This window comes from Brachycentrus maculatus, unplaced genomic scaffold (assembly GCF_059751285.1).
Source record: "Brachycentrus maculatus isolate JH-2025_06_01 unplaced genomic scaffold, ASM5975128v1 h1tg001325l, whole genome shotgun sequence".
Classification (NCBI taxonomy): Eukaryota; Metazoa; Arthropoda; class Insecta; order Trichoptera; family Brachycentridae; genus Brachycentrus; species Brachycentrus maculatus.
Genome location: NW_028281988.1, coordinates 1,162 through 73,250, shown reverse-complemented (window position 1 = coordinate 73,250; position 72,089 = coordinate 1,162). Strand labels below are relative to the sequence as shown.

General features: G+C 31.2%; 3 protein-coding genes across 4 annotated transcripts; 1 reads left to right on the top strand and 2 right to left on the bottom strand.

Annotated features, from left to right (window-relative positions):
• The first annotated feature begins 2,425 nt into the window (after window positions 1-2,425).
• LOC148299121 (lewis-type alpha-(1,3)-fucosyltransferase-like) lies at window positions 2,426-3,809 on the top strand. Its single transcript, XM_088276363.1, has one exon. The coding sequence runs from the start codon at window positions 2,523-2,525 to the stop codon at window positions 3,726-3,728; it is 1,206 nt and encodes a 401-aa protein (XP_088132489.1). The 5' UTR covers window positions 2,426-2,522; the 3' UTR covers window positions 3,729-3,809.
• A 1,034-nt stretch (window positions 3,810-4,843) lies between these two features.
• On the bottom strand, window positions 4,844-14,662 carry LOC148299120 (uncharacterized). The gene is made up of 5 exons (XM_088276364.1): window positions 14,416-14,662; window positions 10,359-10,554; window positions 9,060-9,245; window positions 6,442-6,624; window positions 4,844-5,131 (listed from the first exon to the last, which is right to left on the bottom strand). Exons 2-5 carry the CDS (start codon window positions 10,531-10,533, stop codon window positions 5,103-5,105), a joined length of 573 nt encoding a protein of 190 aa, XP_088132490.1. The 5' UTR covers window positions 10,534-10,554; window positions 14,416-14,662; the 3' UTR covers window positions 4,844-5,102.
• A 15,307-nt stretch (window positions 14,663-29,969) lies between these two features.
• Window positions 29,970-65,584, bottom strand: LOC148299119 (protein FAM107B). 2 transcript variants are annotated; one of them, XM_088276362.1, is made up of 5 exons: window positions 65,241-65,584; window positions 49,086-49,146; window positions 37,869-38,049; window positions 35,973-36,076; window positions 29,970-35,026 (listed from the first exon to the last, which is right to left on the bottom strand). In XM_088276362.1, exons 3-5 carry the CDS (start codon window positions 38,027-38,029, stop codon window positions 34,890-34,892), a joined length of 402 nt encoding a protein of 133 aa, XP_088132488.1. In that variant the 5' UTR covers window positions 38,030-38,049; window positions 49,086-49,146; window positions 65,241-65,584; the 3' UTR covers window positions 29,970-34,889. The 2 variants fall into 2 exon arrangements, with proteins under 2 accessions (XP_088132488.1, XP_088132487.1); XM_088276361.1 differs by lacking the exon at window positions 65,241-65,584 and adding an exon at window positions 54,073-54,212.
• Window positions 65,585-72,089: the final 6,505 nt, after the last annotated feature.

Genomic DNA, 72,089 nt, shown 5'->3' with positions numbered 1-72,089 from the left:
CTTCAACTATCTCCTTCAAAAAGCCAAATAGTATTGTTCTCGAAAAAACATAAAATCCCATTTAACTCTATAAAATTTGACAATATCTCCATTCCTATAAGTAATCAGGCTAAATTTTTAGGAATTATTTTTGACAGGAAATTGTCATGGGCCCCTCACATAAATTCTGTAATCACAAAATGTGAAAGAAAAATTAACCCTCTCCGAGCTCTAGCAGGAGTTTGGTGGGGCTCTCATCCTCTTACTCTAAAACTATTTTACAACGCTTTTGTTAGAAGCCAATTAGACTATGGCAGTATCATAATTGACCCCCTCCCAATATACTTATTGAATAAACTGTCTGTTATTCAATACAAATGCTTAAGAATCATCCTGGGTGCGATGAAGTCTTCCCCCACAAATGCCCTCCAATTAGAAGCTATGGAACCTCCTCTAGACATTAGAAGACAATATCTATCTGACAGATACATGATAAAATGTTTAGCTTTTGAAAATCACCCATCTCTTTTGGCATCTAAGAAATTACTAAACTCTGTAACATCTAACCGTGTGTTACATAATAGGCCTTATCCAGCACTCGCAAAAAGTTTTGAAAAACTGTCAAAATTTATCCCAGAAATATTCCGATCTCCCACCCCCTCCCTTTATAACTTCCCTTACTCTCATCATATTTTTTCCCCAAATATTATAACCCACATTGGAGTAGGGACTAAATCCCCTAGTCCGATTTCCCTTTTCAACTCCATAATTGAATCAAAATGGAAAGACTGGTCTTTATTCTTCACAGACGGATCCAAATTGGAAATATCTGGCTATTCAGGAGCTTCTTTTTACAGTCTCGATGATGGTTACTGTGCCCAATTCCAACTTCCTCAACCTTCGTCAGTTTTTACTGCGGAATGCTTGGCTTTAAGAGAAACTCTTTCCTACATTATGACCAAAAAGTTTGAAAGGTGCCTCATTTTATCCGACTCTCTAAGCTCTCTTCAAAAAATTAGCAGCAATCCCTTCAAACAAGCCCAATCCAATTTAATATTCCAAATCCGTGAGAAATTATATTTACTCAAAGAAAAAAACGTTCAGGTTTCTCTCGCCTGGATTCCAAGCCACCATGGCATTCCGGGAAATGAAAAAGCCGACTCTCTAGCTAAGGAAGCCGTTTTAAATGGAAGTACGAATTTCTCTAACTACCCATCTGATGACCTTTTGACAATTCCAAATATTGATATGTCTTCCAGCTGGTCCCTCAAATGGAACTCCTCCAAAATTTCAAAGGGTAAACATTACTCTCTCATTCAGTCTACTGTCCCGTCCCGTCTTTGGTTTAGGAAAATTTCGATGAACAAGAAAGATACATCCACCATTTGTCGAATGAGGATGGGTCATTGCTGTACGAGAGAGCACCTTGCGAGGATTGGTGTCTTTGACTCCCCCATTTGCGAGTGTCGTTGCGAAGAGGAAAACCTTAACCATATATTCTTTGTTTGCCCAATAAATGACCAAATGCCAAATTTCTTTAAATCTCTGGCCCCGCTTATTCCCCTCCCTACAGATATCCATCTCATCCTGGCGAGCAGGAACCCAAATTTGTACAGACTGTTGATTGTTTTTCTAAAATTAAATAAAATAAATTTATAGTTTATCTTTATAATTTTTATCATATCATATTTTATAATTAAGAATTCAAGTAACTTGACATTGGCAAATGCATTGTTTTACATGTGCAACGCCATTCCATATTTAAAAAAAAGATTTTGTGTTAACGAAATATGTATTTTTCAGTAACTTTATTTTCTCAATCCTTAAATATAGGCTCAATAGTAGTGCACGTTAAGCTTGAACAATACCGTATAAAATTATATGATATTTTGAAAAAGGCATTTATTAAATTAATTGTTTCCACGACTCTATTTTATTTTTAGGTTTAAAATATTGACAAATCGGTTTATCTAATCTAAATTTTTCAAAGCGTATTTAGTTATAGTATATAACTTAAGTTTACATCTACGGACATGTTTGCAAAGTTTTGTTTTTTACGTTTTTAGTAACACTGAATAAAGCTAATATTATCCGGAAGAGCGCGAGTAGCGCACATCGATAGGGGCCTTCGTACACTAGAGGGTGGATGCGGGTTCATAAAGACAGAATGGGAGAATATCGACTTCATGATTTCAATTTAAAAAAACACTTTATTGGTGTAAGTAAATTTAAAAAAAAAACTCAGTTTTCAAAAAGTCATGTGAAGCACTTATTTGTTATTGTCATAGTACCTACATATATTTATTTGATACTTGTAAATTATAATGAATATTTTGTAAGGTGGGTGCGTAAGTGTGTACTTAAATGGAGTAAGCAGTCCGAGTCCTACTTAAGTTGAAGAATATATAGTAATAAATACGGCAGTTAGCGGGGAAATACGACAAGCGACACAGCCACTAGTAACTGCGATCCGCTTATCGGACTGTATATTTACTTTTTTTTAATAAGTGAAAAACGACAAGCTATATTAATGAGTTTTAATTATGTATTTAAAACATTGTTTTTACACACGTGCGCGTCCGTGGATTATGAATATCGGAAAGAAAATATATTTATGTAATAAACGAACGCTACTTTTTATGACGGTGTGTGGATTGTTACTTGTATCTGTTTTATTCTCATATGTAAGAAGTTCGGAGCCACGCCGCAGAGAAACGAAACTGAAAAAAATATTGTTGTGGAATTCTTTCTTTCGATGGAAGGACTATCGGTTCGGTTTCGGTAGAGAACCTTTTATAACCCACAAATGCGAATGGACCGAATGCTCCGTGACCGACGATAGAAGTTCGGAGCTGTTGGAAGATTTTGACGCGATCGTGTTTCACGGACCCCAGTTTTACCCCAAATCCGAAGCGGATTACCCCGCGTCGCGGTCCCCTAAGCAACTGTACGTTTACTATTCTCTCGAAAGCCCCCAAATATTTCCAGCGTCCAAATGGCATAACGGGAAATTCAACGTTTCTGTGACCTACCGTCTGGATTCTGATGTACATTTTCCGTACTTTACCGTTTCCGACATGAAAGGAAAGACGGTGGCGCCGGCTTGGCATCCTCCTTGGAAGAAACCTCCGAAGAAACCCGACATTTCCAAAGAGTTATTAGACACTATCGCTAAAAAGAACAAAACGGTAGCTTGGTTCGTTTCCCGATGTAAAACTATGAATAAAAGGTTACAATTGGCTAAGAGTCTGCAGAAATATAATATCGATGTGGATATCTACGGGAAGTGCGGCAAATTAAAATGTCCCACTAATAATAAGACGAATTGCTTGGATATTGTAAAGCGAGGTTATTATTTTTACCTCTCGTTCGAGAATTCCAACTGTGTTGACTATATAACCGAAAAGTTGTACAATGCATACACGAATGACGTAATTCCCGTAGTGTTCAACGGAGCGGATATGAAGACGATAGCTCCGCCATACTCCTACCTAGACGCCGGTCAGATGTCCCCTTCAGATCTTGCCGAAAGGATGAAGTTTCTCATGGCCAACCCGGTAAAGTACTCCGAGTACTTTTGGTGGAAAAAAGAATATAAATTTAATTTTGGTAGCGCCATCAATCCGTTTTGCACAATATGTAAAATGTTGCACAATGAGAAACTGGAACCAAAATCATACGAAAACTTAGTGGAATGGTTCGGTGGATCTGCTGGAAACCCTCTATGCCAAGAATATTTTCCGAACTAATATTATTCATTTTTTTAATCAATTCGTAAGTATCAGTTATGAGATGTACATGGATCATCGGATTAAATCATAGACACTTCACTTTAAATAAATCCATAAATACCATAAAATATGCATTGTGTTCAATCAAAGGCGGTAAGGTTTATTATCCTGAGGGTTTATCTACCCCAGCCAACTTCATTGTAGATAAAAGTTTTAACGTTTAACATACTTTGTGGTGAATAGTAAATAAGCGCTGTTTGATTGTTGTAAAAATACTTTTTTAATTTAAATAGTCGTGTTCTATTTGAGTAACTGCATTAAAAAATATATTTACATCAATTATTTCTCTCGCAAAGGTTTACAAGCATTTTGTAAAATATATGATCCCATGGGAATAAGTCAACGAAATTAACGAGTTAAGTTGCTGATATATTGAGGAAGAGCACGTTTAAAGATGTGTAGGTTTTAACCTACAACCCTTTCGAAACATCCAATAATTTCAATTTTTATAACCCGATGAAGGATCAGGGGCTCACTTTGACCCGGTACTCTATGAGCCATTAGATTCAAGTCAAGTTAAATAAATATTAAAAAATTGTCTTTACACAAAATACGTTATGTTAAATTATTTTAATAATAAATATTTTTTGGAGACACGTCATAAAATTTTAATATTGAAAGAAGTAAAATTAAGTAATATTAATAAAAAACCAGTTATGGCGTGTTAAGTTTGCCCAATATAACGAAATCATACAATTTCATAAATACTATATACCTACATCATTCGTTGGTTAAGTCTTCATAGTTAAAGAGATTTTAAATATATATATTTTTAATATATTTTCATGTTTTCACATAATTTTAAATAACTTACATATGTATTATTAATAATTCCCCTCACTTTTAAACATTTAACAAGCTTTTATAGGAGGAATAATATTAAAAAGTATTTGTTTATTTTTTAAGTATTTTATGGCATTTCATTTCTGAATAAAATAAAATAAAATAAAAAAAATTATCACGATAGTGCGTTGCGACGCCGACGTGCCTAGATTAATATTAAGCGCTCTGTGTTCATGTCTTCTTTCGCGTATTAGGTATCCCTCATTTTATTAAAAATAAACGCCAAAAACTCATATGCAATCAAAAATTTATTCATTTCAAGTTGTACATATTTTTTACAATAATTTACTATCTTTCATTTTACATTATGTATTATGAAAAATTATATAAAATAAAAAATAAGTATGTCGTATTCTTTTTTTAATGTTAAATTATTTTTACCTACTTACTGATACTAACATACAATAAATCACTACAATATAATTAAAATAATGATAGTAATGATGTGATCCTATAAAAGACTAGTATTTTTTTCACGGCACACGTTACTCAAAGTTTCATATCCGATGTTATTTTATCTGAAAATAAACCAAGAAACAAATTAATAACATCATTATTTTATTTTATTAATATCTCATCACAGATGAAAATGATTATGGAAATCTAGATATTTACAGGTCTCATGACCTATCAAAAACTGTGTTTAAGTAATCACTTTGACATAATATGCATGTCCATCCTTGAAGATGACAAGGTTCTTGTCGAAACCGGTTGGAGAAAAGTACCAAAAAATGAAAGCGATTAATAACAAAGTTTTAATTTTATTTTTTTACTTTCATAAAATGTGCCACAAAGTCTCTGCAAAAAACATATTAGTATTATTATTGAACAGTTAGATTTAAAATAAAATTCAGTTAAAAAAAAAACATAAAAAGCTTGATTCACTCAGTAATTAGTACGAAAATATTGTGTTGTGTACATACATATTATACAGAAATACGTCTGTAATTACACATAAGAAAAATTATTCCAAAAACATACGAGCAGACCGTAGATAAATACATGATATTACTGTGAGATCGATTTGATTATGAACGATTTTATATGATCTCTCTTAACGATTCCATATTCTCTTTTGGAAATCCAGTTCGCATGTATGTACATTTATATAAAACTTTTCTTGCAAGAACTGCATTTCATAAATGTGCGATTCATAACTGGTCAATAATAATACATATTTAGAAACAATTGGGTAATATAAAAGTTAAATAATACTTTTCAATTATATTTTAGAGCAGATGGACGGAAATGTATGTAAAATAATTCGAGAAGAATCTTACACCCATTTTATAAAGGTCTCTGTTAAATAAAAAAAAAACTTACCTAACTCAACCATAGATGGTTTCCAGAAGTAACACGTAAAAGCAGGTGTCAATAGAAGCAAAAATATAACTTTCGAAAATTCAGTAGTGCAATTGTCAATCATGGATAGAATGGTTAATATTAGGTATATGTGTATGAAACCTTTGACATATCGTTAAGCCCTATCTTCTTCCTCTTCAAACCCTTATCCACATCCAATGGTGCATAGGGCACCGCATCGTATTAACGCAGTGTTATGTTGTTACTTACATGAAGGCAATGTGATCGCTTCTACGCTTCAGGAACCAGTCCTGGGTAATATTGAATAAATATTTTAATGTAAAATCACTAATATATTTTTAACCCCCCCCCCTGGGAATCAAACACGAGACATCCAGGTCGGTAGCTAAACAGGCTAACTATAACACCATGGAGGCCGACAAAAAAAGCTCTTTAAATACTTAAAATTCCATATTCTTCGTCACCTAAGTTGAGATTTTTTTTTCTATCGCAATTGGTGACTCACTTTTAATGTCGTAGCACACCACATGCGTGTTCTTGGAGTACGGATCTAGTTGGATGATGGTGTCGTACGAGCAGCTCCTGGAGCCCTTGGGACACGTGTACCCCTCGCACGTAGGGGGAGTCTCACCCGTGGCCTCCTTCACCGTCAGCGGCCGGACTATGTTGCGCTGCTCTAGGATGAAACCTGACACAAGGAGTGTTTCAGTAATCAAAATATTTATAAAAAATCAACTCAAATCTTCTTCAACTCTTTTGTGACATTTATAGCAGTCTTGATGAGGTAAAATCCGATATATCGCTCACTCCTTTCAAGAACGTCATAAATCAAAAATCGTCAATTTTCAGTTGTGCATGTTTTCGGAATGCCCAGAAAATGTACTATATCCCAGCAAAAGCGGCATATTTTTAACTTAATTAAATACATTCTCTGCCCTGTAGCGGGTAAATTACCCGCTACAGGGCAGAAAATGTTGGTTTTGCATTTTGAGAAAAGGTTTTTTATTTTTTTAAATATACTAAATATTTAATTATTTTTTTAAATAAACTAAATCTTTTTCAAATGGAGAAAAAACCTTCAGGTTTTACCTAAAAAGATCTGTTGCACATTTAAAAGTTCAATAAGTGGCTTGATATTTATTTTTAATGCATTCTGTTATATTTTCAAACTTAAAAAACGTTTTCCCGAAAAATCAAGTTTTTTGATTTATTACGTTCTTGAAAGGAGTGAGCGATATGTGTATAATGATTTGAAAACACTTAAATTCATGTAAAACGAAAAAAAACAGTTTTTGCATGGTAATAAATAGTACGTAAAAAAACATATAATAATTATTTATATATTTTTTAATGAATATTTAAGCATTATAAAAAAAACTTTAAAAACCTGAAAAAATTGTCAAAACTTTATTTAACCCAAACTAAACTGACATCAACCCTTGAACTATTCTAAACCTTTAACTTATTTTCACCTTTGTAGAGGTGTTAGATATTTCAATTTGTTATGTTAGCTGATTCTATGTAGATTATTGAGGTAGAACGTGCAATCATTGGAAGTTATGTTTCCATAAAACAGAATGATAAAACTGTAGTATAATATATTACTATCTTTTATTTTGTACAAACACATATGTTTGTAAAAATGGACAGTAAGTGGATATAAAAAAAAATAAAATAATATTTAAAAAATAGTAATACTTAAATGTGTTTTAATTTAAGTAAATCGTTAACCAAGAAGTATTATGATATTTATGTACACCTATTTTCTTCGATTTTGTAAATCGTTTAGAAGCTGATTTCTTTTTGTAGAGTTGTTATGCAGTGGTATATGTTACATACCGAAGTAGCAGCCGTCATTAAAGAGACTATCATCGCCCTGATTATAGTTCCTACAGAGGACACCACGTACATATAACATAATAACCCTGAGGAAAAAATAAAACAAATAGCATTGTATACTATAAGTAAGATATTAAACAATCAAAATTAAATACTTACTTACAATAAACTTAAATCACGTAATTAAATTATCGATGACTATTGCCTACTCACAAGTGTAGTTGTCAAAAATATAAATTCACAATTCTTCGAATCATGATCTATTTTACTACTATTTTGATTAAGAATCTTACTTCGATTTGATCATAAGGATAATCTTCATAATAAACACAATGTTTTGTCAAAACTCTTTTTGAGTTGTACCGAATCGGTTCTCAGAAAAATGATTTGATCCCAAAAGTGGTTTGATCTTGATATTCAAAACATGTTTATCAAGAATCCAAAATATTGCAACATTGTGAAGTTATTATTTGTTATAGTTTAAATTGTATATAACTATAAGGTCGTATTTTTGAAATTGGAACCTAAAGAATCATAAAAAACATAGTTTATGACTTTATTTTTTTAGTGTGAAAATATAACCCTATTAAAATTGAAATAGGCCATTGTATCTACTCTCTAAACGACTACCTGTGCTAGCGTTTTTAGTTGTGTAGGTAATATATCGCTCACTCCTTTCAAGAACGTCATAAATAAAAAAACTTGATTTTTCGGGAGAACGATTTTTAAGTTTAAAAATATAATGCAATGTATTAAAAATAAATACCAAGCCACTTATTAAACTTTTTACTGTGCAACAGATCTTTTGAGATGAAACCTGAAGGTTTTTTCTCCATTTGAAAAATATTTATTTTATTTAAAAAAAAAAATTAACAAAACATTTTCTTCAAAATGCAAAAACAACATATTCTGAACTGTTGCGGGTAAATATTAAGTTAAAAATATGTCGCTTTTGCTGGGATATAGTACATTTTCTGGGAATTCCGAAAATATGCACAACTGAAAATTGACGAATTTTGATTTATGACGTTCTTGAAAGGAGTGAGCGATATGTTATAGACATAATCTTTTAAATTTCAACGTCTCGGACGATAATTTCTCATAAAATATGTCTCGTTTTTGTAATGGATTAGCAGCGGGTTTTAAGCTTTTAGCTTTTAACAATATTTAGTTAAAATATATACAGATTGTCAAAAGATAACTAAAATACTATAAATTATGATTTAGCAGCCGGCATATTGAAAAAAAACGCATAGGTTTGTATAGATACAAGGTAGAAGTTACCTAAATCATCCCTGCAGACCAGGTGCGTAGTCTCGATCGGAGGCACTTTCTTGATAAGGGGTGTGGAGATGGTGGTACAGTTGTAGGCCCCCGGCTTGCACCTGTGCCCGCCACACTCCACCACTGGGATGGGGAACTCCTTCTCACTCAGGGGTGTGTCGTACGACTCTTGAGAAACTTGCCGACCTAAAACCAAAATTTCCCATGAACTTAGTTTCTCAGCTTTCATTATTTATAATTTCATTATTTTCAGGAAGGCGTGATAAGAGCGCTTGTGCACTACACTGAATTTTGCCGTCCGGCAGTCTGGTTTAGAAAAATAAATTATCGTAGTTTAGCGTGATCAAGTTTTCGCGCAACGTATTCATGCACCGATCAAGAGCACCGATCCGAAGAAAAATGGACAAAAGCACAAGCCAATCCAAGCCAATCATCGTTTTATCACGCTAACTAAAATGCCGGACGGTAAAATTCCGTGTTGTGCACAAACGCCCTAACAAATGTATCCAGGGTAAAATCACGAGACAAAGTCTACGGTCGAATTGATCTATTCAAAGATGGAATTGAAGTAAAATTGATAAAACTTAAAACGATACGTGCTGATATAAATATACATCTTTCTGTGAGGGGTCAACAGTCTTTCTTTGAGGGGATTTTATGGGTAACCAGATGGTGCATAGACCAGTGCATTTATGTAATCTAATTAGCAGTATTAATTCGATCATTGACTGATCATCTTACCTTTATATTTATGTGAATCTAGGAGAGGATAATATTTGGTGGGATACAAATGAAGTGAGTGAAGGAGCTCAAGCCAAAGAATATTATTGCTATGTGGCAAAGCATGTAAATGACGAACAGTATGCATTAAAAGAAGAAAAACCGTAATGGGTTGGGCACTCTGGATCGCATACCTATACTCTTACCAGTTTACGTACTTGGACACTTGCTTATTTGTACTGTGAGTATTTTTGAAATATGAGGCATGTATTTTCTCGTAAAAACCCGTCTATGTCTGGATTATTGTAAAATTGTAATTTTCAATTTTTATAATTTTTATATTTTTGCTTTTGTGATTTCCATAATTTTTTTTACGATTCGATTAAAATTCATAAAAACAAAAAATTCATAAACACGGGACCACAACCCGATACAATTCGAAAATATAACTGCATTGAAAACCATTCGGTAATACGAACCATTTTTCAATATTTCATTTTTGGCTATAATCGATAAACACAACATACGACATTGGATATGACAAAAACGGAGCGATAAATCCAAATGACAATATCTCACGATTGTGGTCGAAGCAGCTGACGGTGGTGACCTTCTTCCTCGTCTTGGTGGCGATGACGTACTTGAGGGAGCACGTGTGCGCGATGCCCGGGCACAGCACCTCTCCGCACTGCAGCGCCGGGGCAGGCAGAGCTTGTAGCACCAGCGCTACACTCACCACCAACAGGTACCTCATACTGGAACGTACTGGTACTCACTAGTGGGAAACATTAACAAAACATCCATACAGTAAAAACAACGTTCGAGGAAAAATTCTACAGAAATGATTTTTATATTGGATAATTATAATTTTTTTTATCCGCCTCCATAGTGTAATGGTCAGGACGCTCGGTTACCGTACTGGAGGTCTCAGGTTCGAATCCCAGTAGGGGTCAGATAAGTGATTTTTTTTCACTCTAATATTTATTCAATATTACCCGGGACTGGTACCAGAAGCGGAAGGCTGATCACCTTTCCTACATATGTTTACGATCAAGATAACAATGCGTTTATGTGATGAAGTCCCCTATGCACCATCAGGAGTGGATTAGGGTTAAAAATATATCGATAGAGCAGACCAGAATTTAGGAAAGTCTCATAATTTTTCTTCACAAAATTATACATTACTATGTAGGTATCTGATGCACATGATGTCCTCGTACAAATAAAAATTAATGTCCGTCGCATTATTTAAACTATTTAAAACGCTATATAACCAGCATTGGCTTCTTTTCATTTGTACTAAGAATCCTCATAAAATACAAACAAGACAATTTCAAATGGATCATCTCAGTTGAAGTGTTTCAAAACTATAAAAATGTATTCATTTCGGGCCTCGTCTCTTTGTGTCATGTCTTATTTTACCTCTTAAACTCAATAATATTTTTTTAAATATCTCTAATATAAAATATCTGTACTTTACATTAAAACATAAAAACACAAATTAACCCTTTTATTTATCATTCGTATTAATGTTTTTAAGTATTGCATTACTGATTGGTTTCAAATATATTCAAATAAAAATATTAATGTTCGTTAGTTTCATTTTTCAATCTTAAAACTTTTTGATGAATTTTTGACACAACTTTTCATGCGAAGACGTATGACAGCTAAAATATTTTTTTTTACACAGCTTTTTAATTATTGCAATGGCAGCGCCATCTTTCGAACGTACAGCAACATACGCAATATTTGTAAAAAAAAAATTACATAATTTTTACAAATTGCGGACAACGTAAGTACTTCTTGACAATTACTGTCATCATTTTCAATGTATCCGATTATTTTCTTCTTGATTTTTAATATTATATTTTCACTGCTGTACAAGCATTAATGCGTTCGTTCTATTTTATTTATTTTGTATTTAACTAGACTGAGCCACAGCAATGCGTTACTGGGTACACACAAAAAATTAAAATCTTTCACTGGAACATGAATACACTTATTGAATAAAACTTACATAGACTAAGTTCTAATTTGCCAACATCGATGATGTTGATGTCTCTAACTTATGAAAACAATATCTATCATCGGAATATAAGCAGAGCATAGATTTCTTCTGGCACCTCATGTGGATATGTAGGAACATATCCTTAATACCTTATCTGTATCTTATGTACCCACAACTGTTAAAATCAATAACGTTTTTTAAAGAATAATATCTAGGTATGTTATCATATTTTCCGGTATTTGATGAGTTTATTTGTTGCTCAGCTTACGCTTTCAAATAATTTCTAATTTACAATGAAAAAATATTGTTCTCTATGCTGAACACTGTTATTAGGTTTACATCTTTAGTTAATATCATTAGATACATGCTATTATTTATATTTCTACTGAACCGCAAAAAAATAGAAAGTACCAATTCTCTTCATAATGTTTAAAATAATTGAATCACCGCGCGATTCAAGCCTCATAGATTGAAAACCAATTTTCTATCAAGGTAATGTTATCTACGTATATTGTTTAAATTTCACGGAAAGTGAAATTGTTATTTAAAAAAATTACCATCTATGCATATTCATTTATGTTTTAAGTACAGCAAAAACGTTTTATTATTTATATTTACGAGTATTTATAATTTAACCAATTCTTTATCTGCATGGATAAGTAAAGTGTGGATAAATTTATCCCACCGAATATATTTTACTTCAGGCCTGATCGCATTGCTTTAATATATTTTAATTTTTTAAAACCATATCCGCTTCCTAGGTGGAGCATATGGAGTCCACAAACTGTCTCCAGGCTTTTCTGTCGGCTGCCAGCTCCTTTGCATCCTCCCAAGTCAGATTCGCGTCCCGAAGACTGACGAGAACTGCCGACGAATTGTCAGCAGTGGTCGTCCTGGATGGCGCGAACCTGATGCCTTGTAAAATAGGCAAGATTGAGTACATGGCCAAGCCAACTGAATCGATTTTTGATATACGGTAAATATAATTCATGAACAAGTAATATCATGTTGATTCTGTGAGGAGTCCAGTCTTCTTCTGTATCTATTTCTAACCTTACTCAATATATAGACTACCGTTTCTTAGAAAAATACGAAGACGTTTTGATTTTTGAATTTTGAAATCGTCAATCGATATGTATTGGAAAGTTTTGCAAAAAAATGCGTATTGATTTTTCTCAAACAGAGGGTAAGCAAAATTTAACGGGGCTTTAACTTAGTATACACTTTTAAACTTAACCTTCATAGAAATAGCTTTTTAAATAAATTCATAACATGACAGAGTTATAAATATTTGTATTAAAATTTTTGCTTGCCAAATATAAAACCCGTTTTTCATTCTTATTTTAGTCTCGATTTTGATAGTGAGGTAATGAAACATATGAAATTAAACGTTAAATCATTTTTAAATAAATGATATGCGGTTGACCTCATTATTATTTTTTGTATACTACAGCCGTTGATTGTATTAATGCTACTACATAGTTCGGAAATACCATTTTCATAAAATATAACTGGGGTCGATATGATTTTAAAAAAAAAACTTAACTTATTTTGTGCAAATAACTTGACAAATTTTAAATCGAGTAAAAAATGCCACATTTCCATTTCATATAATATTTCGTGTAATAGGCGGCTTCAATTATGATTGGAGAGAAGGTCTATAAATTAACTGTGATGAATCCCGAAAATATACAGCTAAATTGGTACGTAACATATTGTAAGATTTACCCACAGCTTTCAATAGGCATGATATGTCATATTATTGTAACGCGCAAGATGTTTTTAATTGAAGTATAAATACACTTATAACTTGCGAAATTTGAGAAGAGTGATCGTAAATCATGGGTATAATAGTAAATGTAATACATGATCACTTAAAACCACCCTACGACAGGTCCATAGCAATGTAAATACTCAGAATTACATACTCTTCATATGTGTTGAGATATCAATAAAAACAACTTATTTTTGTTTTCTACCGTTTCATTTTCAATTTATTCAAACTAGTTTTTTACTATTTAATATAAGTTTTTCTGGGCTTCTGTATATTTTAATAGAATAGATAAAAAAAAATTGTGCAGGCATAAATCATTAAATTTGTAAAATTCACAAAATTGTACTGTAACAGAGAAACAGTTATTTAAAAGCTACAAAGACTTCAGATGACTCAAATGAGCTCCACGTCTGGTGCTGGTGCTGCATCTTGGTGGTGACTACAATTGAAATTTGGTACTACAATCGGAAAACTTATAAAATAAAACTTATAAAATAAAATTTATAAAAGAAAACTTATAAATCGGAAAACAATGTACTTAATGTATTTATTCTTTGACCCAACAAAAGTTATTTTTGAAGCGTTTCGAAAACAAATTTACACTTGTTTTGGTCATTTGGCATTAAATAAAAATTCTTATTAAATGGAATATATATTTTTCAGTTTTGTTTATTTCTACTTTTTCGAGAACTTTCTCGAAACTTTAAGAGCGACCTACGTATCAAGTATTAGTGTTTTTGAAAAATAAATGTTCAAAATACATTATCGTAAAAAAAAGACTTTGATTACATATTACGGTACATCTACAACGTTCGTTAGCAGAAAATCAGGGGTTGAGTAAAATTAAACGTTACCTCTGAAAAGGACGCCACGAGAACACGTCAACACTGGAGCTAGTCCGCGAGGATACTGTCAGGCGTCAGGCGTCAGGCATCAGGCGTCAGGATTAGCAGCCGAGGAAGTGACACTCTGCAGCCTGGTGGGAAGGGTCAAAGGTCACAGTGAGCTGTGACTGGAGCACACACCTTGAGGTAAACCAGAGTGCCAGCACATAATGCCAAGGCGACCCCGCCAAGCCAGCATAGTAATCGATACATAAATAAATTAAATCCAACTTGACAAAGAAGGCCGAGAATATTTTTTTAAATTATTCAGTGTCGTTCGCTAATGATAAATAATGACTTTAATAAATCTATATTACACCAATAATCATTTATTCATATAAATATGTTAATATATTCGATATGAATTTAATAATTATAAATAAGTCACTACCGTAATTATAATGAAACCTTCGATGATCGATGAGAATTAGTTTTTTTTCATGATCTCATTTATGTATTTTGCATCTATTTCATATATTGTTATAAAATAAAACACAAACTTAACAGTTTTTTTACAAAAAAATTAATATTGTTATTGTTTTTATTGTGAATATTTGTTTTCATCTCAAATATATAAAAATAGTAGGTACCCAGTTCGTTTCGTAAGGCCATTTATGTGTATTAAGAAAGTTTAAAGTTGTGGAAAACTTAAAAAAAAAACTAACATCTAAATAGATTACGAACAAACATTATTAACCATAATTCACATACGAGAACGGGATATGTGTCAACGCTGGACTTGTTGCGATTGTCAGCAAGTTGAAGAAGAGGGAGAAACAAACAACAATTCAAAGGGTGAGGACCATAACTGATAATTTTTGCATACAATTTACGTTACTAGGTAAAATTTTGACGGGATTTGTGAATATAAGTAATTCAATTAATAAATTATACACAGAGTTTACATAACCAATGATTTGACTTTATTTAGAAAAGTTATAATTATAGAATATTAAATGTAAAATCACGCTACGCCAGTGTCTTTTACCGATAAACGGGTTAACATAATCTGGAATAACAACATCATCACTTACTAGGAGGTGATTTTATTTTCATTTTCACGCTAAATCCTATTTTACTCGGTTATCCAATGTGTGAAGTGAATACTAATATATTTGTTTAGATATTCCCAAACAATCGTAAATTTACGTCAACTTAGCCGCTATTTACCAACTCAACTTGCGAAACCTATAAGTACACATCATATTAGATCCTTACTTTAAATTATGTATGTAGGTCCAATTTCATGAGAAGTCGACAATTCTATTATTATATATTTATAAAACTTCATATTTATTTATTCAACTTTTTTATAAAAGCAAACATTTAATTCCTTGATGGGCATTGATTAAGAGGCAACCTGTCCCTTCAAAATTCTGTGTTTATATATATATATATATATATATATATATATATATATATATATATATATATATATATATATATATATATATATATATATATATATATATATATATATATATATATATATATATATATATATATATATATATATATATATATATATATATATATATATATATATATATATATATATATATATATTATATATATATATACCTTTATAAGTATATACCTTTTTTAAGGCTCAGATTTACCTTATTATCTTGAATGCGACGTTTACACTTCTAAATATCATAAACTATATTTTAGTTTAAGATATTTATAGTATAGTGGTCAAAATAAATATGAGTGATTTTTCACTCCATTTTTTTTATATTAGCATAAACTGATACCTGAATCACAAGGCTGATCACCTTCCCTTCGTGTATTTCACAATCAAGATAACAGTGCCTTTTGTACCATTGGGTGCGGAAAATAGTTATATGAAGAAGAAAAGATCTGTTTTGGTAATTTTCACTTACATTTTATTTATTTAAATTAAAATTGTATAAATAAAGCAACTATTGTATAAGTAAATTACTATAGCAATTCTATAAAATAATTCTATAAAGGTTTACTGAAAAGTATAATGTATATATATATATATATATATATATATATATATATATATATATATATATATATATATATATATATATATATATATATATATATATATTTATATAACTTTATATCTATCATGCATAATTTTTAGAAATGTCTACATTATTTTGACATCCTGAAAGTTTGCATGCGAAAGAAATGAATCAAGTCAAGTAGTTTTGCGATCTATCCTCTTCGCCTGCATTTAGGGGGAAACGGCATGATTATTTGTTAGTTAGTTATAAAACTTATTTTAATACATTAAATACTCTGATAAAATGTTATATTAATATTATATTTTGCCAAAACTATTAATGTGCTTTCGATTTACAAATGCAGTGTTGAAATAAATGCGCAAGTTGTACAATGCATACATGTAATGTAGGTAAGCTTAAATAAATAATATAGAAAAATAATCCCATCAAGGGGTCCCATTTGTCCCATTTGCATACATTTAAGAGATTGTCTCGTCCCAAAATATTTATTTATAAAATCGAAATAGTTTTTAAAACTATTTCGATTTTATAAATAAATATTTTTGAAAGAGACAATCTCTTGAATATGTGCAAATGAAATTAATGAAATTAATAATAAAATGAAATTAATAATATAAATAATTATTAATCGAAATGCATTTTTTGAACTTAAAGAGTAATAGTTTATGTTTATTTGGACTTAATACTAAATAAAAAAAGAGCTGTTGAAAAACGCAAAGATTAGGCATATTATATTTTTAATAATTTGGTAACACATGTATTATTACATGATGTTTTATAATCGTTTTTTTTATAACTTTGTACTCTGCATAACATAATCTAAAAAATACGACAATCAACTCAGGATGTATAATCGTTCAGGCTGTATCATATTTTATGACTTTAAGAGCTTTTGAGTGCTTTTTTGAATAGGCAAACGTTTATGAAAGGTGATTATAAAATATTCTATTCATTTAATAAGAGTGTCAAAAATATAAATTCTGGTAAGACATCTATATAACAGTAGTAACAAGAACGAGACAATACAAATTCTAGTATTGAATAATATAACGAATTAAACTTTAATTAAATGTTAATATGAATATCTAATGACTTTATAAAAGGAACATAAAATCTAGTTATACTTACGTAACATTTTTTTCCTTTATTGTCTTCCCAAATGGAATGTATAAGCACAGGAAATGATACAAATTTAATAACAAATCTAAACTAGTTTATTATACTCGCATGTACGTATAAGAAAGTAGAGAAAGCGTCAATAAATAAATAATTTAAGTTTGATACTGTTGTTAATAATAATCAATATGATTTTATGTACAGTACAGAAACAGTTTATTACGATAACATATCAATCGAGCACTCTTTAAAATGTAGTTTGCAATTTACACTCTATGACGTCTGTCACGATTCCTCGAATGAGTTTGTTTGAATTTTTTGGGACCATTCATTCTTGTCGGTCTATTGTTTTGCCGTTGCTCAAATTTAAGACGATTTGAATCTTCCCACATCCCAGTTGTGTCATCTTCCCATGTTTCTTTTTGTGAAGTTCTATGTGGACGATCGCTATCCCATATCTCGTGATGAGGTTTCAGACGCTGCTTCTTATTTTCCCAAGGTTCATAATTCCGAATGTTATGAGGCCTCTCGCTATCCCACGTCCATTGGTTTATGTGTTTTCGAGGTCTGTCCGTCTCCCACGGAGTATAGTCGTAGTTCTTTGAAGGTCTGTCACTGTCCCACGACTCGAAGCTGTCTAAGTTGTACGGTTCCTCGTGATCCGATGAATCGTAGCTTCCATCGATGTAAGGGCTGTCACTATACCATACATCGTAGTTCTGGGTATATTTGGGAGGTTTTTCACTCCCCCAAGATTGATGTTTGACGGTTTTACGAGGTCTTTTATCTTCGTGATCAAAATCTTTTTCAGGGCGAGATTTATCACTTTCCAAGGAATGGGTATCTTTAAAAGGTTTGCGTTTTAATTTATGTTTCGGTAATTTTTTGGGGTTCTTATTTGACGGGTTTCTCGGTTTGACGTTGCGTTTCTGGTTTTTCCAAGGAGCATTTTTATAGTTTTTCCGCGGCGGGTCATTAGGTCTCGCGTCTGTGTGACGAGGACGATGTTTCAAATTGGACCTCGATTGTGACGGTTTTCTTTTTCGTCGATCCGTTTTCCATAAATCTTTAGGAGGAATTTTTTTCTTCGGCCTTTCTTCGGAACCAGAATATGAAACGTCTCTCGTGTGAGAGTTTTGTCTTTGCCCCCAATCTTCCGGAGATTCATCATAGTCCACCATTTCCTCGGAGTCGTTGTCCATCGGGAAATCATCCGGCGCTTGATGATACACGTTTTTTATGAAGGGAATTTTGACCGGGAATGGCTTGATTACGGGAACGGCTACCTGTGAACGAAAAGTTAGTATTAGAAATTATACGAAAGGAAAAAAATATGTCGAAAATTAAATGTGCAGTGATTCGATTCGTCATTTTATTGATTAATTAATAAGACGTTTATATATTATAATATTTCAAGTCATTTCTTTTTCTTAATCATCTCAAATATTGGTCCTATATTTCATTTAGCTCCATTGCAAATTTAAGAAAATCAATACCGGTATTTTAAAAAAATATTATTGTTTGAGAGATATTTTTTATTCAGTCAGTATTTTTACAGTTCGCCGATTATACACAAATTATCATTATTATTATTTTTAAATGTTATATTCTCTACTGTTGGATGGTTTCCATAAAAAAAATACACCGTATAATGAAGTCACATATTTATGAATTCTTGGTAAAACAAGTTCTGGTTCTCAGATCCATGAATATTATGGCAGAATTTTTCACTTTTAAAACGAAAAATCCTTTGATAAAACAAAAAAAAACATTTCAGCCTCCGCTGGTTTGGAGGTACTGCTGCCTGAGAAATGGTAACTTATATTATGGTATTGGTAAAATAAGTACTTACTGACTAATGTGAATGTTCATTTTAGATTGAGATCGATCGCCAAGGAAAGCGGCCGAAACGGAAGGGAATAAGATTTGTCTAACCTGTTTCACTACCTGATAAGGAACGCGCCTTTCGACGGGATAGGGCACGTCCTTGTACACCGGGTAGGGGACGCTCTTCTCGACCGGGAGGGTGATTTCTTTAATGATGTGCACCGCGACCGGTTTGTTAATCGGCACCTTCACGGGGTATGGCTGAGGCACGGGGACTATAATGGTGGGCCCATTTTGGGTCTGCAACGAATTCGTGTCTTCATTAAGGAGTGAAGATATCGCAGTGCGGCAGTATAGACTGCTACAGAAGCCGGCGGGGAAGATTGAGTAGGGTAAGAAGTATGTGCCGAGAATATAAACGAACGAATTCGACTTGAATGGGGTTCGAAACATAGACGAAAAGTAAATAAGTGCCAATGGATAAATTTTATAGAAAGCCAATAAGAAGAGATGCGACGCTATCCGCAGGGTAACAATCGTCTAATTGGATTTTTCACACCTTTTCTTGAATTATAGATCAAAACGGCACATGGTAGACATGTGCATTCAATTTTTTTTAAATGTGCGCGTAGCACTACATACGTGATAGAAGTGAAACTTCTTAAAAAATGAAGAATAAGAGAGATTTAATATGAGAGACAGAAAGAGAGAGCATCTCAAAAATAAATAAACAATACAAAATTAACATAAAATATATTCGGTATATTTGATATTTACGCTGTCACTGATATGTCCTACAATTGGTAACATGTACTGATATTAATGTGATTATTTGTGACATCTGAAATGTGAGATATATATTCGTGAATCAATATTTTCAAGATATCGAGAAAAAAGGCACCTATTATAGTTCTGATTTTGTTGTTGATTCGTTGGGTTTGTTCAAACATAATCATAAACATTACTTGTGAGTATCGTTTATACGTCGCTCTCTTTATCCCTTTCTCTGATGTGATGAAATGTAACTAAACCTGACGCGTCTTTGAATTTCATTCTTCATTCTCATTCAATTATCGATTATCAAATCGCCGCCTTAGAAGTTTCACTTAATTAACAGAAACAAATAACAATTCCTTTAAAATAAGACGTTATTAACATACGGTATTTGAATTCGATCATCCAAAGCTAATTACGCTAATCAGTGCACGAATTTGGTGCACGTATTCAAGATCCTATAATATGCCTGACAATTTTACATCAAAAAATTAAACTGAATGTATACATAAACTAAGGAAAAGTAACGAATACCAACCCAATCGGGTAATCGAAAAAGCAACAGTTATCCATTAGTCACATCACTAGTAACGACATGCTTTTCAAATGAATATTATACAAATTTATTAAGATTTTACAAAAACCAGTTGTCTGATTTATGATGAGAACCGTTCCTTTTTATTTTTCACTTATAATTATGCCATTTATTTGTATGTACATATTTACATACTGTGTTTAAATTAATTGTAACGGATTGTTATTCAATCTATGAGAAATGTAAATATCATAAACAGTCATACATTAAAATGATTTGATATTGATTAAATGGTGTTCTGAGAAAACATATTTAATTTCGTTTTTAAATTTACTATTCACATTTTAGATAGTGAATAAATACTGATTTATAAATGTGACAATGAACCGAATAGGCCATTGTACGTAAGCGATCCATTTCTAGTTGTTTATTTTCTAAAACAAATATGCGACGTGCATAATTCTGTAACGGGTGCAGTGTTCATTCGTGGCAGAAACATTAACAAGAATAAGAGAAATTGTTGATCGTCCGATCGTGATACGTTATTTCAACAAACTCGCCATTAGAACATTGTCAAATAGCTTATAAAGTCACCGGAATTAAATGCAAAATGAGTATATATATTGCAAAATTGCAAAAGCCTTCGTCCTTTGACCCTTTTAATGATTAATCACGAGAGGCGTAATTTACTGGTGCTGAAAAACTTAATTATATTTCATATTATTTTTTGACATCTCATCAAAGATGAAGAAGAAGTGTGGGCATTTACGGGGCTGATAAAAAAACAGCAAAAAACAAAAATAAAAAAGATAAATAACTCCTATAATTGGAGATAATGCAGATTTGTGCACAAGTATTTGGACACACTCAAAATGTTGTAAATTAATTAAATTTTACACTCAAGAATTTTTTGAGAATCATTTTTAACATTTATTTTATTTATAAAACCCTTATCCGCACCCCAATGGTGTATAGGGCACTGCTTCATATAAATGCAGTGTTATCTTGATCGTTTACACATGAAGGAAAGGTGATCAGCCCTCCGCTTCAGGTACCAGTCCAGGGTAATATTGAATAAATATTACAGTGAATAAATCACTGATATTTATTTGGCCCCCCTTGGGAATCGAGCCCGGGACCTCCAGAACGGTAGCCGGGCGTGTTGACCATTACACTACGGAGGCGGACAAACATTTACGTATATAAAAACTACTTAATATTCTAAATAAAATTCGCCCAGTTTTCGATAAGCAATTGATAAATGATGGATATTTAACAACGTTTTCACGACTGATTCTCGTTTTCGCACATATATGTGACCTTATAACGAAAATACCGTTAATAGAGATATGATCGATTATCGCCCATCGTCCAATTAAAATCATTATATAGTAAATTACCGGCACTCAATAACTGTGTATGACAACCGACAGTAACGCAGTGGCCATCCGTTAGGTTTACTGAAATTTCCGAAGATACCAAAATAAAATTTTGAATAATTTCTTGCACTTTGTCAATGCCCTAGTCGGCTGTCCAAACTTAAAACATAGTAAGGGACATTTTTTTGACAAACTTTTTTTTTGCATTTTTGGACTAAGTAGATTTTACTTAGTCCAAAAATGCGAAAAAAGGTGTGTCAAAAAAAATGTCCCTTACTGTGTTTTGAGTTTGGACAGCCGTAGTTAGTTTGAAAGGTTACTTTGAGAAATGCTTTTTGTTTGTTTTCAATGTAAATAACAATATGAACGGCATCTGGGGAATAAAATTAAGAAAAAAAGTTTTTTGACATTTTTTATTGAGAAGCTTACTTATGTAAAATTAAGAACCAAAACTATAATGCAACGATAGGCTGCGATTATTCATTATCAGGTTCATAAATTGAGTTTAAAGTAAAATCTTTTACCGAAAAATAACGGTATTAATCAACAACTCACATAAGTATATCGAAAATGTAGAAAAATGTAATTAAAATATGTAATATTAAAAAAGTATAATTAATAAAGTTTATTTCATTTCTTTAAACACTTATAAAAGAATGAAGAAAAGCAAAAGATATTAACTTGATGTAAACAACACCAGTAAAATATAATTATTTATTGCTTTAAATGGCACTAATTTTTCGACAGCACAATAATACGCGATAAAAATAAACTGTTATACATATGATAAGCTATCGTGCTGGAGATCTTGAGTTCGATTCTCAGTTAGGTCCTTAGGTCGGTATTTTTTTTTTTTTAATTTAATATGGATCTTTTTTTTAACTTTAATTTTTATCTTTTTTTAAACCTTAATATTTATCTCTGAAATCGCAACTGAAGCAGATGACTTGGAGTAGGTAATTAAGTCTAAATTAAACTGCATTAATTAAAAATTATATAACTAATCCAATATAATATAATATAACCGCATCGGCAGTGTAGTGGTTAGCGCGTTTGGCTAGCATGCCGGAGGTCCTGAGTTCGAGCTCCAAGGAGGCCAAAATAAATATGCGATGTACCCCTATGTACCGCCTGAGTGGAAGCAGGAATCAAAGAAAAAATAATTAATTAATTAATAAAATAAAATTTATGCGTGTATCACATAAGTGAGGGGATTGTAAAATGATAATCGTCTCAAACGGTTTCACCTTTTACATTGAACATTTTTACATGGCTAACAGTGCAGATTAATGCTCTTTTGATTCGAATCTAATGAATGTATAACCACGAACGCAACCGCTGGGAAATTATTACTAACTAATTCTATAACACGCTACAATGAGTACTGGTACATATTATTATCGATTTGAGTATAGTACTCTCAGTTAAAAAAAAAACAGTCGAGTAACTAAAGAAGAGATTCCGGGTTTTTGATGTATCTCCATAATATGGACTTGCGAAAATTCTTGGAGTCATGACCACGACTATTCCAACATTGCTATTGCTAAAAGGCGTGCAGTAAAACATATTTATTAGAAAGAGAAAAAACTTTCCGTACTTTGCTCTGGTGAATTTAATAGAAAATATTGAAAATGGAGATTTCGAGAAAGTGAAAACAAAATATTACAGATTTATGTAAAATAGAGAATGGATAAATGAAACACATCAATACTATTATTTCTAATATGTACAACAATTTCTCAATAATTTGCATTGTATGTATTTTATATACGTATATAAAGAAAATAAAATAAAAATTTGAATTTAACTTTATATTTAAATTGTAAATAAAACACTTGTTTTTTACCACTCGTGTATTAAATTTTAACGATTAGTTTCGAAAACATCTGTAGCTTCCGAAACTATTCGTTAAAATATAATACTCAAGTGCTAAAAGACAAGCGTTTTTAGTTTTTTTTTAAATTTCCTGTCATCCCGTCTTACCACAACGTGAATGTCGAAACAATAAAAAACATAACTATGGTTTATACATAAATAAATATATTTATATATATTTTATATATATATATATATATATATATATATATATATATATATATATATATATATATAATATATATATATATATATATATATATATATATATATATATATATATATATATATATATATATATATATATATATATAAATACTTCAATATATAACCTAGAATTTATTTTAATTAATGGCAATTAAATTAGTTGGGACAACATATATAATTTGTTGGGTAATATATCCAAAATAAAGCAAGGTTTGTTGGATTCAATTTTACATTTATTTATGTATATGTTAATACGTGACGCGTTTCGTCTTCTAAGGACATTATGAGTGTTTGATAATGCCCTAAGAAGACGAAACGCATCACGTATTAACATATACATAAATAAATGTAGAATTCAATCTAACAAACCTTGTTTTATTTTGGATATATTACCCAACAATTCAATATGGAATTCTACCAACTGTCTGCAGTTACAATAAACATATCGCTTGATAAAATGACTTTCGCGAAATAAAATAAAATTATTTATTCCGCATTCGTGATGTAGTGTTTAGCAAATTTGGCTACAATGCTGGATACCCAGGGGTCGATTCCTAGGGAGAGCAAAATAAATTGAAGTATTTTTCACTACACTTATTTAATATTATCATGGACTGGTATCTGAGGAGCAGGAGTGATCACATTGATTGACACATTTCATGTAATTAACAATCGTATAATAAACGGTGAAATTTATATCGCGTCAATTGGATGCAGTGCCCTTTGCACCATTGAGTGCGATTTAACAATGCAAACGATACATTTTATTTAAAAAAACATAACTTTTTGGTTTGGTTTTTTTATATTTCCACTGTATTTTTTTTAAAACGACAAAAGATAGCAATTTAATAATAGTAAAAATGAAAACTGTGGGAATGCATTTATTTGAGTTATAAAATCTAAATATATAATAAAATTAAAGGAGAGGTGATTATTTTGAAAATTCCTCCGTTTTTTTAAATAACTAGATGTTTTTTAAAGTTATTTTATACAGGAAGACGATAGAGAAAAGCACACATTTATCGCGTTGGATACCTGTGTTGTTTTAAAGTGCAATCTTAAAAGTGTTATAAAAGACTACCGACTGCATTTGATGCATTTCTGCACGAAAAAATATGAGCTTTTCTGAGTCTACAAAAACACATACATACAATATTTCTACAAAAAACCTAAATTATGCAAAAAAATGGTGTACTTTCTTCATAGAGTGTAATTTTCGTTGCTATTAAAAAAATGGCAAAATTGTTCACGTATCGCATTTTCTAATTATGCAAATCATCTTTATGGTTCGCAAACTTTATAGTATGTTAGATATTGTACGTACCTCAGACTTATAGTCACCATACTGAAAGTCGTCGAATAATGATTTGTGGTAATTACTTTTTGATGCGTCGTTTTGATTTAAAAAGTCATTATTGTTATTACTAAACGATATTTGGTTGACGAATTCATTATTGTTGTGACCGAAAGCATTTTGGATCATGCTACTCGAATCTGAAAGCCCCCCGCTATCGGAGAATTGGTATCCGTTACTCGGGGATTTGTCGAAGGAAGTTTTCGGGAAAAATGGAGTAAAGCCGCTATCGCTTAGCGACCAGGTATTGGCCCCTTCGTACGTAAGGCTAGCCGGGGTCGAGGATATGGACTGCTTTTGGGAGTCAAAATCAGAGACGAATTTATTTTGCTTGGCATCGTAATTCCATTGAGGAAGGGCGAAATGGTTAGAATTAACTTGCGAGGATAGTTTGTTATTGAAACTGGATATACTACTTGTCAGTTGTTCGTCGTCGTGGTTAATTTTAAAGGAAAACTCGGAATTTTTATTCTCATTTCCCGGGAAGTCGGGACTTTCATCAAAAATTTTCCCGAACTTGACAGTTTCGACGTTATACTCTTTTCCCGGCAGATTGCCGTAACTGTTCTTGAAATATCCGTAATCTTTAATATTTTGTACGTCGTCATCTTGATATTGCACAATAGTTTTATAACCGGTGTCCTCCGCGTTCAGCGATGATTTTGGGAAATCGCTGAAGTCGTATCCCGTAATCTCCCCTTTATTTTCGAAAGAATTTGAATCCCCGAAGTAGGACGGCTTTACCACATTTTCTCCGGGTGGACCTTCGGTCAAAAAGTCATTTTGAAATTTATTTTGATGCTCATCAACGAAAGATTTATAATTAAAATTTGGGTTTGAGAACACGTCCGAGATGTCATGTTTGTTGAAAACGCCTTCGTATGTATTAGATTTAGGTAGATCACTTTCGTCAAATGGTATACCGACAGGCTTCTTTTGCTTTTTTCTGGTATTCTTCTGGCTATGTCCGTTATTTTTCTTTTTCCTGGAATGGTAATTGCTTTGACGGAACTCAATAGAAGGATTCTGATATTGATCTTCGTTTAGATCCATTCCGGTATACATATCGAGGTATCGTCTCGAGCGTGCGACGTCTGCGCTTTCCGAAGGGATTTCCGAAAAGACATTGCTCGTTATATTTGTTTCCGGCGTATCGTTTTTCGGGGTCTCCGCCGTTACCGAGAGGAAACTAGCGATTACAAAAACACACGTCGGTATACACAACATTGCGCGCCTTTACTCGAAGACAACAGTCTGACTGATATATTCGTTTAAAACTCATTCAGGAATGATACTATTTCAAACAAGTGACGGTGATGGCGACTGGGTTAGCACTGGTCTGTGGGAAAGCGGTCACCTCGGAAAGTGATACCGCGAAATGCGCAATGATCTCCCGGTGAGAGGGGTAAGATGAGACGTTAGAGAAATCGCTCGGCCTCAGCTCGAGCGGAAAGCTCTTCCCCGGGCGATATGCATTGTGCAGTATGCAGTGTGGGGTATGCGGTATGAAGGTAGAGCCATCACGCACCGCACGGTGGAGGCGCACGCACGCGGAGCGAGTGGCGTCCACGGAACGGTGCCTGCTGCGAGCGTTTGCAACGGAAAACGTTGGAAAACACGCGAGACATTTGTGACTCACAATAGCTCGCGTTTTTGTCAAAATGTGTGACAACACATCCATAAATAATCTTAATTGTTTACATAATAAGATATTCGTTAAATCGTGCGTTTATGAAAATACATAATACCTAATTACAATGTAATAGCGCCGATGCCGTACCACTGTGTGACATCTCATCGCCTAGAAATGTATCATAAATGCCCAATAATTTTAAAATAAATTTGTATATTCAAATAAAGTATATGGCCGTTCATGAAATTATTCAATATTTTTGTGTATGTATTGTACGTTGAATCATTTATGTTTGGCCTTGAGAAGCGAAAACGGTTAATAATATACAATTTCTTCGTCTTGTTTTTTTGTTGTTGTTTGTTTTGTGTTTAATAATCATTTGTATTTTATTAGTTTTCATTAATGGTTATAATTATACTTTTACCTCTTTTTTTAAAGATACCATGAAAGGTACCAATCTAAATACTGTATTTGAGCATTTTGTAACACGTATTGGTATGTTCTGGTGTATACGAGCATGACAAATTCCTTTTCTTCACTATGGAGTACTGCAGCAGACATTTTTAAAATGTAAAGTTGAGAGGACAGAGTGTCAGCAACGCAACAAAGCAACCTTGTTGACCCTTTTCACTGATAATGTTAAGTTTATTTGTAGGAATTTGATGCCCTGTGGGTGGTCAGTATATTTAATCTTAAAAACTATGACACTATGATCAATTGTTAGATATTTATACTCATAAGTTAAACGTTTATTTATAAATAATCTAAATATAAACATAACAGCAACTAAAAATGCATTGTAGGGAAAATAAAATTTTCCTTATGAAAAGACCGTAGTAAAAGAAGCAAGTCGTATGAAAATGTTTTAATGCCATCTATCGCACTGTCTCTATAACTAATTTGCAAAAAAATATTAATCTGAAATCAACTATATCATACTCTAAAGCTCACCAAAAAATGTATTTAAAAAAAAAATAGATATTGAATATATGGATAAAAAATATTGTTAAAAAATGATAATTTAAATCACAATTTACACACATTTATTTATTGTGTTAAAATTACAATTTAACCTTCCAGCGGGCGCGTGTCATAAATTTTATGTCATTAAGCTTTCTGTATGTAAAAAACGGTTTCTTTATATAAATATAATGAAATTGCTGTTATGTAATAAAAAATGATAAATGTACTTTAAATAAATATATATATATATATATATATATATATATATATATATATATATATATATATATATATTTATATATGTATATATATATATATATATATATATATATATATATATATATATATATATATATATATATATATATATATATATATATATATATATATATATATATATATATATATATATATATATATATATATATATATATATATATATATATATATATATATATATATATATATATATATATATATATATATAAATCTTTATAAATATATCGAGTAAATTTGTTTTCCAATAAAAATTTCTTCCATTGTTTTCTCCTCTCTTCATTTGGTCGGACATGTTTTCCAGTTAAAACACGTCTAAAATAAATAAAAAATACATTTACCTATAAAGAAAAAGATTAAATGGAAAGTAAGTAGGAAGATTAGTTTATTTCCATATAAAATATATGAAATACACTTTAAGGAGCGATTTTTTAAATTTGCGCTCAAAGGAAATTTCCTAATTTCAATGAAAAACCAAAACTTGTTAGCACACTAGGTACGTCTGTAGTTTAGTGAGACACTGACCTTCGAATAGCTCGGAGTTCGATGCTTGCAATTAAGTGGTAAGGGTGGAGGGATAAGGTGCATTTCCCATTAATTTTTATGGCAATGGAAGGTTAATTCATAAGTACAACAAAATATTCTTGAGACTACAGTATTTTATAAGAACAAGTTACTTCTGTAATAAAGTGTACTCCTGTTCAGGAGTTGTTTTAGAAACTTTATTCATAAATGAATTATGTAGATTTGAAATTAATGCCTGTAACAGTAATATAAAATGATAAAATAGTAAATCTAAGAATGTTTCTTTAAAAAAGATATGCAATTATTACAAAATAAAGAATAAAGTAAGAGTAATCTTGGCTAAATATCGGTTATTCAACAGGTCGCTGTCACAGTACAAGAACAAGTGCATAGTCTCTTTTGTGTCAATCTCATAGGGATTGGGCACCCGCGTACACCCCTGCCCACCCTTCAGCGGCCGCTCGGGGTCATAGGTCGAGTTGTCAGAAATATTGCGATGTAACATACATATATATATATATATATATATATATATATATATATATATATATATATATATATATATATATATATATATATATATATATAGCGGTAATATCCTTCCCTTTAATTATCATTGCGTCAAATATATTCCTTCCCTTCAAAGATCCAAAAATCGCAAGACTTATCATCTTGCCAACAAATATTTGATGATGTGGTGCCCTTAACACCTCTTGGATGCCAAAAAAATGTTAGTATCTTTAAATAAATATATATTTACCCATAATTCCTCGTATTTGGACATATGGCCTTCCGCCAGGAGTATGCAGATAGCATAGGGTTCCTTTAATTTCCTGGGACATATTAAACATAAGATTTATCTCAAGATTTTTTTTTAATTTTCCTACTTAAGACTCATAAAATTCTTATCAATGGGTTGAAGTATTACCCCTCTGTTTTCATATTTTATAGGTCGTTGGATACCAATGCCAATAAGTATAGTCCTATGTCGGTCGAACAATGGGCACCCCAGCAGAATCTTACTTCAAAATAAGGATTAATAAAACAAGCTTAACTATTTAATAACACATGATCAATTTTATTCAAACAATTTTACAGGCACAATACACGAAGGTTTAGTAACTATGTAAAAGGATCATTATTAGACTTAAAGGATAAACATCATGAGATAACGCTTTGTGGATAGAGGTAAATGAACATTATTTTATGGTAAAAGTTCATATATGCTATTTAAGTTGTTAGTTAAGTAATGAGAAATAAATAATGTTTTTGAACAAAAATAAAACGTTATATAGAATTTGCAGCAATCAAATAGTACAAGATGTGATGATGATTTAAGTTGCAGCAAAATACAGCCTAATTGTATGTACCTTATAAAAATTGCAGCACATTCAAGTCAGCTGGCTCTAAGAAAAAAAAAAATTAATGATTAAATATATCATGTCATAACCAACAAAGAAAATATTAAAAATCGCTTCTAGCATTTTTATTCTCTCGTATTCTGCAGTATTTTTATTTTATTTTATTTTTCAATCGATCAAATGAGCAGCTCTCGGAAGTGCAGAATCTAAGAACCAGTAGAGGAGAGTTATTGAAAGAAGCAACGAGAAAAACTGTCATTTATTTATGGTTGTGTCACTGTTCACCTCCATAGCGTAGTGGTAAGCGCATTTGGCTATGTGTATATCCAGGGTTCGATTCCCAGGGGGGTTAAAATAAATATAAGCGAATTATCACTCCAATATTTATTTAATATCACCCAAGGTACCTGTAACGCAGGACTAATCATCATGTAATTAACAATCAAAATAGCACTGCTTCAAGCTATGCAGTGCCATATGCACCATTGGGTATGGGTAGAATTAGATGAAGATGTGAAATTCAGTTACCACATTTGACATTTCAAAGTCAACATTTAAAAATTTAATATTATTTTAAACTAGCATTACTACTGGGCATTAAAAGTCGATATGAAACTAAATAATTCAGTTTACATTTTTAAATTAATGTTATATTTGTCATTGATGAAGTGATTCATCCATATGATACGTTTTATGGCCACCAAGACCTATGTTTTTTATACAAATAAATTCAATAGTATTGCAGAAGGTAATACAAAGCGTTAAATATGCATTTTATATCAGTTTAATCACTTTTACTTGTGACTATCTAAAAATAAAAATGAACATTTCACTGTTGTCTTACTTAAGTATATGTAATAAGAAGACTGACAAGACAAAGGACATCACTATATAACAAACTTAGAAATACTGATTGAGAGTCCGAACTAGGAAAATACACTTTATATTATGAATTCTGTCTTGATTTACAATCACATTGGCTCAGTCGAATCGCACAATAAGATAGACCTACGAAAGGGTCGTAATAATGGTACTCTAGGTATAGTGCCTACGAAAGTTTTACAAAAATATATAGTGCTTCACATCAACATGTCACTGCTTCTCTATGTTTCTACGAGGTATCTATAATGGGTTTAAAAATATATTTTGACACTTTCATTCATTCTCATCGAACACGTATAACTATTTTACATGAGCAATTTAATAAAATTGCTTCGGGTTTTTACGTGTTACACATTTAAAATATAATTTATAATTTCTACTCCGAATAGGGTATTATCAGTCTGGAGGAATAGCTTTAACAAATAAATTAATTTTGAATGCTTTTATAAAAATCTATAATTTTTATTTGCAAGAATTTAACTGTGTTAGTGAGATATTGCATCATTATGTAAATGCATGTTTATGATAAGTTGGTAGGTATGCCGTTAAGCCAGCGCATTAAAGTTCAAAGTCAAAGCGTGAAATACTTAGAACAGGGTCCGTAAACTCCGTAGCAACAGCACAGTATGCAGACCTTAAAATTACAAGACCTTTAAAGTCAACCAGTTGGTTAGTCTCAGTCTAGGCACATAATGATGTCACACTGGGTATTGTTAAAACTTTGGAGAAAAGGCGGGAATTAAAATCACGGAAGTGGTAACCTTTATATCTCCCTTATTTCTGTACTATTTTTTTGATTATTGTATGAATTTGAATTTCTGTAAAAAAAATTTGGAAATACCATCTTATTCAGTAAATAACACTATAAATTAACTTGAAATTAAACATATTCAGTAATGAAGATTACGACTTTGATGATATTGGACAAATATATAAATGAAAGTAGAATATTAAATTGAAATTAAAACAAACACAAATAATTAAAATACATTTCTTGTTATTCCGTAGTAAAATCTATATATTTATGAACAATATTTAAAAGATACCTTTTCATTTCAAAGATCTATATCCTTTTTTAAAAAATGTAAAAGGTTTAATTAAGTTCATAAAGGTCATTTGGAATCATTCATCATGCAGATATTTGAATGATGAACGACAAATATGAATAAAATTTTCTTTCTCAAACCTCACTGACGCTACTTTAACTATTGAGAATGAATTCTTTTCTACCTTAAAGAGTATAAGTTCATTTTATCGTGATCACAATAAGTTTGGAGTTCTAGTAACTATCTGTGTAAACATTATCTATTACATTTTAAACATTGACAATGATTTTTTTAAGGTAACATGAATATAATGCAATACGCTGACAATTTGATTTGTAAATACTATTTTGTTTCATATAACATAGTTAATATATTGAATTTTTAATCGTTTATCTATTTAAATGAAAAGGAAGCCCCAATTACAGGGAGAGATTGTTTCATACATATACGAGGTGCAATTACTACAGTAAACATTTTTATTAACAACATAAAAGATGTTTAGTACCAAAAAGGTATACATATATTGTTTACATGTTGTTACTGACAAACTAACATGATCACATATTTCGGGTTTTACAGTAATTACCGCAGATAGGTATACTTACCTTGACCAATTATGGATTTTCATTGTAGGTAGCTGCTTTTGCACAGTTGATACCCTTAAAATTATTAACATATTTTCAATCCAAATGAAATTTTTCAGGGGAATATTATTGTGTCAAAAACAAAAGTTAATAACATTCTACATGCTCCGAAACATATTACACACTGATTGACAAAATGAGTCTTCAAGTAAGTACTTAAATTCAAATTTGTATCTGTGTGGCACGTTACAAGCGAAGGTTTATAATATTTTGCGGTAACAAAACATTGTAGAGAATAAAAAATGAAATACCGTTGCAAAAATCAATTATATATATTTATTATATCTAGATTTTTATAACTCAAAAGGAAACATTCAATTTAATTTTCAATGTTTTCATCGATGATACTCATTGACGCCACTAATTGTTTATTTACATAAGCAAACTGCAGCGATCGCCATTTGCGACTTCTCATTGAATAAAAAAAATTATATGGAATTAAATTTAAGTGCATGACACGTGTCCTTGATGCGGCTGATTGATAATTCAGATCGGCATTTAGAATTCACGATTTACAATATTTTCTTTAGTTACTCGCCAGTTCCATGCCAAAATGTGACGTTGTCACCATTATGTGATTTTGGAATTCCAGAAAGTAACAAAATTGATCGCACACCATAGGTTCTGTTTCTGCAGATGCCCAAAAAGTAACTGTGCGGATTAAAGAGGCTTTGGAAGTTCTTTAATTGCAATTGAAATTGTCTACTTATAATCCTACACTTTTCATTTTTATTGCAATTAGTTTGACAAGTTGAACTGTATTAGAAATATTTCAATGTTCGTAATAGTTGATCAATGATAGAGTGTTTTCTCTAATGTTACATGCATGTCAATACAAAAATATATTTTCCATAGAATTTGTGTGAAACGATGTAGAAGGTTTTTAATTTACAAGTGCCTGCTGCGATTGCTTTCGTGACCATATTACTTATGTAGTCACTGTCATAAGTATAACTGAGGCGGAAAACAGACAAGCGGCTTGAAGCAGTCAGAAACTAAACGTGAAGTGCGCAATTGGGAACATAGTCATAACTGAAAGCTGCAGTTAACGTGGGCTCGAGTGTGCGCGGGATGAGATTTTGTATTATAAGTCCAGGAGCTTGAAGCGGTCGATCCCTACTGTGTCAAGCTGCTGATTTGTTTCCGCACTAATACTACTTATATACAATGAGATAAATCAATTCGGGTTACATAATAAAACTGTGTCACTAATTAATAATTACAATAACATCCTTACTAGAATAACCATTATGAATGACAGTAAAAGCGGCCAAACTAAAATTTGAGCCATAAGTTAAAAAATATTATTTATATATTGATAATGGCACTATTACGTTTATAAAATATAGGAATAAAATTAAAAGTTATAATGTGTAATTGCAACCGCAACGATACGGGATATTTGAAGTTTTCAACAATTAAAGATTCAATTCAAGATTTATGATCACATATGCTTATTTACATATATCCGTACCTCCATATTTGGCAAAAGCTGGTATGCCGCTTATTTTACACAAGAAGCTTAAAGTTCTACATATTACAAATTAGTATATTAAACTGACGCTCACTCACCATACCAAGTAGGTACAGACATATGAATGGAATTTTTAGTCAAATTCAAGTCATAAAAATGGGTTTTGATTTTAGTAAAAAGTAATACATACATGTTGGAACTTATTGACTGTTTTTATAAATTTATAAACATGTTTTATGTGTTTCTTAATATAAACAAATACTTTAAATTATATATCCAGAAATATTACAATACAAAAATTAAAACAATGAAAAATGCTAAAAAGTAACTACATACATACTTATAATACACGACGCATATTCGATGCGGAAATTCATTTGCCTCCTTAAATTAATATAGCTACGAATATGTTTTATAATAATATATTTAGTAAATACAATGCACAATGAACACAAAAGCTGTTGAAAGCAAATGGTGCGCAGGTTTGGGATCTGGAATATAAATAATTTGTTCGATCGCATGTACATATCAGGCTTATTCACCACTCTCGTAGGTACGAGTGAGGATCGTTTACTTGGCGTGCCTCAAGCGATTCCTAGCTTCTATGTACTGGGGATTGCAGGCGGCTTCTATTTTGTCTGATTCATTTTTATTGTTCATGGATTCTTCCAATCGTTTTGCGCGTTCGGCAATTGCTCTTTCAAGTTCTGCAAAAAAAAAAATTATTTTATAATCCGATAAAAAAAATCACCTTTAATAATGAAAAAAAAAGAAGTGCTGAGATTATTTGGATGTGTGGAGCCAATGAATAATTACCGAATAATGAAATAGATTTACAATGCAAATGTTGCGGAAGCCGAGGAAGACTGAAGAAAGTAAGACATGATGAAATGCACATGTCAGAAATCATAAAAATCTGCGAGCATATATGACATGTATGGCTACTGAAGAAGGAAAGAATGTCTTTAGATAGTGGAAGGGGAGTGATATTTAGTTTATTTAATTAATTAGTAAATACAAATAAAATGTTTTTCTCGTTGGTTGTAACCCTTGAAATAATTATGTATTACTTTAAAATAACAGTATGGAAAAAGTTCATGACATCTCCACATCTTCTTATATATTTATCGACAAGAAAGCTTTAAAACTCCATTCTATAATTTTCCGTATTTATTGATATGAATTAAATGTTAACATAATATATGCGTATTAAATGATATGGTTAATATTTTCTATTATTATTTTTTGTATCACCCTAGATTTTTACTCTAAGGATTAAGATACATATAGGTTATAGGTGTCTCAACAGAGACAAGGCAGTCTAAATTTTGCGGCAATTCATTGATTGTTAGTTTTTGGTGGATCATCAACGGCGGAAAACAGCTGTCTCTGTCATATGTCATGACATAGCGTAGTTTTTGTTATTTTAGTCATGGTGGCTCAAGGTGAAGTAAATTCATTATATTGTCACGAAGTTGGCGACTCCCATTATATCCATAGTCTGTGAATTTATGAAATAGCATTACCAGGTTGCAATTTTAAAAATACCGAATGGTCCACCATATGCATTAGTGAAGGCATTGGTGTGTGAGTACGGGGCTAACAGAGATTTGAAAGGACAAGGTTTCCAGGTATATCTGGCAGCTTGTATACCTGGAGTTTGCTTATGATCCTTCTCCTGACTGATGATCTGCTTCTCCTTGTGTTTGGAAAGGGCCTTTTCCAGTTCACTCTTTTGATTCAGCACATTCTTACCGCTGCAATGAGATATTACAATATTATAAATAAATTTATCAAAAAAATTTGAAACACAATTCTTTCCATAACCATTGAGATGCTGGAACAAAATAACACAATTCCATATAGGCATAAAAGGAGTGCCTATCTAACTTATCAGTGTGACATACAAAAACGCAACCTTACCTTACTAAGTAGTACCTAGTTTACCTTACTACCTACCTCTACTGCCTACCCTACTTAATTCTCTGTGCACACTACTGCCATCAACATCATAAAAAGGACTAAATATACCATTATTCCGCAAAGTGTGTGCCGCAGCACAATGGTGTACCATGGTGATTAGTAGGTGTGCCGCGGAAAAAAGTCTAGCTTTGTGAAAATAACACAATTGCGCCAAACTTTGATTGCCTGTGCTTAGTTAAGTAGCCTCACATTTTGCAATAAACATAACATGTTAAATATATTACCATAACATGGTTAATATGCACCCCTGAAATTTCTTAATTTGGTAGGTGTACCTTGAATAGAAAAAGTTTGCGGAACACTGAAATATACCTTTAAACTCTTTGTGATTACATTATTTTCTAGTACCAAATGTGAGATTATTACGAGACTATCAGAATTTGACGATACCACTTATTGATATAATTTCTTTGGCCTCTTACTCACTCATCGAAAGGTGAAGCATACTTATTATCAAATTAATTAACTGACCATTACGCTGCTTTCCGCAAGGGTAGGCAGAGTTTATAGTACACTGTTTCTCTGCAAGGCTAGTCAGAGTTAATTGTACGCCGCACCAATCTGTCTTTGCAAACAATCTTTGCCTCTTCCACATTCACGCATCTCGTCATACATGCTGATTATTACGAAGCCAACCTTTTTCGGCTTATGGCTGAAAATGGTTAAAACCAAATTTGGGTAAATTTAATTCTGTACAATTTTATGTATGTCTGTCTCTTCACGCCCATTTTTTAAAATATTTACTCGTATATTAGAGTTTTTTTTTAAAAATATAAATTGATTTTTTTTTACATTTTTTACATTTCAATAAGTTTTTTCTTTTCAAAAATATATTTTTATTTCTAAAAAAACTTATTTTTTCAACCCAAAATGGTGTTTTAAGAAATCAATAAAATTGGTTAAATGTTACCTGGGCTTAAAGAAAATTATGTTGTGGATTATAGATAACAGTGGAAGTCTTTACCAAAACGTTACTTTTCCATTATAAATTATTTTAAGTAATCAGGAATTCTTGCTTGTAAAATTGTTGCGTTTTGGTGCGATTTAATGATTTCATATTGGTTTAACACAGGATTGGTTACGATTTGTAACCAATCCTGTGTTAAACCAATAATTTGCAAGTTTAATTAAGATTTTGATAGAATGTAATGAACGTAACTGATTTGCATTTAAAGGATTTTTGTGCAATATTGGAAATGTAACCTTTTGGTGGGGACCTCCACAACTGGGCCTTAAAGGTTTTAAGAGGAGACGTTAAGAGCAGTATTCGTCTATAGATATCGGTAGTGTAATGGCAAATGGGTATATCTGTCAAATTTTTCATTTTCTAAGATTGTTCCACAAAATGTCTAAAATAGTGTATTCCATAATCTGGCAAAAGGTAGCAAAAGCTGTAGTTGCAATACTTATTTAGTTTTATTACGATATGTACATATAAAAATACATAAAACAAATGTGTTATTTAATTTCACAAGTTTGTTTTTGCTCTCCTGTAAAATTTGGTCTGAGACAGATATACCCCTTTGCCTTTACACTACAGATATAATATATGTAGTTAATACTGACATTTTTTGGTTGAAGAGTAGCTCCCGATGCAGGTCCTGTCTCGGGGTGGACTCGAGGCAGGGGTTGACCAGTCTCCGGGGGGCGATGAGTCCGCCCCCGCCCCCCTCCCCGCCCTCCCCCGCGCCCGCCCCCGCGCCGCCCGACCCCTCGTTCAGCACCATTACTCGCCCGGGTGTGGCCACTGAAATATATGTATTTATTTATATTAACAACCATTATTCAATTTTAAAAAATCTTCGAAGGTTAAGACAGGCGCCGTGGCTCAGTTGGATAGACGTTCGGCTGCAGAACTGGCGTCGCGGTTTCGATTCCCACTTTTTTTAATCATAATTTTTTTGCATTTATTTGTTAAATATACATAAGTATATACATTTATTTACAAATTCATATACATGTTATTTTTTCGCAGAGAGCCACCAAACTACTATTGTATATGTGTCTTGCCGATGGAGTTCTTTTTACATAGGTAATATTTTTATTTAAAAAAAAAATCTATTTTAACATAATTTACACATAAAAAAGAAAGAAAAAGCAAAATTCATTTAAGCGATACCTTATTTTTTTATAAGACAGGGTGTTTGTGATATATTTTTCACATCTACATTTCATATCCCTACCTGCAGACAAGCCTCTTAAAATAAAGGCTTTGCAGGTTATTCACTAAAGCACTAAACATCATGTAATCAAAACGTATTAAAATAAAAATTTGCGTTTTCGCAAAAAAGGCTTTTAAAATAAAAAATTTTTTACCAGCAAATGAGTTACGAGCTATTGTATGTAATATCGGCAACTGCATTATTAAGTATATGAATCTTTATTTATATGCAGACATTCAATGTTATATTTGTTTGTAAATATGCATATATTGATATCGTGTAGCATATATCCCCTTATATTCTTGACTACAGCACTGTTGTATATAGACTGTTATATTTGTTTGTAAATATGCATATATTGATATCGTGTAGCATATTATATCCCCTTATATTCTTGACTACAGCACTGTTGTATATAGACTGTTATATTTGTTTGTAAATATGCATATATTGATATCGTGTAGCATATATCCCCTTATATTCTTGACTACAGCACTGTTGTATATAGACTGTTATATTTGTTTGTAAATATGCATATATTGATATCGTGTAGCATATATCCCCTTATATTCTTGACTACAGCACTGTTGTATATAGACTGTTATATTTGTTTGTAAATATGCATATATTGATATCGTGTAGCATATATCCCCTTATATTCTTGACTACAGCACTGTTGTATATAGACATACATATGTATGTATCACTCTTCCCAATGTATAATTCTATAGAGAAACTAATGGACTGTCGGCTACACGTGTAATATTTCCTTTACGTCACGAATGTAGTAGTTTTACGATATCACTATTGACGCATAACTATTATTTATCAGGTGACCTAAGAAATCAACGAAATAGTTTGATGAGTAATAAGCATTCGTGAGTGAGTGGGTAATAAGTGTTCGTGTAGTGGCAAGGAAACAGCAACCGGCGATGCTACAAAGCACATTCCCGACCATATATGGTAAGGTTGGGTGGAAATCCTTATCAGCAACGAGCTACGTAGATCGTCAGCGCATTATTTTACTCTTATCAGAGGTGATATGGGGGTGACCTTGACTAAACTAGTCCTATTTTACAACAAATATAAAAATAAAGAATATTATCACGATAGTTTGTAGAGCAAAAGTTTACTAGACGACATATGACATGATAGGGTGTATGGTATTATATTTGAAAATGAAAGAAATTAAAAGTACATACACATTTAATTTTATACAACCAAATAAAAGCCGAGAATACCGGGTAAACTTTTAAAATGCTAATGGATCATTATCAGACATGTTTGTTGTCCATTAACGCCCTAAAAATTACCATCATATTGACCTTTACAAAGTTTACTGTTGGTGAACCTTACCTACATACAAACAACCGAGGAAAAGTCAATATCTACTGGGGCAGTAAATATTAATGATGCGATCGATCGAGTCATTTAAAGAAATCGAATGATTAGTAATAACAAATGATTAAATATTTAGATAAATCGAGTACTTTAAAAATTGGGTCAGAAACAAACAAAAAGAGTCATCGGCGCCAAACTTGATTTTTTACGTTATAGAAGGCGTAACATATATTTTTCAATGAAATATTTGCTGATTCTTAACACACTTTGTTAATTTTCAATTCAGCAAATGTTTACAATGAAATTTCCTGTGTTTACTGTTTACAGTAATAATGTATGTATTTACAATGATAGTATGGTGGTAAAAAATGTAAAAAATCCAGTTTCGTTTACTTAAATAAATCCGTACTTTATAAAACTACATATATGAATTGTGAGCACTATTCAATAATCACTCTAAGGGTTTTATACACAATCGTAGTTCACTCGTAATTAAATTTCATCATCATCACTTATTAAAAGAGGAACGGAAATTTGTTCATTCATAACAATATATTTTTCTACCCTCTTTTTTGAGCAAGTGCCCGTCACCTGCGACAAGTGAACCTAACGTACATATGTCCGGTTGAAGTGAATGAATAATATTTATGAAATACGAATATTCTCTTATATTGATAGTTTTGTGGTTAGGTTTTCAATAAAGGAAATGAATGTTTTAAAAACATGTTTTGAAAAACATCCTTTTACAGGATTAATAAACAAAAATGAAAACCTACATCTAAATATTGACAACTCAATTTTCCATAATAAACTCGTATCATTCAACGCACTACCATTCGATTGCTTCCGCTTGTAGAGGAATATAAATAACAAAAAAAACATATCCATTTTTTTCCGATAAACTGTAAGTATCACTAATGAAAATGACGTAGATACTCATTATTAGCTTGTCAGTGTAAAGCCCCCTTACATCCTCCGCGACGCTAAATGTGCAATTCAATATAAAACTGTCACGTAATTCCGATAAGAGCGACACCCAAAGGACGGCCGGTAGATTATCATGGCGGCGAAAAATACGGCGCATACGAGTAATAAGATTGACCTATAAATTTTGAAGGGAGGAAAGAGTATGCACACGAGCGCGAGCGTTATAACCAATTACTATTGGCGCCGTGCATCCACGACTGATGAAAAGCAAACATTGCAAAGGATCCCGTAGAAAGTGGAGAATGTACAGAGCGATAATTGAATGGGTTTAAGCCGTTCGAGAGGGATAGAGTAGAAATGCAAAGGTTGCAAAGGAAATATCGTAGATTTGAATCAATTAAGAGTCGACTCAAAATTATTAAGCGGAAGACATTTTTGCCTTTGAAATTAAGAGCGAAAAAAGCTGAGTGAAAGATATCGAGAAAATGCGAGTCAAATATAGAGACCATGGAAGACAACATTATTATTAATAACATTTACACATTCACTTTATCTCATTCATTAAATACAGATGTGCGAAACCATTAAAAATTAAGAAAATAAATAATTTTTTAACCACATTAAACCAGTGTTTAGTTAAAAAAAACAAATATTTCTATTCCATTTCATTCCAAAAAACCGTTCGTATAAACGAAAGACCGTGGAGTATGATAAATATTTTAAATAAGAAGAAAAAAATCACAAGTATTATGAATAAAATGCATCACTAATATATCAATCCTTTTTTACGTGCACCACTTCAGACTGCAAGCAGTTTTGAATTTAAAATATGCAATTTGCAATAAGTAAAAAGGTAGCAATATGAATAGCACGCAACACAGCGAGGGTGCAAACGCTTAATCCCTTTGATCTGTGAGTACATTTTTACGTACAGCGTAGAACTTTCTTACTTAGATTTATCTGAAAGTCTACATCTATTATTTAATAATTAATCTAAAAAACAGAGATATAAACATACATTTTATAGGAGTCTTACCATTTTCGAATATTTCCATTTTTTCTAAGATGGTTGGTTTTGGATGACAAACGGGTCTATTGATATTTCCATTTATCGAAGTATCGACGAACATTTTTTTTAATAACAACAATTGATTATCTGAAGATTATGAATAAAGTTTACTGTTCGTTTATAAATTAATCAAAATCACGAATTGCGCAGAAATTAACAGACACTTATATGTTTTGACGAATTAACAAAAGTTGTACATTATTTAAGTATTGGTAGTCAAGTTACATTATTTAAGTATTTCAAGTAAAATTATGCTAGCAATTCAAGTTATATTTAATAGTATTTTAAGTAATCTTATAAGTAGATGATGTTTCGGCGATGCAAACTTACTACGTTATGAAGGAAAACTGGTATTTCCTCCATATTACAACAATGAATTATTTTCTTTCGTGTAATGCAGCTATAGTACGTTCGTGAGAAAACGAAACGCAAAACAACTACAAAAATATTAAATAATTCAATTTATATTAATGGCTTGTCTCATGTTTGAATTACAATCAATCCTCCTAAGGTGAATGTTGTTGGCCCACTTCCCTTCGTTGAATTGATCAAATGATATGTAATTTTAACCGATTTTTACACTGAATTTTTGAGAGCGATCAACACACTCGTAGAATAGAAATTGTGAATTCCATGCATGGAAACATCAAATCACGGCGCGCAAGATTGCCAAAGTATGTACTTTCATCTTTTGACAGTTAAAAATAAATCAATATATAAAAAAAAATAAGAACTAAAATCTTCATTAAACAATATGCCATATCGCTGACTCTTTTCAACAACGTCAATTTTTCAAAAATCAAAAATCGTCAATTTTTAGTTGTGCATGTTTTCAGAATGCCCACAAAATGTACCATATCCCAGCAAAAGCGGCATAATTTTAACTTAATATTTACCCGCTACAGGGCAGAAAGTGTTGTTTTTGCATTTTGAAGAAAAGGTATTGTTTAATAATTTTTTTGAATATACTAAATATTTTTCAAATGGAGAAAAAAACCTTCAGGTTTTACCTAAAAAGATGTGTTGCACAGTAAAAAGTTCAATAAGTGGCTTGATATTTACTTTTAATACATTTTATTTTATTAATAAACTTTAAAAACGATCTCCTGTAAAATCAAGTTTTTTTGATATATGACGTTGTTGAAAGGAGTGAGCGATATATCGCTGAATATTGATAGGTATAGCGAACTCATAAACCGAGCGAAGTAAAATTTCATTTTAAATAAAGGAAATTTATAAATTTCGTGTAATGAATTTTAGAATAACAAATATGTAATAAAACACACAAAGACTTTATTTTCTAATTTAGTAAAAACTTAATGTATTTGTAAACATGCAAAATTTTCTTTGCATGTTTACAAATACATTAAGTTTTTAAAAAAGAAATTACTCATGTGACCAAATGTAATTTGTTTTTAATAAAGGAAACGTAACATATTGTTACAGTACATTGAACGAAGTATAACACATTTAAGCTTGTGTAAACTGTGCCACGGGGCCCAAGTGAGTACCCACTGAGGAAGCCCTACTGAAAAATGGATCGCTTATAAATAATACGAGTACGGTTCACACGACAAACTGTTGGATCACACTAAAGGTGTACCAAGTATATAGTACAAATATTAGGTTACACCACACCATATTTAGAGGTATTCCAATAGAAAAATACACAAACTACGTTTCCGTTTTCAAAAAGTTAGGTAAATCCTGACATCGAAAGGTGATTGATGTGACTTTTACCCAGGGATATCAATTCCGATGCCATTTCCTTGTGTGATTCGAAAGTTAACAAGCGTACTAATTCAATAATACATTGCGATTGGCATGAAAATTTGGCTAGAAGAGTACCTATTGTATTTACATAAATGCAATATTGAAATGTCTTAGTGGAATGTTTTAAGATTTAGCCCCGTGTAAATGCCACATAATACGCATATTTTACATTTGTAAAATTCATCGCAATAATATAGTATCCACACATAAATAATACCGACAAAATCCGAATAAAAATGAGTAAATTAACCAAAACACTATCACATATAATGGTTACCTGACCAGCGCGACTGAAAGGGTGGGTGTTGTTAATCGGGAAACTTTTATAGGGTGATTGGAACGGAAGATCGATGAATTGACGTCACAATATGCAGAAGCAGAATGAACAGTATAATGGAGTTTTGGAACAAGGGAGGCGCTGTGGATAGTGACGTGAAGACATCTCCATACATAGGCAATAGCTATATATGTGTATGACGTTGTACCGGTAGTTGTGGACCTACGTCATAAGACCTACTACTATGACGTTGACTGATGTGCATGTTTGGAAACAGGTGAGACATTTAATTCTAAATTTACCACGCTGCCTAAATAACTAGGGGCATGCCGTAAAGACAGAAATATTTTTCGATCAATGATAACCTACACATATACACGTATTCATTACGCACATGTTACAAAGGTTATTGAGAAGTTATTCATTAATCACTATTACTACTACTCTTACTACCATCACGCCGTTTAGGAAGGCAGAGAGGATGAAACGCCATACTCTTCTGTCCCGACATACACTCCTCGCCTCCTTCACATCCATACATCTAGTCATACATGCCCTCCGATTACGCAGACTTTTGACACCGTCAGATTTTAGGTTCCGATTGATCTGATCGTGCCAAGCCTTTTTCGGTCGTCCTCGTTCTGTTTTCCCTCTCACTTTCGCCACATATATTTTCTTAGTCATTCTCTCGCTATCCATTCGCTCCACAAATCCATACCACCGTAAAAAACTCTTCCTAATCTTTTCAATTATTCCTCGTTCAGCCTTACATTCCTTTCTTATATCTTCGTTTTTAATTCTGTCATACAATGATTTTCCACACATTCGTCTGAGGGAGCGCACTTCCATCTTTTTCTTAATCTATGTTGGATGTCAAAAATGAATAAAGTTTGATTTAAAAAGTTAACAGTTAGTAAAACTTAATTATTTGTTGCCGTGTTTCTCACATATTTACCGTCATACTCGCGCGCAATGACGATAGGTCTGCACTACTTATATATAATTAGCATCGAGTGCAATTATTATTGTTTACTTGTTACCAGGAGCTGAGTGACAAATGTCCGATATCGCGACCCATTTCCGCAGTGTCCTTGAGAGCTGCATGTCCGTCGCACGCCGCACTCCGCCAGGGACGGACACAGTGCACTCGATACTTCCGCGACCCAGGGAAATTAGGTTACACAAATCCAATACCATAAACGCGACTTTTGGGAAAATGAGCTATGCTGTAACGTTTCTGTAGTATGACGGACAGAAAACCCGTATTGTGCATTATTGATAAAATGATAAGACTACTACAAATACAAAGGATTAATAAGAATATATATTTTCATTAATTGGTTCATCACGTTTTGGTAAAATCTATCCATTTAGAATATACATATCGTAGTCGTACAGGAGAAAGTGACCAAGTACATTTTTTTTTACAAAAACGTGATAATTGACTATTTGATATCTTACTACCTTAATATTGCCCTGAAAAACATCCCAAAATTTTAAACTTGGAAGTACTGACTTTGTAAAAATGACTAACTGCATTGATGTTTATTGTGTTGCCAAGCAAAAGTGACTTAAATGGCCCTCCTGAACGTTTTACGTTTCGTTAGTTGGTCACGTTCTCCTGAACGACTACGATATACTTATATGTAATTTATACTGTAGTATTATTTTCGAACGAAAATTATAAAACACAATTGTGATCACTCATAATTTAATAATTTACGATAAAACACGATTCAATATATGTACATACATATATGTATACTTGTACATATATATTTAAAAACATTTTGCAAAAACTAACGAAATAACAATAAATATACGTCCAACAATGGAAGACCTATTTTTAACAGATGGTTTTATGTGGGCATTTATTATTTGGAAAATATAAAAGATGAGACAGAATTATTTATTTAGATTTAAATCTATTTGTTAACTTTAATAAATCGGTAAAATACTTAAATACAAAATAAAAATTCTGTACATAATGTATTCCACTGGTCGCACAAACCATGTTTATAATACCATTTTCCGTATAAATAACAATAAATATACGTCCAACAATGGAAGACCTATTTTTAACAGATGGTTTTATGTGGGCATTTATTATTTGGAAAATATAAAAGATGAGACAGAATTATTTATTTAGATTTAAATCTATTTGTTAACTTTAATAAATCGGTAAAATACTTAAATACAAAATAAAAATTCTGTACATAATGTATTCCACTGGTCGCACAAACCATGTTTATAATACCATTTTCCGTATAAATAACAATAAATATACGTCCAACAATGGAAGACCTATTTTTAACAGATGGTTTTATGTGGGCATTTATTATTTGGAAAATATAAAAGATGAGACAGAATTATTTATTTAGATTTAAATCTATTTGTTAACTTTAATAAATCGGTAAAATACTTAAATACAAAATAAAAATTCTGTACATAATGTATTCCACTGGTCGCACAAACCATGTTTATAATACCATTTTCCGTATAAATAACAATAAATATACGTCCAACAATGGAAGACCTATTTTTAACAGATGGTTTTATGTGGGCATTTATTATTTGGAAAATATAAAAGATGAGACAGAATTATTTATTTAGATTTAAATCTATTTGTTAACTTTAATAAATCGGTAAAATACTTAAATACAAAATAAAAATTCTGTACATAATGTATTCCACTGGTCGCACAAACCATGTTTATAATACCATTTTCCGTATAAATAACAATAAATATACGTCCAACAATGGAAGACCTATTTTTAACAGATGGTTTTATGTGGGCATTTATTATTTGGAAAATATAAAAGATGAGACAGAATTATTTATTTAGATTTAAATCTATTTGTTAACTTTAATAAATCGGTAAAATACTTAAATACAAAATAAAAATTCTGTACATAATGTATTCCACTGGTCGCACAAACCATGTTTATAATACCATTTTCCGTATAAATAACAATAAATATACGTCCAACAATGGAAGACCTATTTTTAACAGATGGTTTTATGTGGGCATTTATTATTTGGAAAATATAAAAGATGAGACAGAATTATTTATTTAGATTTAAATCTATTTGTTAACTTTAATAAATCGGTAAAATACTTAAATACAAAATAAAAATTCTGTACATAATGTATTCCACTGGTCGCACAAACCATGTTTATAATACCATTTTCCGTATAAATAACAATAAATAAACATGTTTATTAACTATCATTATCTGCATATTGTATAAGAATAAAAACACGGTTTTATAACAAAGCATGTATGGAATCTAAAAAGAAGTGCATTAGGGGAAGATATTGAAGGAATTGTAAACCAGTAAACATGATAGAGATCTATATTTAAAATGTGAGCATATTGATTTTGCTAGCTGTTTTTGAAATTCTGCATTGAACAATGTTCATTCTAGCTGCACAAATTAAATTAGGTCATGTTCATGCTCAAATTGTGCAAGTCAAGTTGGCAAAAAAAATATTTTAAAGGAATATTTTGAACTTTAGAATATATTGAAAAAAAAATATTCTTGTAGTATTGGGTAAGACAATTTTTCGAATAAATGAACTAACATAGAAGAGGCAATTTCAATCATAAATAATTATTGACCATTAACGTTGATTTCATTTCATGAATTGAAAAAAGATCATTACATCACAGAAAAAATAACTATCCGTATCATGATTTTAAAGTGGAATCTTCTGAAGAAAAAATAATTTTTTTCACAACATTACCGTGATAATGAATCATCATCTGATATTAGAGGGGACTGAGTTTATTAAATGTTTGAGGAGGAAGTTATCACTCGTGCTTTGCAAGATATACTCGTAAATATATAAAGGATTGTAAAATTTGTAGTGTCCTTCTCCATTGCTTGCATTTCTTAATTTTTTTTATTTTATAAAATTTTGTCTATACTGAATTAATATGGACCATCTTTTAAAAGCTAAGTGCATTTTCCGGGAAGCTTGAAATATTGCTTAAGACTTTTTTCCAAGAGAAGCCCACTTGGCGACCCTTGGAAAAATGTCTTTAGCACGTGAAGAAAAATGATTTTCAGAGTCCTGAAAAAATCTATTCAAAGGCTGTGAATAAAATAAGCCAAGTCTGAGTCCACTTACTCCTTTCTATACAAAAATACCCATTCCTCTAGAAAATTGAAGTTCTCGTTTCGGGTCTTTTGTTCCGGTTGCATACATAAAAAAGAATTAGTAGGGGGTTTTTTTGAAAAAGTTTGTTTCCAAAAAAAAATACTGAAAACGTTTCGACAATAGTCATCGATAGATAATAATTTCAAATGTAATCTTAAATTATGTACTTTGTTTTTAAGACTTAAAAAAACGTCTGGAAGTGTTTTAAAAATGAAATACTCAAAATATTTGATTACTTATAATTTACATGTGCAAAATATTGTTTTAGTAATTAACCTTTCATTATCGCTATGCTATTTCCTCAAGAGACTCGCACAGATTAACAGTGTAAAGTCACCAAGTTAGTGAATATGAGTATGCAATCCCAAGTGCCCTAGCTATTACGGGTATCCTCCTTTTCGTACATTCTATTCCTCCCGTATTTATTATTTATCCATTAGCAGTAATGTCCTTTATTTTGAATCCTTCACTTACGTCATCCGTATTCCACCAAATATATTTCAATGATCACCATATCGTTGTAGAGTTCTCAGTCAGATCACTAGGACAACTGACACCTAAGCGCTTCCTACGAGTAGACCAAACTCTAAACAGAGTTCCTATATTTATCGTTCATCTAAATTGTTTAACGATGTAAATGAGGATTTTTATATGTTTTACTCGTCATTGACAGCGCTGAGATAGCCTACATTGTAACTCGACATTTATATCGCGGTGTGTCCTTAGTTTCATACAATTTGTCTTGACTTGAGCTTTTATTTTTCCCCTTTTCCCTTTATCCTTTTCCACCCTCCCATCCCTCCACCAAGTTTTTTTCACATATTTACAAATGTGGAATTTGGTAACTGGAATAGTACTAGTACATATTTTGTGTAACTCATTTAGTAATTCGAATGACTTGATTGATGTATGTTACTATTCTGTAAAATTCCAAAATTAAAAAAAATTAGCGACCAAGTTAACACCCTGTCTTATGGGGTATCCTACGCACCAATGGGTGTTAATAGAGGTCAGAGATATACTTATACATAATCGTTCAAGTTAAATATTTCAAAAAAAGTCAAACTTACCGTCCGATTTAAGTCCAAGGCGTTCCTTCAGAGCACGTGCAAAAATATCATCCGCTGGATTCTGAAATAAAGACATGATTTGATTTATTGTCACTGAAACTGATATAACATAAATAATGCTCATTAAAAAGTATTTCTAACTCATTAAAATAAAATAGAGTATGATTCACATATTGCGTAGATTTCAAATATAAAAATAACATACCCACGATTCCAAAATTAGCTTAAAATATGATCGATACGGTTGCCCCGTAAGCAGTTATATTAGTGTGATGCTTGAAATGTTAATTTTTGTAGCGAAATAAGTGCCCAATAATTCGAGGTGAAGGACGACTTTTACACCAAATATCGCGTGAACTAAGCCAATGCAAATAACGTAAGGAGATTATTTTTTAAATTTATTTGCAAATTTGGAGTGTCAAATACTATGTAAACCTCTTAAAAATAATCCCTTTGAATAATAAGTACTTAATGTAATACCCACGCGGAGGGGAAAAGCTCGAGAAAATTGTTTCAATTTAAATAATTACTGAAATGAGCAAGCAAGAAAATGAGTAAAGTCTAAATAACAATGAAGATAGCGCGATATTAAAATAATTGTTTGCTCCAAAAATATATATTACTACTTATGCGATACGTTTCAATTCCACTAAGTGTTCGTATGAAGCATATTCTTCAAAAGCAGTACGACACCTACCAGCACTTGCCTCAACGATCACAAAAGCCTCCCTACAGTGGGTGATTTACAAACAAAAAAATATTGACAATATTATTGGGTTAGCTCTAATAAAAAAGGAGGTAATGTATTGATTTGGCAGTAAATCAAAAATAAAAAAAAAACTTGATTCTTGATTTTACCAGAGATTTTTAGTTGTTGATGGCATTCATTGTTCAAAAATTGAAAATGGTACTTTACTTTACTTTATTTTACTTTACCTCTTTTTCTGACCATATCTGCATCCGATGGTTCATGGGGCACTGTATCATTTGAACTTTAAAACGAAAATTTGATCGTAATGTCTGTGAAGGTAAGGTGATTGGTCCTGCGCTACAGAACAAATAATTGGAATGTATTAAATGAGTTACAGATGACGAAAGAAGCTTAGAATGAAGGGAACGTGTATGCTAAAGGAAATGGAAAAGGTAAAGTAGGTAGGAAAAAAAATAATATACCTATACTAGTACTAGCTTGTGTAACGTGCTAGTCCGTTGAGGGTAAAAATAACGATATAAAAATAGTTAAAAATAAATGCCGTTACAATTATCTCCAAACGATTTAAAGTACATTAAAAAAAACTGAAGGAAATTAATCAATATTTCATGTTATGAAATAATAATATCATTAATGTACACAATAATATATTTAGGTATTAAAGCAAGAATTCATAAGTGATAAATTACCCTATATAAATTTAATATGTAAAAGCTTTTATAGTTTAATACGCTCTTGTATGTATAGTATGTATGTAAGTAGCCCACGTTGTCTCGGAACTTTCGGGAGGGGACGTAGTGAACTCTGAACTTTGTACCGGGGATAAGCGGTCAGTTTGTAATTTTTTATTAAGCTCTTCGAAAAGTGATTGGATTTAGGCTGTAAGTATATCGGAAGTATTGACCTAGAAAGTGTGGCGTGCAAAAGCTTTCTGCATATAAGGGCGAGTTTCTCTGTAATGTTGTATTGACGAATTGGAAGTTCAAATCACGCCAACTAATTTGATGGACAGTCCGATAAGAGGTCATCCTTTGAGTCAGTGAAATCTATAATACTCGACTTTACTGACTATTGTATTACGCGTAGCGACCTTCGGAATCCATCTTTTTAATCCGTCCTCTATTACATAACATCACTATTGAGGGAATATTAAGGGAGTATATGCCTTTGGATATTACGATGTTATGTTTATTTCTTAATAAAAATATTATTTTATTTTAAAAATATATTAAAGTGAGCGTTATTTTCTTAAATCTCAATGGTGCTATTATTAAACTGTAAAATATAAATCTGCAATTAAATTCAAGGAAAAAAGAGAATCTCCATTTGTAAGGGTTATAAATATAAATTTTTCGTCACTATAAGCCACTAGTAAGCACTGATGCACTGATCCATTAGTTCATAGTTTGATGTTTTTTTAATAAAGGAAAAAAAGAAGAAGATTTTTTTCATTTTATAGGTCATTCATTATTTGTAGTATAGGTCAGTTTTCAACTGATTTGAACTTAGCGGTCAAGCATTTTATTTTAACGTAACTCCCAAATTATTTCTCAGACTATTCACGATGAAACTGAAAGCAATTTGAATGCTAACGTGGACGATCACTGCATTTGTAGCTCAGTTTGGTAATCGAGAGATGTTATTATTTAATTTCTAGCTGTATTTTTCACAACATCCTTCCCCGTCGTTTCCGAAACAAAGGCAAGCAGATAGAAAAATGCAAAGATAAAAATACCTATGCATCACAAAATCTTCAACGTTGCATCAAAATATTTTTGAAGTCAAAACATGTTGTAGTATGAGAGATCGATATTAAAAAAAAATCTTATAGTATTTGTATATTGCACACAGGTATTATCTTATACGTCTCATAATTTCTAGACCTGAGATTTGTGACGTACGCACTTCTGTAAGCAACATCATTGGAGTAGCGTATTTCTGGAGTAGGCGCCGAAGAACTCGCTAATAGCAGCTCCGCGCGACCCTCAGCTATGAGAGGTACTCCAACTCCAAGGTACTCACAAGTTGTGTGGACTGCGAAAATTTGCTATTCGTTTTACATTTATTATATTTATTTCCTAACAAACAATATTTTTTATTCATGCAGCAAAAAAATCTTTAGAATATAACAGCATGAAGCGTTTAGACGGTTCTCTCTCAAAATGAGAGTGTTGCCGAATACTGTATTTAGAATGTATGTAATACCTAAACTAATTTAATGCAAACGATTCTTCGGCGTGTAGGATAATAAAACATTTAGTTTATTCATGGTACTCAAGAATGCGCGGATTGCACAAATATATATAAATAGATTTGGAAAAGATTGACATAAATAATCGGGTTGATAACATCTACTTAAATTGTAAATCCGTTTAATAATTTCAGATTGCTGACGAGTTTGTGAGGCTGAAAAAACATGTATTCAGTTTTCAGGAACCCTTTTTGGATGGCTTAGGCTCCATCTTTCTGACCATTGCACGACATCGACCCATCCCAAAAGACCAGAAGGCTGGTACTGATGCTAGATGCTACTCCCGCTGCTGCGAATCCTCTCTCACTGAACTCCGAGTTGCTTTACTCGGCCTATAGCCACATAGAGGCAGGCGCCCTGCAGGATTCCCCGAGGTACCTCGGTGGCACATTGCGCATTGCTTTATACCCAGTCAGCACAGCTTGTACTCGACCAGCGACCTCTCTGGGATATGGAGGCAGTGAAGTGCACAGAGAAGTGGCGTCATACGTTCGTATGCTATACCAAATACCAATGCGGATGCTGCATTCAGAACCGATGCTAACGTTTAATTTTAAACTGTCAATAGGAATAAAGTAGACAGTGTTTTCTTCACATTACTTTAAATACGTATTTGCTATCAATAAAAAGTATTACATCGCCAATGTATTTCAGTGTTATGAAGACAGAATAATACAAATTTTCGTGGGAATTACTAAAATAATGGGAAAACTCACCGTAATAATAATTACTATCAATACTCGTATTATGAAAAGAAAGCATTTTTTTCATTGTAATATTGCAATGTTACGAAATGAAAAGAAATTTTTAGGTAACACTAAAATATGCAAAATAGTTTACTAACCTACAAGTTTGACGTTAATTTCGTAATACTGTAAAATGATAATGAATGAATTTTAATTTTTTAAATTATGTTATTTAATTTAAATTATTACTGTGAGTTTATTCATAAAATAGTTGTGTTTCAGCATTAATAATACTGGTCAACAAAATAAATTTAAAAATTGGTGCCGAAAGTATAACAACTGATTTTTAATGTGCTGATTTCAAAAATGCCACCAGTTTTAATAGTTATAACGTGAAATGTACAAAATTTGAAAATTAATGTTTTTCAATGAAGCATATCTCAAAAAATACATCTAATAGACAAATTCCGAGGGTTATTTCGGATTCTGCAGCCAAAAATTAACTAGGAACAGTTAAAAAATCGCGGCCACCAAAATGTTTGTTGGCCTGTGTTATAGAAGGTTTGACGTCAAAGGACTCGTACACATTAAACAAGCTCGTAGAATTCTGGGTAAACTTTTACAAATAGTAGTGATGTTCCTTCACGTACGTCATCTGTATCTTTAAAAAAAATCACCCCTAGATTCAAGATCTGGAGTGCAGGACTGATCACCTCGCGTTCAAATACTTGACAATCAAGTGTCGACCCGATGGGGTGCCCTGCCGATTCACGATTGGGGAGGATGGGCATAATAAAACTTTTTAATATTCATGAATTCAGAATGTGAGATGAATCCTTTTCATAGGGATTGAAATAAATGTAAAAGTTTTACTTGAGTAACATAACAGGACACAGCACATAACCCTACCTGAGTAAAAAGAATCGTGTTTATTTGTCTCATGAGTTTTTAACATGACTAGACAGGTAAAGGGGGAAAATAGCATGCGTCTACATAAGGAAGGTTTCGTAAAAATAAAAGGTTTTGCATGATTAAACTGCAAAACCTTTATTATTTCTTGCCATCGTTGTTTTACATTGTAAAATAGCGCATTATGCGCTTAGTTATTCAGAACGAATAAATATGCACGACGAAATGGGAAAATGTCAATTAAACGAATAAGCATACTATCAAATTTAATACCGGTAAATTACCATAAAAGTTTCAAAATATGTGTACAAAAATCGAATATGTTGAAGTTTACACTTAAGAGGATTAAAAAAAACTATATAAGATAGTTTATACGAATTCATAAATAAATAAAAGGGGTAATCTAATTATTTATGGAAAAAAACTTACAAACGAATTGTTCATCCTTGATATTTATTTTAATTTTTTTTTTAATGCCAGTGGAAAATGAGTCGTATTTTTCCCGCGTTTAAAGATATTTCCGCGGGAAATTCCCCGTAACGGCCGGTACAGCGGAAGGAAAGCCGCCCGCGCTACATGCAGTAAACGAGCAACGACTACACGCGACCAGCGGACGCGAGGCACTAAACTGAATAGTCTTCTCGGCGGGTAATCAAACGTCAAACAACAAGCAAAATTAGACCACCGGGTAGAAGGGTTCGCGCAATGACTCGGCCCGATGGAACAGGATGCTGCGCAAGTGATCATACCACGCAAGTTACGGAAAATTCCCTACAAAAATAATGTCACCGACATGATTTATTTTCAGCACCTAGTATCCCTTAATTGTTAAATATTATTACAGACATTCAGCCGTACATAAAACGGCTACCTTGGACAACATCGAATGGACAAAAATGCAGGCAATAAAAATACACGTGTTCAACCTAGTCTCAAGCGTCAAGGGTAATCTGTCCATACTTCAAAAGGGAACGTTCAAGAAATATGTATGACGAGAAGGAATAACAAACAAAAATAGTTTTTAAATCATTTATAAAATATATAAAAGCGGTTCCTTATTACATGCTAGTTTTAATAATCCACAAATTTATGATTAACTATATCTCTCTGACAAGGGTAAGTCAAATCATTTTGTTAAATGATTGTACAGGATGGTGCGACTAGAACTGCAAGTGTTTATGATAAAAGAAATATATATATGTATGAAAATAATATGTTGCGATGCTCTTAATGCCCTCCATAATTGAAAATTTGCTTATTGTTGTTTACAGCATAAACAACATAAACATTATTATTATTTTTTAAATTATTATGGGTTTATAATATGTAGTAGTATTAATTTTTAATCCAATATTCATTTTGGAAAAAAAATCACAATTTTAAAAACACATTAGGTTTAAGTAAATAGTTTATAGTAAAAGAAATATGTATAAAAATATTTCGTTGCGATGCTTCTTAAGATCATCCTTGGTTTATTTATGGAATATGTAAACACTTACTTATACTTCCATCATAATGTTAGTTATAATATGCAGCATTATCTATATGACACATGTGAGCTGATATTGCAACGGTTCTGAAATTAACGCAGGTATTTGTTGAAATACGGTGTTAGCTGGAATAGGGAATTTAGTCCCAGGTAACGATGATGGTTCGGGGGGTACAGGAGGTATTAGTGGGTGGCAGGGAGAGGCTGGAGGCTGGAGGCTGAAGGCTGGAGGTAACTGGTAACCAGGGTGAATGTGGAACTGGAATCAGGGTGGCAATCTGCCAGGAGTTATTAGATCACAGCGGCAGAGATCCGGAAAATCGCAATTTAAGGAGGAAATCGACAGCAGTCTAGTTGACGAAGTTTGCTATGTAAATGGGAACTGAAAATTTAAGCAGAAATACCAAAACACATTTTTTTCAATCCATTTTAAAACAGTGTTATAAAGGATTCGATTTTAATCATGTCATTCTCTCTGGACTTACATAACTGACACCGAAAAAATACGATGACAGATAAAAACCAAATACAGGTTATTAGGTTAGGATAGTAGCAAATTAGCTTCGAAGCGTATAAATATTAAAAAAAAAACTGAGAGTTAAGGTACGGTACCAAATATTAATCGTGTAATAAAAGTGAGATATTAAACACGATTATTTAAAGCTACACGACTTTTGTTTTTTTTTAATAAAGCGAAAAACATATATATATATATATATATATATATATATATATATATATATATATATATATATATATATATATATATATATATATATACAGTATCTACTCAATGAATTAGGGCCACGCAGAATTTCGCGCAATTTCTCAATTCAAACAGGAATAACTCAGAGAAAACCTTGAATAAAACAACATTGAATTTTATTTACACATGAACACTTTATTACGCTTAAATTATGCGTATATTTTCATATAAATATAGTTAGTATTTAGTATTTCCACCTTTGGCAGAAATAACTGCCTCAATTCTTTTTGGCATACTTAAAATGCACTGTTTTATCATGTTTTTCATTTCTTCGTCTTCTGACCAAATTTTTTGATTATTTTTTTTTAGACAGTCTACTGTCGGATTTGGAAATGAGTATACCTTATTTTTTAACATGCTTCATACGTTTTCTATAGGATTAAGGTCCGGAGAACTTCCAGGCCAGGGGAGCAAAGGCAGATTTTTGTTAGACAAAAATTTTATTATTGATTTAGCCCGGTGGCAAGGTGCCCCATCCTGCATGAAGGTGTATGGACCTTCTGTTGGGTCGAGTGTATGATAGAAGGGCAATAAAATACGTTCAAGGACCTGCTTATAGGAATTTTGGTTCACTGTTCCTTCCACGAAAAACAACGGCCCAGGTAAATTGTTAATAATACATGACCATATCATTGTTGCAGGGGGGTGTTTGATAACTTTTACCACACAGGCCTCATTGTAACGTTCCATTGGTGTTCTCCTGACGAATCGATGGCTCTCTGTCACGGCTTCTAACCGGCACTCATCACTAAAGATGACCTGAAAAATAATGAAAATTTAAGCTTAATTCAAATATATAAGTTTATTTACTAAAATGATATGTTGAAAATTCAATTTAAATAAATACCTTTTTCCAATCATCTACCGAGTAATTTCGATGTAGCCTGGCCCATTTTAATCGATCCGCTTACATTCGTGGTGTCAATTTTGGTACTTTTACAGGGCGCCTGCATTTCAGATTTACTTCGTAAAGACGTCGCCTCAGTGTTGATACCGATATATTTATACCCTCTTCTTCCAATTTTATTTTGAATGTTTTTGCTGATGCACAACGGTTTTCTAAGGCACTTTGAACGATTTTTCAATCAGTCCTCGGTGTTGTTTTTCTAATCCTATGACAGTTCTTTCGCCGATTGCTGGTGGCGGGTGACTGATTTTTTATTGATTTTGAAATTCTGTCCACTGTTTGACGAGAAATGTTTTCTTTTTTTGAAATTTCTCTATTAGATAGTATTCCTAATTTCAGTAGCACTATAACACTAGACTTTTTTTCCTCAGAAATGTCTTTACTTTTTCCCATTTTGTCCTTTTCAAAAAAAACACTTGTGTTTACAAAAAAAAATTATACTTAATGAACTAAAATAAAAAATTAAGTTTTTTTCACAAGACACGATAACTATATAACCTCTCTGAACAAAACAACAACCAGAACTCAAGAAACTTCACTAATAAATGAGATAGGACTATTTTTTGAACTTTCAACTATCTTTCTACCTGTGCTAATTAGGGACCTTTCTCAGAAAAAGGGTTTGAAATTTTGTAAAGGCTTAAATAATCCAGGTATATTTGACATATTATTGAAGGTAATATACATGATATTAGATGTCAATAGAAAACTTAAAGTATTTATGTAAAATAAATATAATAATCCAAAAGATTTCAGAGTATTCAAAAAAATAATGGGTGGCCCTAATTCATTGAGTAGATACTGTATATATATATATATATATATATATATATATATATATATATATATATATATATATATATATATATATATATATATATATATATATATATATATATATATATATATATATATATATATATATATATATATATATATATATATATATATATATATATATATATATATATATATATATATATATATATATATATATATATATATATATATATATATATATATATATATATATATATATATATATATATATATATATATATATATATATATATATAACTTGACAATTTATAATTTAACATACTGTCCGGACGCACTGACATGGAACTTATGAGGGGGGTGATTGTGTAAATTGCCTGCAGATGAAACCATTCCGTCTTGTATGAACGCGACAGCTTTACATCCCTTATTCTGGTGTGTGGAACACACCCACCGTTCTTTACCCTTATTAGATTTCTGGTGGAATCTAAAGGTGAAATTAAATAACAGCAGGAGTTTCTTGCCACATTGTGATGGAATGAAAAAAGGCACCAACGCTGAAAAAGATAGAATTATATGTAAAGAATATATTTAAGATTTTAACATCTCGAAATAAAAGAAAAAAAACTTGTAAGTCTAAGTGGTATTACGTAAAGTGAACGAGTTAATATATATATATATATATATATATATATATATATATATATATATATATATATATATATATATATATATATATATATATATATATATATATATATATATATATATATATATATATATATATATATATATATGTATATATGTATATATGTATATATGTATATATGTATATATGTATATATGTATATATATATATATGTATATATATATATATATATATATATATATATATATATATATATATATATGTATATATATATAAATATATATATTTATATATATATATATATATATATATATATATATATATATATATATATATATATATATATATATATATATATATATATATATATATACATATTTGCCAACCCTTTCACTTAAATTATTGTTACTTTAATGCAACTGAATCAACAGGAAGGATTCACTTTGCGTGTTATTTAATAAACAATATCAAAAGGGTTACTTGATGAGAATAATTCGAGAGTGTGTTTAATGAATGTAACCTTAGTATAGGGGTCGGTCTATCTTACAGCTTGTAATTCAACCAATCAACGTAATAACCGGAGCTAGCTGCTGCATATTGTACACATAGTAATATTATGTAATTATTCGTAGAATACTAGGGGTCCCGGCTGGAGGACTAAAGCTGACGACTTTTGTTTTTTTTTAATAAAGCGAAAAACATATATATATATATATATATATATATATATATATATATATATATATATATATATATATATATATATATATATATATATATATATATATATATATATATATATATATGTATATATGTATATATGTATATATGTATATATGTATATATGTATATATATATATATGTATATATATATATATATATATATATATATATATATATATATATATATATATATATATATATATATATATATATGTATGTATATATATATAAATATATATATTTTTATATATATATATATATATATATATATATATATATATATATATATATATATATATATATATATATATATATATATATATACATATTTGCCAACCCTTTCACTTAAATTATTGTTACTTTAATGCAACTGAATCAACAGGAAGGATTCACTTTGCGTGTTATTTAATAAACAATATCAAAAGGGTTACTTGATGAGAATAATTCGAGAGTGTGTTTAATGAATGTAACCTTAGTATAGGGGTCGGTCTATCTTACAGCTTGTAATTCAACCAATCAACGTAATAACCGGAGCTAGCTGCTGCATATTGTACACATAGTAATATTATGTAATTATTCGTAGAATACTAGGGGTCCCGGCTGGAGGATAGGAGATCGAAGGACCCTTGCGGGATATGAGAACGTTAATAAAAGCGATACGTGAATCACGGCTCCAAATCAAATGATTCTAATTTGAGCAATTGACAAATTTTAGGGGGACTCCCCTTTCGTTTCATACTTTCAATGACTAAATAAGATAACATCATCATTTTTCATACCACAGTACCTACATAAATTCCTTAAAATTTGGTTAGTAGGTAATCTATTCAATTTTTTATTTCACGAGAATTATATTTTAGCCGTCGTGAATGTTTTTTTATGGCAAATGTTTTATGAGCAGAAAAAGAGCCAATGCGATCGATTCATATTGTAAATTGTACTGGCAAAGGTGAAGTATTGTTACACTCCTAATGTGAATATTAATTTAGAAGAAAATAATGATTTTACTTATATTTAAAAGGTAAATACAAACAATCTCCCGAAACATCTGAATGATAAAGCGAATCTAGCATCAAACTGATAAGCTCCTCAACACCTAAGAGAACTTCACTGGTTGAAGTGTCCAGAATGAATAACTTTCAGAAGACAGGCAACCCTACGTTCGGCAAGCACATCAGCTTTCGGCAGACTGTCGGAGCCAAAACTGATATTTCAGGCTTTTTGCGTTTGCAGCCTGCGTATTTCAGCTATCCAAACTTAGAACACAGTAAAGGACTTTTATTGTAAAAATTTTTTTTTGCATTTTTGTAAGAAAAGCGTTTTAAAAAAAAGTGTCTCTTACAGTGTTTTAAGTTTGGACAGCCGAATTAAGTTGAGTAATAAAGGATAATTATAGGGACATCAATGAAGGGATATTTTTATGGGGTAAAATGTACCAATCAATTATGCTAAATGTAAATTAATACTCTTTAACGATGCAAAGCGATGAAAGAAAATACAAAAACAATATTGCATTGAAATTTTAATTCTTGCTACGCAGTTTCAGAAATACCTATCTATAATACTATTGCGAATAGGAAAAAAAAAGAAGAAAAAAAAGGAGTAAAAAAGGAAGAAGAAACATTTAAAATAAATAACAATTTTGTCAAGTACAGTAAAAAATAGAGTGGACAAATTGATTTATTTTTTATTTATATTTTTGCAACATAATTAATGATATGCACAGAGCAATCTCTTGGATTGCAAAACAATAACTAAATTGTAGATTAAACGTAAATATTGTAATATCTCAATACGTAAATGTTTTTTAAATAGTATTATACAAGCCAGGGAACGATATCATATAATAGAGTAAATTAAATAAATACGCAATGTTTTTACGAAGAATAAAGTATACCGGGCACGGGATTATGAGATTGACATTAATAAACAAATTTATTTGGTAATTTGCTCTTATTTAATTTCCCGCTAGAACTTGCCGCCATCTTATAATTCATTTACTTAAAGCCATCAAGAAAACATTAATAACCACTTTCGACATGATGACGCGCTACAGCGTTTGACTACAACATTTCTTGTCAGTATTATTATGTTGTTTATTATGCAATCCAATAATAGAAATGAGTAGAACCGAAAATTATTCATACTTATATAATTTTACTGATTGCTATTGGTAAGATTAATATTTGAGGCTAATATCATAATAAAAAGTAGAAATCAAGATACCATTAATGTTTCCACCGAGAGATATATGAAATGTGCTATTATACCATTTCACATACACTACGAAAAGAAGTGTGCTTAAATAATAAATAAATAAATAAAAAGATAGCGGAGCATAATATATGACTTAAAATTGTATGATTTAAAAAAAAAAAACAAATTCATTACATATAAGTACATATGTACATAACTTAAGGTCAAATTATAATCTGCATAAAAATTGAAAATCATGTTTTCAGGCGTCACCCAGCATGCACCGAAATCCGGTTAAAATTGTGTATAAGTGTATTTTAATAAAAAGGGTAGGTATCTGATAATAAAAGCTTTCCCAAATCAAACATAGATGCTGCCGCGTACTCAATTATGAAGCGATACGAGAATTATGATATATGTATGAGTTCCAATAAAAATAGTAAAAATTTTAAAATATTAGTGGTTGTCAATCATGGGTAGAATGGTGAATGTTACACGTATATATCAGTGATTACTTAGCCAGACTATGACAGATCATAATCCCTGTCAATACCCAGAATTCTATGTTCTTTTTCATCTGTGTCGAGATGTCAAAATGTAAAAATAACTCCTAAAAAGTGGAAAAACTCAGATTTGTGAACAAGGATTTGACACATCCAAAATAATTTAGAAAATAAATATTAAAAAGGTCATATGAACACGGTTAAATTTTCATCTTGAGTTTAGATTTGATGCGGATAAGATAATTGAATAAGTTATGGAATTGAATATTGAAATATCCTAAAATCGAGCCATTCCAAGAGTGAAGCAGCCAAGCATATGAATTTATCATAAAGCACCAGAGCAGCTAATGGAAACTGTGAATGGGATAAGATATTTGGAATTGGGAAGCAAACAGTTTAAGAAATGCATGTCAAGCAGAAGTATAAACTAGGAATAGTAATTGAGGATCTTAATTAGGTTTTGAAGATTTATATAATGGTAACAAAAGTGTCTGAAAAAAATAAATATGATGAGTAACATATTAAATCATTTCCGTAAAAAAACGCTAGGCTAAGGTACTCAAATGATTATCTCGATGAAAGATAAATGGATACCTGCCCCGTATTCATGAACACAATAGGTAATTATAGAACATATTCGGGGGCTCATTTCCAGTAAGAAAACTATTAAAAAACGTGTTTTAGTTCCTTGAAAAACTTTTTGCTTAGCTACAGATTAGATATACGAGATTAATTATACGTTTTCTGTATATTTTTTTAAAATAATGTTCGAAGTTATTCACGAATTGCTTTTGAAATTTTGACACAACGTTGTATTCGAATAAGCGCGTGTTTTAAATATTATACACCTTAAACAGATAAAAACATGTTTGTTTTAAACACTGTTTTTACCATAATGGCAGCGATATCTGTTGAACGTAATAGCAATATACGCAATACTAAACATAGGTCATGGCGGACAGTATGCTTTAATATATTTTTTTATTATTACATCGTTATTTCGTAGATTTTTAATATTTTCATTTATTCATAAGCATTGTGAAATTATGCATATAAGAAATGGGTGCTTTATATTTCATTTTGTATATTAAAAGCATTGATAACTTTGTGGTATGGTAATCGGAAAATCATTCCATTTTATAAACACTTATTGGTAGTCACGAATAAGTGGTATTACACAAAGTAAACAATGGATGATATGGAGTGCTTTATATTTTCTTTCTCTTCCATTTAACCAGACTTAGCCACAGCAACGTGTGGCCGGGTACAAGTAGTGTGAGAATATAACAATGTTGCTTGTTAATAACTAAAATGGTGGAGATAAAATTTGTTTACGTAATTCTTAGTCAAAAAAACTCTTACGTTAAACAAAATTCTACGTCAAGGACGTATGTTGGTATGTCAACATTCCGCATAAATGCTGTAAATCGTAAGTAGTTTAAGGTGAACGTAAACCGAACTTCAAATAAAATATACGTACCGATAAATAAGAGGTAAAAATTATTTAAAAGGTTCAAATTCTTGTTTTTATTTACATGGAATTAAAGACTAAAATCAGGGGTCGTAAAATGTAATAATAGTAGTGACGCAATGCTTTCAAAATGTTGCTTGTAAATGCTGACGACAACAAAAAAATACAGAAAAGCGCAATTAAAAGCTGAACGGCCATGAAAACTTAAGGATAAAAACATACATACTTATCTAGATAATAAAAAAGAGACAAAAAGCAATAATTTTTTATATATATTTTAACCGTACCGTGAATTGTTTGCCTGACTAAATCATCAGTTGCATTTTAATATAGTGAAATAATATTATATGTATGATACTCGTATTATAGTGTGTATCACGTATGCCGCAATGTCTGCATCGGTAAGTCGAGGCTTCTGCACATATAAGGAAGTGAACCAAAGACTGGCGACAGAAAATCCCTCCGTGCTAAAGGTTAATAAAAACATAATTTTAAAATAATCCGATGATGTTGATTTTCAAGATCGTAGATATCATATTATAAAGATTATATAATCCGTTCGTTATTTTGTTACTCGCATAAAGATAAAACATTAATTTTTTTTTAATCGACTATAAAAATGAGCTAGAGTCGAACTGAAAAACAAACTTAGCCGTACATATTGTAATCATATAAATTATTTATAATTTGAAAGCCTGAAGGGCGTACTTTCCATATATTTTTGTTGTGTATTATTATTTATTTGCATGTAAGTATTTCATAAGTACAGGAGAGTGATTATTCTCTTCATTCATAATTTAGTGAACAAAACATTAACTAGATTATAGTCGTTCAATGTTCCGATGTGCGTGCGTAATAATTAAATCATAGAATTTGAAACAAGTGACCAGTAGTCTAGTATGAAAAGTATGACTAAGGAGGAAATGATTATCAAATTAAATGGAATAACACGATTAATTCCGATATGAAATGTACTGTCTCGGATGTTATTATTGTAGGTACCTATGTTAAATTGTTTAGCAATTTTTCATTTGCTTAATTTGACAGGAATCTGAATTTTGAAATATATAAAAATATATCAAAGGGATATATGTTTATGTTCGTACGTAATTAATGAGAGAAATATAAGAGGAAATGGTGACAGGCGGCAAGGCGTATTCGGATAAAATTTCAATAGCGAAAATCAAGTCGCAGGGTTGATTCCCGCCAATAATTTAAAAAATATTTATTTTCAATCGCATTGGTATAGATTTATTATATCTCCTGTTGCCATTATTCCTTTCAACTGAGAATTTGTAATTGGATTGTAAAAAAATCTGTTAACGCTCAGTATTTCATTATTTATTATTCAGAGGGGATTTGTTTTTTTTAAGAAAAAATACTCGAGAACAGAAGATACTACTAGTCTACACTGTAGCACTCGTCTTTATGAAAGAAGCTTCCTTTGAATTCGCAAAGCGTAAATCTCAAACCTTTCATTATTTAAGAAACTTTTCTCACTTTCTTTATCCGAATTCTTTCTCACACTATGACAAATTTTCTTTCAATTGTTACTGAAATATGAATGTAAATATCTCTTTTAAAAAATCAGTAAAAAAAGGTTAATGAAAGTTATATTTGTATGTCTTTACTAAATTGACAATATCTACAATCCACACAAAACTGATCGTGAAAAGAAATCGTGTAAATTCAATATAGGAAGGTAATCTTATCTCCGCCCCGGTAAAACCAAAACATTACTTCTAAAACTGTTATTACATAAATATAAATTTTTGGAAAAATACATATAAAAATGCAATATTTATTACCAAACTACAACGGAGAGTATTATAAGCATTTTAAATGCCAATAATAATAATTAGCAGTTTTAATACCAGAAATAAAAAAAAGTGAACGCACTTTAATCCCCAAAAAATGTGTGTTCAAACACGCAAGAGAAACACGTGCCATTAAAATAAAATAATCAAAATGTTGGATTATTTTTTTGTTGTTCTATCTTTGAGACGAGAATAAAATACCATAAACCTTTAACAATTGAAATCATATTTAAAGTTTCAAATATAACTTGAAAAATCTCGAAAAACATAAATATTAAAAACATATTGATTGAACTTACAGTAAGTCGAATGCGTCGATCTTAGATGCTGGGATTTTCAAACTATACACGGCACTGATTATATTATTTGACTCCGGGCACGCAGAACTATCTGAGATACGAGGACATATGTGGGTATGTACTTATATGGTAAGTTAATCCTCAACAGTTAATGCAGAGATCTAGATCGCAAGCTTCAAAGCACTTTTAGCACTCACTAGACTGATTCAAGAAAGAAACAACTCACTCGAATGTGCCGCGACAAAATGACAAAAGCCTACTAACTCTACGCGAACCACATAATACATGCGCGTATATCGCATAGTAGGAATACTTTTATACGGCGCATGCTGCTCAGTGCTGAGTACCGAGTAGTGAGTAACCGGGTAGCGAGATAGGCGGATAGTACTAGCGGGTGGTTCAAACGATGAGTGTGTTTCGCTGTTAAATCTACATCGATAAGATACACCCTAATGATTCGTCACGTGAAAAAGAAACAAAACAATTAAATTGTCATTATGATAAGAAGGCGCATTAAAAATAACGATAAGGATTAGTAATTATACGTTTCTTATTATTGATCAAAATGCTAGATCTACACTATCAGTTCCTACAATCAGTTAATGTTGAAGGAAGTGATCTTCAATATTATGAACAATAATAATCAACAATTTATCTTCGTTTATAAAGATTTGTATACGGTTAATAACTTTGTTATTATTGTTTGTCGAGAGCAAACAACATTGTCATGGAGTAGAATGGCCGGAACGTTTATCAGTGGACACAGGTTGTGGAATGCGGAGTAAATATTTATTCAATAAATACATCAAACACTGTGGCATCTTACCAAATGGCGTACCAGTTTGAATAATGTATACAATAATTTATGGTCGCCTTCATTTTTACGTATGAAAATGTTTATCTCAGCATTATGAAAAGGATGAAATAATATTTCCAGGAAATGAAGAGAAGTTGAAGTAAGTAAAGAGAATATGTACAATGAAGGGACGTCAACAGTACTTTGTGGCCACCATTTCATTTTCTAATGAGATGTACTCTACGCTGACAGAATGCATAAAGAAAAATAAAGTAAATTATGTTCCCGTTTTTAAAAGTATAGTAGTAACTAGGAACTGGGTCAATATATATTTTTTTAAATAATAAAAATACCTTTTTGTCGAAGGAAATAAACACACATACTATTTTGTGGCTTACTACAAATAAGTGATGGTAATGAAAATATTGTTTATTAAAAAATAAAATTAAAGAATGTACATGTACCTGCGTATTTCAAAAGGACTTATCTTTTCACTATATAATTTTTATGTTACGTTACGTTTGTTTTGTTCTCAAATTGTGCCTATTCCGCAATAGTTTTTATCATAGGCATTTCGATGTGTGTTAACTAAACAATACGCATTAAGCTCTAGGACATTGCATTCTTTACGAAATATGTGTTGAAGATAAGATGTTATCACACCGCGCCATTAACGCCACGATGAACACGCGCCGTAGGTACCGAACGTACTCACTTTTCATAATAACTTCTCAAACAATAGGTGTTAAGATAATGAAGTTTGTACTCATACAATTGCAAATAGAACAAGCGTGAAATGATTTGCAATTCGTTAAAGACGCGCCGATTACCATTGTCTAGTATCCAAACCTCTGTTTAATAAACGATTATGGTATTTGGTTATATTTGACGTGATTCCATGTATGAATGCACCTACTTTCTATTACACCATAATCGGTACATACCAATTATCTACCAATCCAAGTACGGTGATACAAAGCATATGACTCTATGTTCGTACGAGTTACTACAGTGCTAATTAATTTCTATAAGTACACACACAGCACACACATAACATTAATTTATCTTACACAAAAAAATCTGTTAAATTATTGGTACCAATTAACATAAAAACTAAAATATTTATACGGATAATACTAACATTAAGGGTAAACACTGTTTTATAGAATAAATCTAATACTGGAGAAAGGAGTTGGTAAATCAGGGAAAAAAATATCACGCAGTATATTTGAAACGAAAGGACTAGATAATGCTTGTTAAAAAATTCAAAATACCTTATTGTGCTTTTTATCATATCTGCATATAATTTTAAACAAAAATCAGTTTTACATTCAAGTGATACGGTAGGTCATATAATATGGCTGGCAATCGTTAATTGAACCCAGATACCACGTACAGCAAAATAAACTGTAATTTTGTCGTAAACAAATGAATAAATGATTGCTAAAAATATCAAATTAAGAAATAGTTCCCATAAAAGTGGTCAAATCAAACAAAGAATTATTAATTATCAATTATCTCCTCTAAGCGTTGCAGATATGTGAGAATAAAATAATTCGCGTCATACCGAATGTGATCTACTCATTAACACTATTATAAACGATTAGTTTTATATTATTCTGATGCAAGAAGTAAATATGTACACAGGTGATGAGGGGTTGTGTCTAGTTTTACCAATTACTTGCTTATTATTTGTAATGTAGCTTAGAAAAGTTGTCGTTCGACTACTATCGAGGACTATCACTCTATAACCTCCACTTGATCGCCAAGTGAAGACGAAGGTTATTTTTAAAATTATAATTATAAAAATCAAACGTGATAGTATAAAGTCAATCATCGTGAATTGTATACTTAAAACGTACCCCATTTCAACGAAACGTGAAAAAATAATTATGTTTTGGTTCAAATATATTTTATGCCATCGATCGAAAGAAATTTGACACCATCCAATGACGAAGGAAACGATTTTCCATCAGTCCCCTAACAATTCTGGGTTATTTTCGGATCGATTGAACTCTGTTTTAAAAGGTCAACTAAATTTGTAAAGAAAATTATTATTAGACTTAGGTAATGGCATGTTTGCGAACAGCACTACACTTTGGAATGACGATTCAGCTATTTTTGCATCCACTTCTATATTCCTTCTAGCGTCAATGAGCCCAATCCTGCTCCAATGGAAAGAAAATAATCCGTTATACTCTTATCTAGTGGCGCACGTATTCTTATACCGATTGTCACGTTCCCACACCCACCTACTCGGTACACGCGCGATGCATCAGGAATCAAAAATTAACCAACAGCAGAAGATGTAAAATATATTGACTTTCAATGAATACTTACTTGCGAATATTATCGATTCAAATGAAACTGTTTTTCTCGGCACATAATGGACTTTTACCAGTAATGAGAAAATACATTAAAAATTCAGTCAAAATTTCGCTGAAAGTTTCTAAACGAATAAATTTAATAAAAAAACAAGGATCGAGGCCTAAATTAACTTGTTTTAAAAAAGGATTACAGTTACTTTCCTGATACTTCGTCGGGATGCTTTGATTCGACGACCCAAAAACGTTATTGGCACTCAAAATTTTATTTGAAATAAATACATTTTTTTCTTCAGGTTTTCAGTTTTTTTTTTACTTTTAGGGGAAGATACACAATTACCTGTTTTTTTGGTTTTGAGGAACATCAAGCATCTCTTTTTGTTCATTAATACAATTCATTAAAACTTATTGTTGAAAACAAAATACATGAATTTTTATTAAATACTGTGAAAAATTAAAATGTCGACAAGTGGAAAACCTATTTAAAAATCAAAATAGATGAGATAAAATATGAATTTATGTCAAAGAGTTAAAGGTGATTACATAAATAAGTAAACATACATATTTTGTATATTAAAAGAATTGTTAACTGAATGGTATGGTAATATAACACTCTAAGTGGTATTACACAAAGTGAACGATGAAGGATATAGAGAGTGTTAGTTAAGTATATTAAATATATTACTTTTGACACATTGAACATTGAACATTGAACATTAAGAAATTTTCTTTAGAAACTCGAGTAGCAATTTTATTTGAAAAGCAATAAAAAACAAAAAAGAGGAAAGTGCTCTACCGCCGCTAAAATTAAATATTGAAATGTCATAATTGAGTCAATTTCGCGAGATATAATTAATTTAACGGCGAGCAATAAACTGCCAGTGGTATTGACAAATAGTCGTAAATAATAAAGAGTTCCACATTCGCAAAGCGTAAAGAAGTAGTTTAAAATTCACACAATCAGTAAGCGGCTTACGTAAAGAAAAAGGTAACACGAGGTGAGGCTGCCAACAATGGGAGTTACACAAGAGTGCAGTAGTCGCAGATTACAGTAGTGTCGAGATCGGACTAATAATGGCTCGAGAGATTATAACATTGGGAGTAGGGTGAAGGCGAGTGAAAGCGAAATCACTACCTCGGCCATTGTTGTGCGGATTGAGAAAATGCGTGAATAATTACCTAAGTAATCGTTCATAACGTAAACGACGGAGAGCTTCGGTTTAACTCGACTAAAATATAGCTTCATAATAAAACTCAGTATAAGGTAAAGTTTTAAATTTATCCTTGTTCGTAAACCAGGGAATAGAAATGGATCTTCCTCGAAAGATATCAAGAGGAAGACCAAAAAAATCATGGATGCTGCAGAAAGATAACATGATTCGAAGGCATTTCCTAGGTGACGTTGTCCATGACAGAAGGGCCTACGACCTGAGGACGATGAGAGCTGACGACAGGTGAGCTGAGGATAGGATACAGAAGGTAAGGATCGGCCTAAACTCTGTGTTATATATGTAGACTTTTTATTACAAGGTCAACTATCAACTGGATTTATGAATACGGAATTCCATATAACTGACAAAATAAAACGGTCGTTAACACAGTTTTCGAGAGAGAGAAAAACAGATAGATCGATTATTTTGTTATGTGAAACATAGTATAGCGATAAAAATTATACCACTTATTTTTTTTAATAGATGTTATAAATAGACCATCATGAATTATTAGAAAATATTATACTTAATTATTCGCTATTGTGGTGAAACACAAAAAAGTAGAATAATGTAAAAAATTCGATATTTCGTCGGAGTATAATTAAAGATAAAGTAGTTCAATACGTAATTTTGCCATTGGGGTTCTGCAATAATTATTACTACATAACTCCAGTATAATAAATTGATTTATGTATTAAATGTTAAATCAAACACATTTTTTTTTCAGTCTACTAAGTTGTACTTTATTGTTAAAAAACACTAGAAATTTATTTTATGACAATTGTGTCGCCTAGTTATGGCATTTTCAAACGAAAGTGAATCATTTTCACGACATTATGAAATGTCAAAAAATAGGTTTTTAGGGTTTTTAACAATAAAATACAACTTAGTTACCTGGAAAAAACTGTGTTTCATTTAACATTGAATACATAAATTAAAATGGAGTTCAATAAACGCCAAATCAATAAATAAATATAATAAATTGATGCAACATACTAACTCAATATCAAATGATTTTATTCAATATAGCAGCTTAAGTTAACTTAATAGAAAAATAATAAAAACTGGAATTCGAAGTCACTTCCTGCTGATTCAACGCGCGTGAAGCGGAAGCTAATCCGCTTTGTTCAATTGGATCTTAAGGATCTGAAGGATAAAAAAAAAGTAATTAAAGTAGGGAAATTATTTGATTATTTGGTTCCCAAATATTTGAAGTCCTGTTAGAATTGTTTGGTATTGCATTTTGCCATTGTAGAATCGTTTCGGAATCTCATAGATGATCTTGTCTAACTAGTTTGTTAGTTAATTTAACTTAAAATATCTTTAGAATATTCAAATATATATATATATATATATATATATATATATATATATATATATATATATATATATATATATATATATATGTAATAAAATACCTAGGTACCTACCTATACATTTTATTAAGTACTTACAAAAAGTACCTACATAAAACAGTTCTACCACCAGATGCCGCATGCGTCGCTCAGGAGAAAACAAAAGACTTACGATAATATTATTAACTGTCAGAATCAGATAGATAGATAGATAGATAGATATAAAATATATTATAAAGATAAATTAAGAATAAACTTTAATTACAAAGCAACACATTGTTTATTTTATTATTATACACCCACTTTACATATTATTTACACTTAATTTTCAAAAGGAAAATATTACCACGTTATAAAACGACAATTTCGTTAATTGGAAATGGATTATGAAACATTAGATGTATTAAAACAATTACTACAATATGTTCGGAGTGAGAGAGAAAAATTAGAAGATGATCAAAGAAAACGATTAGAAGATAATCAAAGAAGACGTGGAAATTTAAGAACTAGTGATAAAATTAAAAATAAAAATCATGTGAAAAAAATTTCTACAAAATATAAAATAAAATATACTCCAGAAAAGAAGAATTTCGAAGCAGATTGTGTGAGCAGGAATCCAGTAATAGAATCGAAGGAAAATGCAGATGAACAATTAAAAGTTGTAAATTTGGTTAAATTAGAAGATATTTTAAAAGATCAGAATAAAAATGAAGACATACAAATAACACAGAAACAGTGCTTGAAAAATGAAAATAAAAATAAAGTAGAAAAAACTTCTACGAAAGATGAAATAAAATATACTCCAGGAAAGAAAAATTTAGAAGTAGATTGTCTAAGCCGGAACCCAGTTTTAGAATCGAATAAAAATGCAGATGAACAATTAAAAGTTGTTATATTAGAAGATACTTTAAGAGATCTGAATAAAAATGAAGGAATTCAAAAGAAAAAAACAAATGGATTGAGAAAAACTGTGTCTACTTTAAAAGGGTCAAGAAGAAAAAAAAAAAAAAAAAAAATACAAAAAAAAGAAAGAAAAAAAAAGAACGGAAAAAAAAGAAAAAAAAAAAGAAAGAAAGAAAAAAAACAAGAAAGAAAAAAAGAAAGAAAAAAAAAGAAGGAAAAAAGATAGGAGGAAAAAATAAAAAAAAACTTTATCATATCAC

Coding starts and splice junctions, on each gene's coding strand:
- LOC148299121 (XM_088276363.1), top strand. CDS start 2,523: ATGTATTTAAAACATTGTTTTTACACACGTGCGCGTCCGTGGATTATG.
- LOC148299120 (XM_088276364.1), bottom strand. CDS start 10,533: ATGAGGTACCTGTTGGTGGTGAGTGTAGCGCTGGTGCTACAAGCTCTG. Junction 9,246..10,358: donor CAGCTGCTTCGACCACAATC/GTGAGATATTGT, acceptor TTTTGGTTTTAG/GTCGGCAAGTTTCTCAAGAG. Junction 6,625..9,059: donor GGTCTGCAGGGATGATTTAG/GTAACTTCTACC, acceptor TCCTTGTGTCAG/GTTTCATCCTAGAGCAGCGC.
- LOC148299119 (XM_088276361.1), bottom strand. Junction 38,050..49,085: donor CCTTGGACTTAAATCGGACG/GTAAGTTTGACT, acceptor CATATATTTCAG/TGGCCACACCCGGGCGAGTA. Junction 36,077..37,868: donor CTACTCTTCAACCAAAAAAT/GTCAGTATTAAC, acceptor ATCTCATTGCAG/CGGTAAGAATGTGCTGAATC.